We start from the raw sequence: 72,089 nt of genomic DNA, 5'->3' as shown, positions 1-72,089 counted from the left end.
TAAAGCTTCTGTTACCATCATAGTCTCTCCCAGTTTGAGGTTACAAGGTGGGGATTTTCCAAACAGACAATTCCAGGGCTGCTGTCACACAGGGGAGCTGTCACGCAGCTCTAGGAAGTGCCATCCACAAAGATGTTGTGCAGTGCACAACCTGCTCAACAGTCCACAGCACACTGGGCCCAGCAAAAACAAGGTCAAATCGTATCAAAAGAGTGCTTCAGACCCTGGTTTGAAGCATGTGTCCCAGCGGACTGAAACGGTCCCTGATTTACTGGCCACTGGCTCCTCTCCTCCCATCTCATTCCTATTGAATAGAGAGCAATGAAGTATGCGTCAATTTAAATATTATTCTGGGCTTCTTCTCAATCTGTTTAACATGATGCATTTAACCATTCCTCCAGGTGACCTCCTCTGTGACTTGTTTCTCAAATCTTTAAGTAAAGTCGTCAGAATCCAAAACTCATAACAAACGAAATTGCTTCTGGCACTATGATTATAAGAGAGTCTGTGAAGTTTATGAAGTTCATCTAAAAGGTAATGGGACTTACACTCTAATATAAAAATCCCTAAACCTACATATAAAAACGGGGTTTCTTTAAAATATATATAGGGCTCCCTCAATAATTACTTTTGGTGATTGCCTCACTGTTTTTAAATATTCTCAAGAGTGATTAAAAAAAAAAAAACACCTTTATTTTGAGGTTATATTTGATTTGGGGATAAGGTGATCACAGAAAAAAAACTGAGATAAAATAATGAGACTTTTTCTTGAGTAGCTCATCAACAGCCTCCCAAAAATTCCAGGAGATGTTTTGAAATCTATTTTGAGGGATGGCATCCTCTTGAAATAAGTATGATTGCTATAAAGAAAAACAGTCATTCGATATATAAAAGGGAGTTTAATGGAAACATTTTCCTTCTTTTTGGTCACATCTGTCAGGAGAGGATAACTCACAGCGTCTGGTGCTGGGCTCCCGATTGCATGCTAAAGTATATAAGGTAAAAATAAATTAAAATAGCCACCCCAAAATGCTAAATTGAGCTCTGTGGCTTGGCATAAAAGTCAGAGCTTATGTTTAAAAACTTATTTTTAAAAGAAAAGTCATCCAAGGGAGGGAGAAACCACTGAAAACACTGGTTGCTCTGCCAACTTCAGCTCCTGACCATCGAGACGCCTGGCAACCAAATGTTCCAAAAACTGCTAGTGCCAAGAAACGGCCCGGGCCGTCACTGCGCACGCCGGCTCAGGCAGAACTCACGACGGCTGGGGCCTGGCATACCTGCGAGGAGTCGGCTTCCCCTCAGGACCCTCGGAAGGAGCCCTGCAGTCACGGGGGAGCCGGGCGGGCAGGGGTGCTCCTCGCCCAGGGAGCTCCAGCCCCCAGCAGGTACCCGGTTTCCAGGGGAAAACAAAGGCAGAGCTGAGCACACCAGTCCTCCTTCCCAAATGTACCAGATAAGCCTCCGCTTTCCCCCAGGATGGGGTGGCAGGAGAGAAAGGCTGGAAGTGTCACACATGAAGCCCTCTCACCGCCGGTCCAGGTGGAAACCAGGGGACTGGGGCTGGGGCTGGGGGTTCTCCCTGACTCATCACCCATTGCAGGGGAAAAGCACACCACTGAGTTTGACCTGACGGTAGGCTCTCCCCTCTGCAGTTGACTTTCAACACCCGCACTTAGTATCAATAGGGGTTAGTTTGGGAAGCGGACTTGGCCCAGTGGTTAGGGCGTCCGTCTACCACATGGGAGGTCCGCGGTTCAAACCCTGGGCCTCCTTGACCCACGTGGAGCTGGCCCATGTGCTGTGCTGATGCGCGCAAGGAGTGCCCTGCCACACAGGGGTGTCCCCACGTACGGGAGCCCCACGTGCAAGGAGTGCGCCCCGTAAGGCGAGCCGCCCAGCGTGAAAGAAAGTGCAGCCTGCCCAGGAATGGCACCACACACACGGAGAGCTGACACAGCAAGATGACACAACAAAAAGAAACACAGATTCTCGTGCCGCTGACAACAACAGAAGCGGACAAAGAAGAGGCAGCAAATAGACACAGAGAACAGACAACCGGGGGGGGGGCGGAAGAGAAATAAATAAATAAATCTTTTTAAAAAAAATAGTAAGTGTTAGTTATTGCAGGATTATCTTGAGATCCCTGTTTCTGCATCTGCAAAATGAGCTTCGGGGACTTGATCTTCTCCAAGGTTCCTCCCAGTTAGGGATTTGGAAACAAGTCACTGTTTGACTACAGTCATTTGTGCAATAGCCTGGAGTTTGAATAAACTTTCCCCCGAAGCCAGGTGGCTTGTGTGAATGTGGCTCAGCGATGCCCCAGGCAGAGGGGAGCCCTGTCCCCGACACCTACAAAAAAGAAGCGTTTCCCCTTGGGAGCTTGCTCTGTGGGTGCAGGGGACAGGTTGATTTTCGGTAAGTTTAGAGAGAGACTCAAAAGGAAACCAGTGAACACAAGAGGAGACGGGAGAAAAGAAAAGAAGAAAGCGGAACCAAGAAGCAAGCGAGGAGAACAACACAGAATCAGGAGACAACCGTACAGAAGGGCAAACGCGGCGGCGATTTCCACTGACGAAAGCTGATCATTAATAAAGCGCTCCAATCGCCTTGCTCAGGGTGGGCAGAGTCCATTCTCCCAGCATCAAGTTATTACCATTTCTTGCATTAGAATCCTTGAACAGGAAACATGCCTGCGTGTCGTAAGCAAATGCGCATGACCTCACAGCGTGGAATCAACTAGACCAGTGACACGAGGGGCCCTCCCTGAAGAAGCTGGTCTAGAGCAGGGCTTCTCAGCAGGGTGATTGGGCCCCAGGGGACACCTGGCAGTGCCTGGAGACCTTTTCTTGGTTGTAACAACTCGGGGGTGTGGGGTGCTGCTGTCATCTGGTGGGTCAAGGCCTGGGATGCTGGTAAGCGTTGTGCACTTCATGGGAGGGACCCCCACTCAATGAACTGCCTAGCCCCAAAAGTCAGTAGTGCGAGGCCAAGAAACCCCGGGGTAGACTGAGGCACTCCAAGGGGAAGATCCTCTGGGGTTTCCGGCTTTTTGCTGCCGGCACTGGCAGGATTTGAAACGCTGCCAGAGACATTTGACCCCTGAAAAATCCGGGCGAGCCTGCCTCCCACCTGCCCAGGTTCAAATGTCCACAGGCTCCCCCAAGAAGCAATGCAGCACCTCCCAGGTAAATGCATCCCACACATTTACAAGTCCAAACTATTCAGTCCCCAAGATGCAGACACGTGGAAAGCATTCTCTGACAACCTTTGAAACCCATCTCCCGGTAGAAGGAAGAGGCTGAAGAGGACGGAGATGCAGAAGTTAGCAGGTACCTTGCAGTACCTGCTGAGCCCCAGGAGCTGTCCAGAAAGCCTGGGGTGACAGCCTGCTGCCTTACTGGGGAGCTGGAAAGGGCCCCACCAGTGTCCTACCTTGCGGCACCAAAAGGTTAGGTGCAGCTGGTGATCTGAGAAGGCAAGGCGGAGATAGAAAAGATTAGTTAGCCCTGGGAGAATGGAAAGTTCTAGATAAACCTGATACTATTTTAAGACCTAAAAGCATTGCCCACAGGAGCTTGAAGCACTCAGATCTCGGATAAGTTCCCCAGAAAGACGTTTTCGGCACCACCCGGGGTTCTTCCTCAGATTAGCCAGTATCACCGGGTTTCGGGGAGTTTCCTTTGCCCGCGCGCCTTCCCCCGCCTCCCATGGCAGGGCACGTGCCCACCCCCCGCCGTGCATCAGTCCAGATCCCCTGGGAGCCCCCAAGGCTCGCCTGCCACCCAGCCTTGGCTGAGAAGCCTCGCTCAGGAGCGCCACCTACTGGACGAAGGGAAGAGGGCAGAAAGCAGTCACTAGGTTCTCGAAAAACTGACGGGTGAGCAGAGGGTCGTGATTCTGTTTACAGCGCCCCATTCTGGCCAGAGCCCTGTTTTAAGATGGTTAGCTTGGGATCCGATTTTAATGAATTGTTTCTGCTTGGTTTTGTTTTTAATTATCCTAGGTCAGCGGCTAAAAGCAGGGGTCCAGGACCTGACCAGCCCCCCGGGAGACTGGCTGGGGCTGCCTGGAGGCCAGGGGGTGGCGGGTGAGGGTGAGGGCTGCCCAGCAGAATTGAGGAATCCGGCTGGCCCAAATGGCTGGACTGGGGTGGACAGGGTGCTCTCTATGCCTCAGCGGTCAGCGTGCCTGATCCTGGGAAGGGAAACCCAGCTAGACTCGCATGTATTTTTGTATCACAGAAATTCTGTCTATAGGCTTGGTGACCCTGGATCACCCTGAACCCATTCAGAAATCTGGAAATTGGGGGGTTGTTCCCTTTTGCTAAGAGTCCACCCTGTCCAGTGGCGACCCTTAATTTAAAAAATCTTGCATTTAGCAAATTTTAAAATATATGGTGGAATTTGAAGTCTCGCCCTTTGCAGTCCCAATTTATACCTGAAGGAGTTCACGTTTTGTCTGAGGAAAAAAAAAAGGCTCAGGCTTTCCGCCAATTCTATTAACTTGGCCACCCGGCAATCTCCGCTTAGTGAGTTCCCTCGGGGCCCAGACCCCCAGCCAGGGAAATCGGTTTTCTGGTTTAGCCCTCAGAACAACCTCTGAGGTAGGGATTGCACCCAAGCTGTAGATGAGGAACCTGAGGAAGTCGATGGAGGCTGAGTGCCTTGTCGGGGCAGCTGCTTAGTAAATGGTGGAGCTCTTTATCACAGCATGGCCTTAGCTCCTGGGCAGGCAGCGGGGCTGTGGGGAATGGCTAAGGCTCTTCGGCAGGATCTGCTTAGTCAAATGGAGTCCTTAGAGGGTGGTCAGTGGTGCCCTTTTGTGCGGGACCAGGTTGAAACACTGCGACAGAAACTCCTTTTTTCCCAGAATTCCTCAGCCAGGGCAGCCTGATGGACATCCTGCACCCCCAATATGGCAGATCATGGAGATGTGGGGGATCGCTGGACTTTGGGCCGCTGCAGGAAAGAGAGACAGAGGGTAAGAATTAAATAGACCACAACCCAGTTTCTTTTATCTCATTTTACGAGAAAACATGGGTGTGGTATAAATAAAGAGTCCAGACATTTGGCCTCTCAAGAATAAATATTAAAAGAGCAAGTGCCCACTCATTAGGTTTTTAAATTAAACCTCAAGCTTCTAACAAATTAAGCTAAAACAATCAAGTCTAATGGAGAGAATGGAGATGGAGGGGAAATGTGTTCCAAAACCTCATTTTTTGTTTTCTTTCCCCAAAAGAACACCCGGCCAGAATGAACAGCAAAAATGAAGAAAGACCACAAGTAATACACTTTCTGTTCTTACCTCCATGCCTTATTGAAAACTCTAGTCACTGTTCCTCCAGTAAGTTGCTTTCTTCAACAATCAGGCTACTGTCCCTGAAACTTGGCAAGGGTCTTTGACATAACCAACAGTAAGTGAAATGTTTTAACAGCTCCGTTAATACAGCAACAGAGGTGGATTGTTATCAAGCAGACCCTTGCTACAGAGCTGCTGCCACATCCCCAGGCCCGCCTGCTCACTTGGAGTCCCTTCCGACTGTACAGGTCGAGGTGGCAGATGGCCCCAGGATTAGCTCTCCCATCCAAGGACGGGGACCACAGAGCACAGAGATTTAGAGTCTGGGATTTGGAGTCGGCAAGAACTGGCGTTGAGTACACATTTTCTCCCAGAATCTGTGATCTGTAAGAAACTGCTTAATATTTTTAAAGCCTCATGCACTTAGCACCTTACCTGGCACATAGTAAGTACTCAATAAATGTCAGTCCTTTAAAAAAAATTTTTTTTTAAATTTGAGTTATACTACACACACAGTAAAGTGCATGGATCTTAAATGTACAGTTGGATGAATTTTTACGTATGTGAACATTATCCAGCTCGATATAAAACATTTCCAGTACCTGAAAGGTGCCTTCGTGCCCCTTCCTTATCATACCTTCCTGCTCTAAGATGACAACTTTCCAGACATCTGTCCTCGTAGATACAATCCAACTGTTCTGGACCATTAAGGGAATTTAATCATATGCCATGTACTTTTTTGCGTCTGATTTCTTTTCACTCGTTCATCTCAGGCCATAGTACTTTGTTCTATGTGGACCAGTATTCTCTTGTGTAGACACACCACAGTTTATTTATCCTTTTTATTTCCAGTTGGGGGTTACTAGGAACCAAGCTGCTCTGAGCCTTCCTGAACATGTCTTCTTATTTTTTTATTGGGACAGGCAGTGAAGTCTGTTTCCCTCATTACTGGTGGACCAACTATTCCAAAGCATTTTTCTCTTCTGCTTTTCTCATCTACCACTTCTGTGAATATATTCAACATTGACTGCAGTGATTTCTCATTTATTCCACTATTTCTGTATCTTTTCCTATATTGCATTATTTAAGTTCCAAAGACAAGAAGTGGCATATGAAGCTGGAGGACCCGATTTGGCACCTGCAAAGAGGTTGAAAAAAAAATACAGATATAAAACCATTTACTTGACTTGAAAAAATGCACAGCAATTGTCTGTCCTTTCTTTCAACAAGTATTTCTGTAGGCTAAACTGTGAGACAAGAAATGTGCTCTGTGAGAAAAAAAGAGATTATTCTGATAAGAATCTTGCTCTCAAAGCTTATGATCTATTACAGAATAGAATGTGACAACTCTAACGAGAGAGAGGTTCACATAAAATCCCATGACGTTCAGGATCACCTTTCCCAAACTAATCATCTTTCCAAAGCACAAAATCCTCTAACAGGTACAACATTTCTAGTAAATGTAGTAAGGTGGAATTTATATCTGTTAATGAAGGGCCTACAGAGACACTATACAAGACAATGCACTGCACATTTTAAAGAAAACTTATTTCAAAATGTTCCAAAAGACAGGGTTTATTTGATGGAGATTCCCTTCCAATTTATTTCCACAGAAATAAATCTTTTCTATTTTGTGCTGTCCTTGATGTCAAGTAACAACCTCATTTACCTGACATTCCTTTAAGGCTACAGAGGAGGGACATTTAGCTTTCTGTAAGTCACACACACACACACACAAATGGGGTGCATTTAGTCTAAAGGATAATGCTGGTTAAAGAACAAATAAAGAAACTCTCTTGGAAGTTAAGAAAAGTTTAGCCAAAATTTGCTCCTCTCATCTCTGACTAATGGCTCCCTTGAAAGCATAGATGGTGTTCCAGCACATGGTAGAGAGGCAGAGATGGGGTGGGAAAGATGGAAATGGAATGAAAAGGTAGTCTTTGTTATGTGATATTTTTCTTCAAGGTGTATTTTTCTATATGTACATGCATGTGTAAATGTCAGATACTTCACACTCAAACAATAGGTGACTTTCAGGCACAGCACAAAAGATCAACTTAGATTTAATATCCAGACTCTGTAAAGAGCTCCTACAACTCAATGACAAAAAGGCAACCCATTTAGCAAATGCAAAAGGCCTTGCATAGATATTCTCCAAAGAATACATGCAAACGACCAATAAGCACTTGAAAAGATGTTCAACATTATTAGCCAATAGGGAAATATAAATCAAAACCATAAAGATATACCACTTGACACCCAGGATAACAAATTATTAAATAACTGAAATATAAGTGTTGGCAAGGATGCAGAGAAATGGGAGCATAGGCACATTGTTGGTGGGATTATAAAATGATGTAGCCACTATTGAAAACAATTTAGCACTTCCTCAGAAAGTTAAACATAGAATTACCACATGACCCAGCAATACCACTTCTAGAAACATACCCAAGAGAAGAAAACAGGGACTCAAATGGATACTTGCATGCCAACGTTCACAGTGGCATTATTCACAACAGCCAAAAGGTAGAAGCAACCCAAGTATCCCTCAGCCACAAAGAGAAAACTAAAATGTGATATATACATACAGAGTGGAATATATACATACAGAGTGATATATACATACAGAGTGGAATATACATACAGTATTCCACTCAGAAAGGACTGAAGTTCTGATACATGTGACAGCATGGATGAAACTCGAAGACACCATGTTAAGTGAAATAAACCAGACACAAAGGACAAATATTGTATGATCTCACTGATATGAGAATCTGAGAATGAGAAAATTCATGGAGTCAGAAACTAGAATACAGGCTGCCAGGGGCTAGGGGAAGGAGGGAGAAGGATGGAGAGTTATTACTTAATAGGTGCAGTGTTTGTATTTGGGGTGATGGAAAAGTTTTGAAGTAGATGATGCTGATGGTAGCATACAATAAGGTGAATGGAATCAATACCACTGAACTGTACTCATGAAAATGATTAAATGGGAAGTTCTGTGTGGTATATTATATTACCATAATAAAAATTAAAAGGGAATGTAAGGGAAGCGGCTGTGGCTCAATCAGTTGGGCTCCCGTCTACCATATGGGAGGCCCTGGGTTCACGTCCCAGGGCCTCCTTGTGAAGGCGGGCTCGCCTGCACACTGCAGAGTCGTTGGCCTGCAAAGCACCACGGAGTGCTGCCTGGCCCGCAACATGCCGTGGAGGGCCACCGGCCAGCAAAGCGCCACAGAGAGCCAATCAGCAAGGTGATGCAACAGAAAGGGAGACAAGCAAAAAAACACAGAAGAGCACGCAGCGAATGGACACAGAGAGCAGACAACAAGCAAGCTGCAGGGGGGCGGGTGGGAAAAAAAAGGAAATTTAAAAATTAAAAAATTCTTAGATAACAATCCTCACATACACACAGTCATTGAAAAATCAATATTACAAGTCCCCACGAGATGCCAGGGGGGAGTTGACCTTAGTTATCTATTTGTCTGGCGTTCCAGAGGTCTAGAAACTTAAATGAATGCCTTTTTAAATATCAATACTTATGTCTCAAGTGTTGATATTTCAACAAAGAAAATTCCCTATATGTATGCAAAATAGTAAGGACGATCTAGCCATTCTTACTGGTTAAACTGGAGAGCATCACTCTGAAGCCTCCGGCAATAAAACCCCTCTCTCGTGGCAGAGTCTTTGCTCCCACCCACGTTTTGGAGCCTCTTGCCCAGTTCGCGGCATGAGTGCCTGCCCTGCATCTGTCCACAGGCTTCCATGGATGTAGGTGGGAACCCAGAGTTCCAAAATATGCAGGCCCCAGCAGGTCAGCTAAGGCCTGTCACAGAAGGGACTCTGCTTTAAAATTCCAGCCTGCGACAGCTCCCGTGAGAAAAAGTCACAGTAACCCCAACATCCACTCCCCAGTGAGCAGGTTTTAATTAGTGAAGTCATTTCATAGCAGCATCTGTGAGTTTCTAGAGCTGTAGTGGTGTTTCCATCAACAGAAGAAACCTTTTTACCTTGAACTTAAAAAAAAAAAAAAAGAATGAAGATTTGCCTGCAGCGCAGTGTCACTGCAAAGCCTTGCAAGGCTCTGGGAAGGCAGGTGAAGGGCTTCCGGTGTGGGCACCTTGTGTTAGGGTCCCCAGCACGGCCCTGGCAGCGAGCTGGCACACGGCGCCCACCACAGCAATGCCAGAAGCCCCTGCGGGTCGGGCACGTGCCGCAAAGGCTGACAGTGCTTCCCTTAGGCAGGGCCCAGCGTCCCCCGCAGCCACCCCAAGGGGAGGCAACAAGCGCCGCCCGCCGCTTTGTCCCCACAACCACTTCCATCGAGTTCTGTGGCCCGCACTGAAAACTAAAGAGCAACTTCCCAGCATCAGCTGCCCTGAGATCAATAGTGAAATAAGAGAGTCTCTGTCAACCCGCCAGCCAGCTGCGCCAAGCGCCCTGCAGAGGCCTTCCTGCCATACCACCTAGACTGGGGAACGCGCCCCGGGAAGGAGCTGCTGGTGTCACACCCCGGGGAAGGGCCGAACCTGCCTTGCGGTGGCAGGTTCCCTCCCTTTTCCTCGTTAGAAAAAACTCCCATTTGGGGGGAGGTGGGAAGCAGATTAGGGGGTGGAAGAGTTTAGACCCAGTTCGGCCTCTTCTTGGCTGTTACATCGGGCACTGGACTAAGAGATCTTCTCCCTCAATTGTACACAGCTGGCATGTGTGTAGTCCTACAGAGTGAACAAAGATCATTACCCCATTACCTCTTCAAAACATGAGTTTTGAGTACCCCAATTCTACCATGAAGACAACTGAAAGGTCCCACACCTGGCCACCGTCCCAGCAACAAACCACCACCGAGACCAGAGCCCCAGTCTTGCCAGCTTCCACTTTTTACTACTGAACCCTTCAGACGTAAGACCAGGAGAGAGGATGAGCCCACCCTCTCGAGCCCATGACCCCGCTTTAATCGTTGTCAGTATCCTGCCCCTTTGTTCCACCTGCTTCTGTTCTGCTGAAGGAACTTTACAGCCATCCTGTCCCTTTGCCCCCGTATGGGTCCTGTGCACCTCTAAACGCTGAGGGAGCCCAAGCTTCTGACCCCAGCCGTGCCCGCTGTCCAGGCCGCTGGTCCGTAGGGCTCCTTTCCTGGGCTGCTCCGGGGTGGAGGGGGCCAGGCTGGACTGCAGGGTCCCTGAGGCCTCGTGTGCTAGCACTTCTGGACATTGGCTTTTGGAACCAAAGCAACAGTCCCTGCTCGTGCCTCTGTACGCCCTTCTCGCCTCACCTTTTTTTCTTTCTTCCATTTTTTTTTAGAAGATACATAGATCACACAAAATGTTACCTTAAAAAATATAGGAGTTTCCCATACGCCCCACTCCTCACAGCCCCCACCCTTCCCACATTGACAACTTCTTTTGTTAGTGTGGTACACCCATTGCATTTGATGAGTACATTTTGGAGCATTGCTACACAGCGTGGATTATAGTTTATGTTGTAGTCTACACTCTCTCCCAGTCCATGCAGGGGGTTTTGGCAGGATATAGAATGTCCCTGCAATATCATTGAGGACAACTCCCACTCCCGAAAATGCCCCCATATCACACCTATTTTTCCCTCTCCCTGCCAAGGTAGAGTGGGCATCGCCATCCCAGGGTCCTCAGGATGGAGGAACAAAATATGGATCAGAGTGGACCTACTGGGATTCTATTATAGAATTACTGTGACTCTAGCAATGGAAGAAATCATGTCATTGGTGTGGAGACAGTGGCCACGGGAGCCACCTTGCCTTGTGACGCCATCCACTCTCCCATTCTGGACGCGAGCACTTTAGAGCTCCAGGGCAGGTGAGCTCGAGCTCGCAGGCCCGGGCGAGCGCCCCAAGCAGCCCTTCAGGAACCTGCAAAGCACAGACATGTTAAATGTACAGCACGGCATCCGAAAAAAGGAGAGTTTGACTGGTCTTCTTTACATATTTTGTACGATTTAGGAATTTTTGGGGGGAGCGCTTTTCTGGAACTTAGGGCCTCTAAAGGAGCACCCCAGCTCCCATCAGTTTAGGGAACTGAGAATAAACGAAGTTGCTGATGAGGAAAGTGGATTCCGGCAGGTCAGAAGAAAGGGCCTGGGTATCTAGAAACTGGGTGCTTGGGCTTGGGGGAGTGGGGGGCTCGATCGCCCCCTCCAGCCGGGCTCGGCATCGGCTTCCTGGAGCTTGGCGAGGCTGAACCTTTTGTGTCTGCTCTGGGGGCTCCGCTCGGCCAGCAAAGGGACTCCTTGCCATGCGCCCACTGGATCTGCACCGCCACCCTGCGGGACAGTCCAAAAAGCCCCATTTTGTGGACAAGGGCACTGAGCCTGAGCAGTCCCATGGGATGAACTTCCAGGGTATTCCTGGGCATTTCTCAGGATTAGGGACACTTGGGTGAGAGAAGCAGGTGTCGTTGCAGCGAAGGAGAAGGTGGTTTTATCCTCGCGGCTCCTGGCGAAGCCCCTGGCCTGGAATGCCACCTGGGAGGGCTCTAACCCCTTGGCGGCAGCATCTCGGGCACCCCACCCCCACGTCGTATCTGGGCGCACTCGGGGTGCTGGTTGCCCCGGGGGGCTTTGCGCAGGATTCTGGGCTTCTGGCCCAGGGCCCACTGGACCGAGCCCTAAGTCTTGGCCCGCTTGCACCAGCGTCCTTCATGCCATGCAGAGAATCTATACCAGAGCTGCCTTGAAAACGGCAGGCTCAAGAAGCATGTTATTGATCTGGCAGATGATTAAACGACAATAGAGATGAGTTCAAGCCATGCTTTGGTTTTTCCGTCCTGAAAGCGAATCTGCAATGTCCTCAGGGGATCCTCCGTCCCGCTGCTGCTGCGGAAGAGGCAGAAGGTTCCAAGGCTCCTGGCTCCATCCAGCCCTCAGCGAGGCGCCCTGAGGACTGCCCCGGGCATACCAGCCCCTTGTGCCACTTCACACGGATCCCAGCAGGGGCCTGAGGAGTCCATCGCGGGATCTGCCCACTCCCCCTCTTTGTGGATGGGGAATGGTGGCTGGAAAGGCTGCAACGTTTGAAGGAGCTTCCAAGGGGAAAGCGGGGAGATCTGGCTCGCACGCGTTCCAAAGACAGCTGCCCGTGTGCCGCAGCAGGGAGAGGGCATAGAATTGGGGCTGGTGTGTGTGAAGTCCCCCAGAGAGGGGACAGGATGGGGCTGGTGTGTGCGAAGACTCCCAGAGCTGTCATTTGAAACAGACACAGCGACCACCAGATTCTGGATGTCCTAAGCCCTGCCCAGCAGCTCCTCACCGAGAAGAAACCCAAGGGCTTTGGGGGGATTAGAGGAGGTTCAACACTCAGGCGACAGATTATTTACAACCTGTTCCCGATCAAGGGTTTTACGGCAGTGGTTTGGGGGACAAAAGCACACATTAAAAGGCTCATGTTGGCAGGGAAATATCACCAGATTGGATTTCAGCAGGACACCTATGGCAACGGAGCATGCTTCAATCTGATTAAAGAGCAAATAGCTCTCTTCTGGAACAAATTACACACCGCCCAGGCCAGCTCTCGGAGTGCTCTCAGAGCAGATGAACACTGACGAGTCACTTCTTCAAAGCCAACGTCCCCTTCTTCCTCTTCCTGACACCATCGGAGGGATTCGAGGGGTGTGCTCTTTTTTACAAGTCTCAGCACCCCGGCTCCTGAGCTACCAAGGAGAGCTGATTCTGCCTTGGAAACCAGTGAAGATCTAAATTCCCCTCCCTCCCTCAAAATTCTCTTAAAAAAGAAGCCGACGGTTAAAAAGTAATAATACTAAATTTTAAAAAAAATCTTTATCCCAGAAAAGCTACCATGCACAGTCACCTTGCATTGCCTAGAAGGGAAGGCTTTGACATTTTAACGGGGACTACGAGAGCCCAGGTAAAGTGAGGCCCCTTGTAGCCTCCCACCCCCAACCCCTGCAGCCTTTGCAGCCCGCTGTTTTTCGTCAGAGAGTTGTAGCTGTAGCACGTTGACCACCCATCACCCAGACAGACTCTGACACGAGTGCTGATAGGATCGGGCGCCAGGGAGCAGCCGGCAGAGGCAGAAGGGGCAGGGTGGGCCCATCCTCCCCAGCTGGCCGGGTCTGCCAGGCTCCCAGCCGAGCGCCTGCCGTTTCTCAGCTCGTGGTCTTGAACCGAAAGCTCCCGTCCCCGCTCAGCTTCAGGTCAGCAGGGGAGGCTTCCAACAACGGGGAGCTTTAAAAATTGAGAAGTGCCAGCACGGCCAGGCCATCTGACACGCCGGCACCACTAGCAATGGCCAGATGCAGGTAACGCGCTGGAGCTAGGTGTTCAGGTGTCGTGTTCACTTGTGCCCTGAATGTGCAGGTGCCATCTCAGGATGCCAGCTGGGACCATCTGTGATTTAAATCGGGCATGCCCCCCCCCCGCACACGCCTGTACACCCACTCAGGCAGGACAGGCAGTGTTGGCATGCTGGCCGTAATTTCTGAGCCTGACATGGGCCGTCTGGTGTGGTAAGTAAGAATAATATTGTTTTATCTGGGCAAAGTATATATGTTAAGGGAAAAAAAAAAGTGAATAATAAAGTGACATCCAAAGTGTCCCCAATCAGATATTTCAACCAACAAACATTTACTTCCCTCCTAAAGAGACTAATATTAAACCACCTTGCCTTAAGACCCCAGAGCAGTTTTTAAAAAGAAGACCTTTGATTTGTTCACAGAGACCTTAAATAGCAGAGTGGGAAATCCACTCCCTTTTAGAGCTGACAGTTTGGAGGCCATAAAGGTGAGCTGCCCATCCCACGTCTCTGAAGAATTCCTGTTTTGTGACCCGCCACTCAATATGCCTTCCAGTTGCCCTCTCCTCCCCGTCCCAGTCAAAGTGACCCATTTCCTCCCTCAGACACTGGCCCTACGGGACACACCAGGCGTATGGCTGGCCCCACGTCCTTGACCAGTTCTCTCTCTCGGGGAGATGGCGGGGGCAAGGAGACTCAGGCCGGAGGGGGGTGGTTGGGCTGGAGAGCTGTGGGCAGGGGGCTGCCTTCTGGTCTGGGTCAGGGCCTGCCTCCTGAGCTGGCTGGCATCTCGCGGATCTTCTGAATCAGACTAGGAGGAGCTTGGGGGAGTCATGGGCCTCTTCACTTTTCAGAGATAACAAACTATTTCCGGGGTAAATGTAGCTCAGCCTCTTACCCCACCCTCTGCGCCAGCCAATTCAACCACCCCCTTGGGAACCTGTGTCTGAGGATGGCCAGCGGGCTGACAGTATGCTTCACCCATGGACCGTCTACTCGGCCTTGTTGAAGTATCATTAAAATTTTGTTTTAAAGAAAGCCACAGTATTCTAAGGGATCAAAGCACACAGACGCTTGTGTGTAAGCAGGAGCATTTGCAGATGATCTTAGGCAAAATATTAAGACAGCTTAAGCTGCTTACGGAGAGGGCAGCGGCTCGCAGCTAGACAAGCATGCCACGTGAGGCACCGGGAGGTATCAGTTCAAGCAAAATCATTCGAAGACCACTACCCTTACCCACTCTCCCCTCAGCCCACTAGTGAATTCCAGAGAAGATCAAGTAGGAGTGGAGTTTAAATCAAAGTTTTCAAACCAAGAGACCCAGACAAACACTGGCGCTCTTGCCAAGAGTTTCTGACAAGTAACCTTTGTTAGTGTTTATGTGAGCTGTTCTGCCTAAAGCCACCTCTTGGGCAAGTTGAGTAGATACCCTTAGAGATAGCCTTACCTTAGAAAGAGAAGGAGAGGGAAGATGGGAGAGAGAGAGAGATGGAGGGTGGAAGGGAGAGAAAGAGAATGAGAGAGAGAGAAAGAGAGAGAAAGAAAGAAGAAAAGAAAGAAGGAAGGGAGGAAAAGAGGGAGGGAGGGAAGGAAGGAAGAAAGGAGGGAAGCAGGAAAGGAAGGAAGGAAGGAAGGAAGGAAGGAAGGAAGGAAGGAAGGAAGGAAGGAAGGAAGGAAGGAAGGAAGGAAGGAAGGAAGGAAGGTCCAACAGTGGGGTCCAGATATGCCACAAAACTCTCTTCATAAATAAAAGGTTTTATTTAAAAGATAAGGTAAACTCCGGGGATCTGTAATAGTCCCTTTCTGTGAGATAAATGCTAAGGCATTTGTAGAACTAGAACTCATAGAGAAGCCAAGACTTCTCTTGTCAAAACAAGGAGATTATTTTCTAGCAACCAAGTTCAGTCTCTTTGACCTTGCCGTTAGGGTAAATGACATAATAAAAGAGGGAGGGAAAGAGTGAAGGAGATGGTTAGATGTGAGAATGACAAAGATCTTTAAATATTTGTGGAGAACACACTGTATCCAGATGCTTTTAGTAAACAGCTTCACTCTCCATTGCTTCCAACTGTATTGCAACAGCAGAACAAGGTAATTTGCAATTGCACGTTCTGCGTGTTTACGGCCTGGAGGCGGCCGCTCCTCCATCACGGGCAGCTCCGAACTCCTTGAGCTCATTCTCTGGTTTCTGAAGCTACAGACCTGGCACATGCTCGGGGGGAAAGGGTAGTGTTAGGAACACTTTGTCGTCCCGTCTCAGCTGTGCTGGCAGGAGAGGCCCTGGCTCGGCTTGTAAAAGTAGCTCCGGAGCAAATCATTAGCACATCTAACCTCAATATTTTGACATCCAGAAACAACATTGAGTCATGCTGGTTGTACTGTAAAGTTTTATTGCTTTTTTTTTTTTTTAAAGCAGAGTCAAAAACAAGCCGGGATCATGTGAATTATCTCTTTACATGTGTCAAGCCCAAGAAGTTGGCACCTAGATCCAAATGATGCAATGAGCAGGGAAGCCACCAGCAGCCCGTCACGAGGGGAACGCGCCCAGCCCGGCGACGGCGGCCCTCCGGCGGCCGGGTGACCGGTGCCTGACCCGCACACCTGGCACGGCGTCCCATCGCTAAATACCTTTTGCCCTGCCCTAAAATTAGAAACTCATGGAAGGCAGCAAGGAGGGCACAGGGGAAAACTACTGAGCACTGCTGACACAAATCTGCGGCTTCTAGCCTGTGTGTTGTCACAGCCATCCCTTCTCTCCGTGAGCCTGAGAAGACGGGGAGTCTGGACTACATTTTTATGAGGAAAAGTAATTAATTGGTTAGGCCTCTTCTAGGGACAGCTCGGTATTTGTTTCTGACTGAAGCTGCCCATCAGCGTCACCCAGATGCTCTCTTGAGGCTCCAGGTCAAACGCGTCTGAACACGGTCCACAGATTTTACTCCCAGTGTCAGTTCTGCAAAAACGCTCCGTCAGGCTGGTGGCCGGCTGCGGCCGCCCGGGCGATGAGTGTCACCACTCGCGTCCAAGTTCATCAGGCAAGATCCGCCTCCACTGATCATAACTCAAGCTAACACCTTTTAAAAGGTGGAACACTAAACAGATGAGAAAATCCAAGAAAGCATTTCACAAGAAAAACAAGTAGCCTAGCACTGTCAGCACTAAAATAGATGCTAAAGCTACAGTAATTAAAAGCATATGGCATTAGGACTGGGAAGGAAAGGGAGCTCAATCGGCCAGAATAAAATATCCCCAACCAATCCCCCAAAGCAATTTGTATGAGAAAGGTAGTGTGCTCATTTCATGGGGAATAGATAGCTTATTACTCAAATGTGCAAGAATAATTGATTAACTCTTCAGAAAACAGTTTGAGACTTAACCATGTGCCTTACACCAAAGAGAATTCCAGATAGATGAAAAAGGTAAATATTTAACATGAAATCATAGAAGAAGAAAATGTAGCTACTGTTTCTATATATATTTATGAGAAGAGAAAGCCTTTCTAAGCCTGATCCAAGAGGTATAAACCAGAAGGGAAAAAAGGCTGATGAACACAAGAGAAAACCTTTTGTACCTGTGTATATTTTGTGCGTGTCCATTCACAGACACATGGAAAAAATGTGTCAAGGAGATGAATCGCAGTTGACAAAAGAAAACATATACCTGGCTGATAAGCCCATGAAAAAGTTCTACCTTACTAATTATCAAAAATTGGAATTAAAGCAATGAGCTGCCATTTTGGACTTATCAAACCGGCAAATATTTAAAATAATGTGAATACCCAGATTGGGCAATGCAGGAAAGGAGACCCTCCCACACACTGCTGGCAGGAATCTAATTTTTTTTTCCATTTTTTGTTCTGCTGTAATTGTCCTACTGTATTATTTTCTGAAAGACTGTTTTAAATGTTCACCCTTTTTTATTACACCATTCTACGAACAGAAGTTTGATTTTCTCTAGTGCAAGCTCGTGATGCTGCTGTTAAGGATCAGAAAGAAGAAATACAGACATCCGAATTAAAAGCGACATTGAACCATTTTCCTGGCGGCAGCTGGGTCACAATCATCCTGCGTCATTTACGTCTCGTGGTGGGAATGGCAGACACTCTTGGCTGGCTGCCCCAACAACTGTTCGTGAACCTCTTTCCCCTAGTTCATTTTCATGAGAAGAGCTGAAAAACCTCTACCCTCGCTTTCCCCACCTGCAGACATGGGGTACATGTGTGTGAACCTGCACAAAGTGCTGTAAGAGCTCTAGAGCTCCTGCTAGAGCTCCTGGGACCAACTTTGTTTTTCTGATACAGAGAACTATGTCACTGGGGGCCTCTCTTCCTTGGTTCTTCCCATCTTGAATGAGGGTGTGAAGCTTGGAGCTGGAACAGTCATTTTGGGACCATGAGTGAAGGTCAAGAGGATCACAGAGACTTTAGCTCTGATGGAGAAAGTCCCTCAGCAACTTCCAGTCTCCTTGCTGTGGAAGAAAAGCTGACTCCCATTTCTCTAAGCCAACATCAAACTAGTTTTCTATAATTTGATAGCAAATGCATTCCTGAACCAAAGAATAACAACTGTTAGAAAGCCTTGCATAAAACGTAATATATATCTAATCCCTTAACCCATAAAAATGAAAGGGGAAAAAAAAAGAGTATGCATCCAGATGACGCTGGGGCAAAATAACATTTTTTTAAATTTTCTTAAATAAATAAAGATAAATCTATAAAATTAAATAATATATAGCTATTATTGAGCATATTTTAGAAGATATTGATAGAAGAAGATTGTTACTGTATAATATAGAGGAAAATAAAACAGCTTACAAGCCAGAAGTGATCAGCATCTGGTCATTCTGTTACTGAAGTTGGAGAGCACTTCAATCTTGTTCATCCTTCTGGAACCTGTCACATATTACTGATTATCTGTAAAAAGATTAATAGTTGAAACTGCTGTCAGTGGGACTTTTCCTTTGCTTTTTGCATTGAGCATTTGCTTATTGCTTTTCTTGTTTATGTTTTGGCATTAAACATATACCTTTTACGATGCGGACTGTTAAAAGACACATGTGATAAGCCTGTCTTCTCCAAAGCCGCTCTTGACCTTTGCTTCAGTAAAGAGCACGCTCGCCGTCCTGTGGGCACCTGCTGGTGCCACTCCACGCTGCCCATCCCAGCGTCCGCCTGCTGCTGAGCTCCCTTCACCGCAACGCTTCTGTTTACTGTCCTCCTCTCTCCTCACCCTCCGCCCATAACCCAGATGCACCTGTTCTGCAGCCACCATCTATGCTCCCTCATCATCTATTTTAGGCTTGACAAAGCAACAAGCTACTATGAGCAGGTATTTTTTTCCCTCCCTTTCAGTGTAATATTCTCTGCAGAAAATGTCCCTAGTGTATCCCAAATCAATTTAAAATGGCCAGAATTTGAGGGTGAGGCTGCCCATTCTAATCCACTGGCTTGGTCTCCAGTATGAAGGGTGGGGCAGGCCATGGAGATGGGGTGGGAGGAGGGAGAGTGAGGCCAGTCGCCCCTTGACCCTGCTTCCCCAGTCACTTCTTTGCAGGTAACTTTTTTGGATGTGCAGGGAGGAGAAATCCCACTGTCCTCACTGCGGGAGCCCTGAGACACTTTATCCAGAGAATATGCCCAGAAGTTGCTGGTAAAACCCACCACGACAGGACTGTCCTTCCTTTCTTCTCCAGACTCCTTCCCACTTTCTGTTCCCAGTTATCTCTTTAATGTTGATTGTTCTGTTGAGGGGACTTGTCTTATGAAAACCCGACTCTTGTCATCACCATCATTTTTAAAAATATACCCCACTCATCCCTCCTTCTCCTCTCTCACTGCCATGCTTATGTATGGTGAGACTACCCATTGTCATCGCCATGGTGCCATTTTGGAAATCTTGCGCCTCAGCACATGTGCCATTTCAGAAATGAAGGGAAGGGGCAAGGAGGACAGAAGAACAGCAGAAGGTCACTGGGGAAGGGGCATAGCGGCTCCACAGAAGCAAAATACCTTTCCCCTGACATATTAGTATCAACAAAAATAATAAAGCCCAACATTTACTACTAGTAACAATCAGATAAAACCCAACATTTGAAGAAGGCCTTAACAAAGTGCATGGAGTGCGTGATTTCATACAATGCTCCAAACAAAAATCGTTTAATTATTATCCCCATTTTACAAATGCCAAAATGGAGACCTAGAGAGGTTAAATAATGTAAAGTACCTATCACTGTACATATACTTCATAGTTAGCTAAAATGACTGTATTTATACCCATTAGAGCTTCATTTCAGTTGCAGGCAGTTTGAAAAAAAATAAAAGTAAACAGCTCTGGGAGGATTGTCAGGCTATTGTTCTCATATAACTCAAAGTAACTCCTTTCAGAGTCTGTTCTTTCTAATGACTGAGATTCAGCTAGACTGACCACATGTGAGTCTGGAGGAGATGTGGGGTTGTGACACTGCGCTAGATGATTCTGGAGCATCTAGGAGATGCCAGGGCATTTGTAGCAACCTGAAGATGAGTCTTGAGGGCACAGATAGTAAGAAGAGGAAAAGTAACACAGAAAGATAAAACATGACAAATTCACAAGCTTTGTCAGGGGAGTCCTTTCTTCTCTGTTTTCTTCCCTCCACCATGGTTCCAAAACCCCAAGGCCAATTTTGGGTCAAGAACATTCTACAGCAAGAGCTGAGCAGGATTTTCTGAGCAGTTTTGGCAGCTCAGTCACCATTTATAATATCTTTTAAAAACCTCTTTTAAAAGAAGTGTGCTTCCATTTCCAAACCTCCATCGGGGATGGATTCACCAAGCACCTGTTGAGGGCACAGTGGAGAGACACTCGTTCTTGGGGGTTCCTGGCATTTCAGGTTGGGGGTTTGTCTTCCCAAGGAAGTAGAGGTTCCATATCTTCTAAAAGACATTCACAGGCTTCGCCACCGGCTGAGAGGGAGTAGGAGCTCCCGCAAGGATTTCCTGTCAGATACGGATCTGACGCTGTCGGCCCACGTGCCTGCCCGAAGAAGGGAGAGAAAGGGGAGAGAGAGGAGAGCTGCTTGCTTCCCTGCTGCAGCTTTCTCAAACACTGGCCACAGACCTTACAGTGGGTGAGATGTCCGACAGACCCCAACTCACCCAGGCAAACCTGGGGATGGCTCTCCAGGCTCGTACCCCAACACCCTTCACCCCCTCACCGTTCTGCCATCTGCCGACATGAGGCTACAAAGATGTTCCATGGGGGCCAGCGGGCACTGCCAACAGCCAGCCAGTCTTTGCTGTGTCCCTCGCTACACCTAGGGAACAGTTCCTGGAGCTGGGCCCAAAAACAGACACAGGAAAGGGCTGAAGAAGCAGCAGCACACACCATGCCTCCTCAACTGTGAGCCACAGGGTGAGGCATGGTCCTCGGCCTCCAGAAGCTGCCAGGTCACATGCCCCCAGCCCACGGCACAACCCTCCCGTGACACCAATCCTCCTTGCAGAAGAAGATACCAAGGCTCACAGGGGACTGCTTGTGTTCACAGCCAGCTAAGACAGGTTCTTCCGGCTCCCCCCTCGTTGCATCTTCCATTAGATAATCCGAGTGGATGAAGTGGGAAATGCCAGAGAGACATACCACTCATGCTATTCATCTCCTCTTACATATTAAAAGAAAAACAACCTTTTCAGCCTTGCTGGAACCACCTGAAGAGGCACATTTTGCTGCACCTCTCTTGGCACACACTACTCTGCCGCCTTGTTCCTACAACCCCGTTCATCTCAGCAGCTGTGAGTATCAGGCTTGGGTTTGTTTGCTATTCTGGCTGGGTCTCAGCAAGCTGAGTTGAAGACCAAAAGTGTGAGATTTTGCTGATCTAAAAAGCAAAGGAAGTAAGGTTTAGAGCAGTGTTTTCCAAAGTAAAAACTTGCTGGGAGCTTAGGGGGCTCTGAAAGCTTGCAGGGTTAACTAGGCCAGCTCTTGCCCACGAGGTGCGGAGAATCACAGCCTCGTGCACCTGTGCGTGTGTGTGGGCTACCACTACAGGGGGAGCTAGCCAACAGATTCACCCAGCTCGCGTGAGAGTGCGAAGGACCAGACTCCAGAGACACCGACACATTAGAGTAAAATGTGTGTATGGAAATGTAAAGGCTTTCTTCACACGGGCGTCTGCCTGTACCTCAAATACTGACAAAGGTGGAGAGGGGTTGTCAGTTCGCAAGGAGCAATTCCCGTCTCCGGCGGGGCCCTTGAGCGGGAGCAGCCAGCACCAGCTGGCCAGGGTCGGGGGCCTCTTGGTCTCTTTGCATAACTTCAGAGAGAAAGGGAGCTGCGGGGCCAATCATATGTTGAAATATGATTTTAAATTTGGCAGCGTGGTTTTGCACCCTGTTGTGCAAAGTACCTGTATCTTTTTCTGGCCGCAGGCAGCAGTATTCAGAGGTACTGCACTGAATCTTCTTTCCATATCTTTGAAGCTATAAATATGAAAATTTTTTTTTTGAGGAGAGAAGAATTTTATTAATGATCTTGCCAGAACAGGCGCACGATCTGCATAAAATGGCTGGCACCTAAATATGAAATTTATATTCATTTGAAAATATTCCAGTTGAGAATGGGAGACCAGAGAGCAACACCGGCAGTGAACAAACAGAGCTGGGACAAGTGGATTTCCACGTGCAAAAGAACGACGTTGGTCCCCTGCCTCTCACCACAGAGAAACGTAACTCCAAATGGATCAAAGACCCAATGGCAGGCACTGCACTGTTAGAGGACCCGGAGGGGTGGGGCAAATGGCAACCACTTAAAGAAAGCAAGGAAAGCATTTGTGAGCACAAGTAGTATACTTGAATAAACCCCTTCCTGAGCTTTGACTCTTGGTCACTTTGTTTGCCAAGTGAAATGTTTTCTTTTGTTCCCTTATTGATCCAGCAAGTTACATGGTGTAGTTTTTATTGAAAAAACATGTCCAAAGTGTCTCCAATACAAGGCTGATGTTTGCTCCGTCCTCTTTACAACAAGCAGCGATCGGGAGCTGGAGCTAGTTAATTGACAAAGTGGCGGCGGCAGCATTGCTGAGAAACCATCTCTTTTCAAAGCAGCAAACGATACTCATAAATCGTTGAACAGCATTTAGTCTGACGTTGGCACTTTTCGGTGTGTCGCTATGTGTGTGCGTTGTTGTTGTTCACTGGTCGCGGAGTCCATCTTCCCTTTTGTATTCATTGCGTTTATATTTCCAAAATGCAAATCCTGACTGTCTGCCGGGGCCCTCTCACACACACCCAGGTGACAGGAAGCACAGGTTTCCACCAAAGGTGTTTCCAACTCCTATTAGACACAATGATTTTCATTTAACAGTTTCCCAGAAAATAAAATATTTCTGATTTGCAAAGTGAAATAGGAGACTTTGAGATCCACCTGAAGGAATGGGAGAAGCAGGGCTTGGGGTCTCTTTACTTATTTATACAGTTTTAAAAATACATACTTATGTATTTTAATATATATGTATATATAAGCAGTTGGCTGATTTCCAATTAAGATGCAGGAAGTTTTTAAAACTCAGGGAGTTGAGTTTTAAAAAATATCACCAATGGCCCTATCACTACCCTCTTTCTATAGGTGAAATAATTTTATAACTAAAACTGCTCCCACATCGTTCTAGCTTGGGGCCCATAAATCACTGTAGGTAGGTATGAGGTTAAATCATACAGGACACATTTTAAAATACAGAGACTTCCTTTGAGAGGGACAATCCCAGAGAACCATCATCAAATCTAAGCACCGAGAGCAGAGAACAGGCTTTGGAGGGAAAGACAGAGGACAGCCCTCTGTTGACACCATGAAGGCAAAGACAAAGGTTCAAGGAGCGTGGTCCTGCTGAGGCCTGGGGTCCCAGACCACATGCTGGAGCAATGGCAGCCTCGGCAGCACAGGTATATTTAGGATTCTGGATACTTCCAAGTGGGTGGGATGGAGTAAGGATGCCCCTCGAGGAAGGGGTGGGTGGTGAGACAGCAAGAAATTTGCCTTCTAGACAAGGAACAGGTCAGTGTTGTCCAGGTAAGGACTTGGCCTTTCAGATTCCTGTGAATCATGATTGTTAGTCTCCAGAAGGAGGAGTATGATTCTACCACCCATGACATTTCAGCATTTACCATAATAAGGGAGGCTGGTCTTCTTGGCCTCCTCTCTGTCTAGCCGGAAAGAACCACAGAAATGAAGGTAATGCACCATCTATCAATGATGAGTTCACATTGGATTTCAAAATAAAGAGCTCCTCTGGAAATGTGTACTTCTATAGTACACATTTGGAAGAAAACATCTGAGATAAAAAGACATCATGCTCCTAGCAAAACAATACCACTTCTGGCAATGAGTCTAGATTTATTTTATTTATTTATTTTTAAAATTTATCTCCCCTCCCCCCACCCCCCAGTTGTTAGCTCTGTGTTCATTCGCTGTGTATTCTTCTGTGTCACTTGCATTCTCGGCAGCACCAGGAATCTGTGTCTCTTTTTGTTGCATCGTCTTGCTGTGTCAGCTCTCCGTGTGTGTGGCGCCACTTCTCGGCTGGCTGCACTTTTTTCACACTGGGCAGCTCTCCTTATGGGGTGCACTCCTTGCACATGGGGCTCCCCTACACGGGTGACACCCCTGCGTGGCATGGCACTCCTTGCGTGCGTCAGCACTGAGCATGGGCCAGCTCACCACACGGTCCCAGCAATGAGTCTAAATCTGCCCACTTAAAAGAAAATATTGATAGAAGAACACCAAATATTAAAAAACAAAGTATGCCTTCTGAAGGACAATACTGAAATGACACAGAACTGAGTCTTTTATGCATTTTTTCAGAAGGAAGTTGTAATGTTAGGATTTGTAGTAAATCAGCCTGCGTTTCTCTTCAAAATGTCGAGAACCCGTGGTGAAGATGTGTTAAGTCCAACACATTTATCTTTCCATTGGTGAAACAGTTCCTTGAGAAATGAGATGACAAAGCCTATACATTTCATAAAGTTGACTTCTCACTTTCCTCAATTGATATTTAATTGGCAATGAAACGTTTTCCACAGATTGAAATAGACACCATAGGATCTCACTGGCATAGGAGAGTATACGGCTGCTAAACGATTTCCATTTCCTTGGAATACAGAAATGAGCCTGGATTGGCCAAGTAAAAAAGTGGTTTGACAACCATCTAACAAGGGGATTCGCAGCAGGGGTCTACAACAAATTTCAGACATGAGCACCCTGAGAGTATTTTTAGGATTATGTGTGAATGTACACTGTTCGAGGGCTATGGTTTTCATCAGCTTTTCAAAGACCACTCCAAAACAGTTAAGAACAACTGATGCTGAGTAAAACATAGCAAAAAAGAGTCAGTTAACAAACAGAAGTGTATTTTGGAAAGAACAAATATTGTGGATTTGAGTAATTACAGTAGAGGAAGGGTTTGTTTACCCCAGGGTTTTCATGGGAACCTGGCAGAGAGCCTCATTCCCATGGGGGATGGCTGAGTAGTCTTCTTGCTTTATGTCTTAACAACCCTGAAGGCAAGCATTTCTTCTGGGATTTTACAAATATATGGCCCAATAAAAGGCCTAGACTCACCATCTCCAAAAACTGAGATGAAATAATTCAAGAAAAGGAGGAAAAAAAGTGAGGAGCCAGAGTAGCATCAGGGACAATGGCTTTCCACGAAACACAGACCAACATTGCTTCACATGAAGTAGCAAATTATGCTCACACAAGAGCCTGTATCGCAAACAAAACCAGCTCTTTGTAATTGTGTTGAATTTAATGTCTATGAGAGGATTTCAGCTGGCCTACAGATTCTGAAGTTAAAATCTCTTTATATTAGTTTGGTCAAAACACAAAACTGAAGATGATAAAGATTACAAACCTCATCGCAAGCTGTCTTAGTTGCTTGGCGCTGCTATGACAAATACTACATGATGGGTTGGCTTAAACAATTGTTTTGGTTTTGAGACTGGAAGAAGTTCAAACTCCAGATGTCAGAAAGGCTTGCTTTCTTCCTGAAGACTGCAGCATTCTGATACTCTAATCCATGTGTTTCTTTGGCTTATATTTCTACCTACCCTCACATGGTGATGTCCTCTCCTTTTTCACTTCCATGACTTCTGGGTTCTCTTGATAAGAACTCCTGTAATCTGGATTAAGACCCACCCTGCTTCAGGTGGCCACACCTTGACTAAAAATAACATCTTCAAGAGGTCTTATTGACAGTGGGTTCACACCCACAGGAATGCAGATTAAGATTAAGAACACGTCTACACTGGGGCACATAATTCAATCTCTCACACACAAAGCCCATTCAGAAGAAGACATTGAGTCTTTATAATAGATAGACCAGTTCCTGCATATCAAATGCCCACTGTCCTCCTCAAAGTTACCAATTCAGTAGTCTTCATGGTGCCCCAAATTGTCCAAGCATGCCATGTGACTCAATGTTCACACCAACTCTGTAAAGGAGGTTTGATTATTTTCCCCAGCCTACAGATGAGGAAACTGAGGCACAGAGAGCCCAAGATTGCACAGTAGTAAGGCACGGAGCTGAGATTCACCCCCAGGCAGCCCTGGCTCCAGGGTCTGTGTTCCCAAATGCCTCTCACACAGACTAGTGCATTTGTTCCTGTCCTACAATGCATCTGCAGCCCAAAACACCACTTGCAACTTTTTTTTCAGAAATCCATTCAGAGCCTGAATTTATTATTTTTAAATTGGCTTCTTCTGAAGGCTTATGTGTTTTTTATTTTAAGCCTATATAATTCACTATCATAGCTGCCTATTAGGGTGGTTTGATACCCTCAGATAACACTAACTTAGTGAGGTGAGACTGTAACATAACGAGGCAGATCCTCAAGGTGTTCATCATAGACTGCCTCCAAAAGCAATGGCCAAAGAGGGTTTAGTCAATGATTTCAAGATGCATGTAATTTACATGAAAATATTCCTAAGCTAACCAAATTTGACAGTAAGAAAAATGTAACAGTAGTGATCCTGGAATCTCCAGCAAAGACTGTGTCATAACTTCATGGGTTTACCCTCTACTTGTATTCCAAACATATAACATCCACAGGTTAAAATAAACTAATTTCAAAAATCATAACCATGCTAAAACACAAGATGAATGGCTTCACGGGCCTTGAACAGAACGGACTGCACAGCAGATAGTGGGAGCAGAAACCTTCCCACCAGCCTTCAAGATTGAGACATTGAGGACACCGATATCCAAGGTGGGGCTCCCAATTTAAGGGGCCTTCTTGCTGGACTGTAAAGCCACGCGAAGCTGCTGTGGGACATGGCACGAGGGAGGAGAGGCTGCTGCACGATCAGGAAGTGAGCACACCCACACTGGCTCAGGAATGGGAGCTCTGCATCCCCCCAGGACACACAGTAGAAAACCCGGTTCTGAACCGGGGACCCTGGTAAGATGGAAGCACCTAGGAAATATCCAGATAGAGAACATCTATGTGGAAACATGCAGGGGAAAGGAAACATACAGACACATGTGCACACAGACCCTTCTCCAGGTGAGCTGGAAAACTGAAGCACGGAAAAGACGTTATGAAATAAAAAGAACCAGGAATGTATGGGTCCAGAATAGGAGAGATTACAGAAGACGAGTGCTACAACTCAAAGGAAGACATATTAACTGAAATTTGAAACTAAATAGAGGGATAATAAATTCTAGACTTGCCGTAGCCATAGAGTTAGAGTGCTGCATATGAGACCGAATCACTGACGCAGATAAAGCATGGTCAGATAAATGTAAGAAATGGAAGAGAAGCCAGGCAGCTTGGAGGGCAGACTGAGATGCCCTCAGAGGGTTTAGCTGAAGAATATGCTGTTTGTAAAAAACAGTTAAAAGATCTGAAAAGAATGTAAGAGAATTTTTAAAATTCATAAATTTTAAGCCTCCCTACTGCTTAGACAGTGGTTCTCCAACTGCTAATGAATCACCTGAAGTATTTGCTGAAAATGCAGATTCCTAGATCCCATCCCCAAAATGTTGATTCAGTAGGTCTAGTTTCCAAACCTAGTCATCAAAGGTGATCTGAATTTCAAACTAGAACATCAGGCTCTTTAGCCTTAAGCCTTGTGATCAAACACTTTCACCCATGGATAACATCTCATCTATCATACTAACCCTCTGGCACTTGGTAAGGTAAGCTGGAATGGAAGGCTATATCATTTGCTCATCTATGAATAGTTAAAGAAAGTGTAGGAAAAATAAATGAGAGTGGATAAAATAGCAGAGAGAGAGAGGAAACAGAGGACTGAAAGAGTAGAAGTCTGCCAAGTAAGATAGATGAGAGGAGACAAGAAGGAAGAAAGAAACAGAGTAGAAGAGAAAGAGTGAGGAGAGCAAAAAAGCATGACTTGCCCTATTAATTGCTTCTCAGGCCCCAAAGTCAGGGGGTTAGGCCAGGGTACACCTAAGCCATTGTTTCTGCAGCAGGAAAGATGAAAGTCAGACAAAATAATCCAGAAACGTGCTGAACTATGACGGTGAAGTCCTGAGGGGTTTATTAGGTTTTACTTTCCTCAGCTGGGGAGGAAAGTCTTCAGCTGAAGTCCATTTAGCAAATTAAAAAGCAGAAGGAAAATAAACATAGATTGATGTAGATAGTGGTTTTATGAGGGAAAGGAAGCAGTTAGTTCTGACAAGCTCCCAGGTCGTTACTTATACTCTTGGATCCTCAGCCCTTAAAACTTTTAAGATATGTTCTCTCCAAGAGACCCTGCTGACAGTAACAAAAGAAAGATAATTGTTTTTTCCCAACAAATACAAGAACTGGTACAAACTAAAGTAAAAATATAGTCTACCTTGTTTCTTAGTACAATTTTTTTTTTTTAAGATTTATTTATTTATTTAATTCCCCCCCCTCCCCTGGTTGTCTGTTCTTGGTGTCTATTTGCTGCGTCTTGTTTCTTTGTCCGTTTCTGTTGTCGTCAGCGGCACGGGAAGTGTGGGCGGCGCCATTCCTGGGCAGGCTGCTCTTTCTTTTCGCGCTGGGCGGCTCTCCTCACGGGTGCACTCCTTGCGCGTGGGGCTCCCCCACGCGGGGGACACCCCTGCGTGGCACGGCACTCCTTGCGCGCATCAGCGCTGCGCATGGCCAGCTCCACACGGGTCAAGGAGGCCCGGGGTTTGAACCGCGGACCTCCCATATGGTAGACGGACGCCCTAACCACTGGGCCAAAGTCCGTTTCCCTCTTAGTACAATTTCTGCAACTACAGTTTTTTGTCTCCAAGCAAGGAATTGAGCAATAAATAATAAATCCAATACTAATAAATACACTGTATGTGCTACATAGTACTTATAGCTTAAAACAAATCACATCACTACATATTCCCCCAAAAGAGAAACTTGCATATTAGAAAATTACTGCAAATTCATAACTTTTTGTTAAAAATTATTGCTAGCATCTGAAAACCAAAACATCTTATGATATTCCAAATCCCTAATAACACAAGTCAAAAAAAAAATTGGCTGCACATCCATGATGTACAAAGCACTTCTTTTGGTCCCTTGATGCATGCAAAGAAGTTGAACAAAAAATCTAGATTCAGATAATCTTTCTTGCACATAACTTTGTGAATTTATTTTAGACAGTGAAAAAAAAGCCTTTGGCTTCTGGTCAACCAAGACGATGACAGTGTAAGACAATCCATAGTGCCATTCTCCCACAAAATCAAGCAAAATTGCATAATCATCAGAATTCCAGTAAATAGTTAAAGAGTTGCAGTAACTGGGCAAGTGCAGAATCAAGAAAATTCTGCTTAAAAAAAATGGTAGGAGAAGCTCATGGCATCCTCTCTGGCCCCTTTTCCTTCCCTTGGTGTGCTATGGAGCCAGCCTGAACTTACATCAAGAATCCCTGGCCCCATTCCAGAGGGCACAGAGTAACCCCTATGTGCATATACTGGGGTGCCTCTGTATTGAGGCAAATCTATTGGGTGGTAACATGAAAGACAGAACCAGAACACTTGCCTGTGACTCACCCTCCCTGAACTTGCTCTGCAATCAGATGAAGGTTGTGGACAGCTAAAACAATGTAAAAAAAAATAATTAAATCAAAGTGGCCTGGGGCAAAGATTAGCTGCTTTTAGTGATACAATAGAGCACCCAGGATGGGGAAAAAGTCTATTTCCCAGGGAGTAGATAGGGCATTGGAATTCCTGCAAATGGGGATTCCTAAGGCCACTAACAAGCACAAGTCCAAGACAAGACTCAAGATCAGAGAAGACAGAGGCCCCTCTACCTCACTTTTGCCTTGGGCTGATCTCCCTGTAATGTGCAAGAAAAGATTACAAGGCAAACAAGAAACAGGAAATGATGGCCCATCCAAAGGAACAAGATAGAAATCCAGAAAATACCAATGAAGAAGACCAGAATGTGGACATAACAAACACAGATTTTCAAAAGTGATCCTAAAAATGCCAAAGGAGATGAAGAAAAACACAGAGGAGGAACTAAAGGATAGCAAGAAAACAATGAATGAGTAACATGAGAATCTCAGTAAAGGTAAAGAAATGTTTTAAAGGAACCAAATAGAAATACTGGAGTTGAAGTCCAAAATAACTGATATGAAAAATCCCCTAGAGGCTTTCAAGAGCAAAGTGAGGGTAGCTGACAGAAGAAAAAAATCAGTGAAGTCAAAGACAAGACAATTGAAATGACAATTGAAATGACTGAGGAGCAGCAGGTAAAAGAATGGATAATGGAGTTCCAGAAGGAGAAGAAAGAGACAAAAGAGCAGAAGGAATATTCATATGATTTAATGAAAGACATGAATATGTACATTCAAGAATCCCAATAACCCCAAACAGGATACATTGGAACATAACGATATCCAGACACATAGCAATTGAACAGTTGAATGCCAGGGACGAGGAGAGAGTTCTGAAAGCTGCAAGAGAGAATAATTGTGCTATGATCAAGGGAATCCCAATAAGATTAGTTGCCATTTTCCCATCAGAAATCAAGATGGCAAGAAGGCAGGAATGGATGTGGCTTAAGTGGTTGAGTACCTGCTTCCCACATGGAAGGTCCCTAGTTTGATCCTCGGAGCCTCCTAAAAACAAATTAACTAACTAACAAAACAACAAGTAAAAACCAACTCAGGGGAACTAATGTGACTCAGTGGTTGAGCACCAGCTTCTGACATACAAGATCTGGGGTTCAATCCCTGGCCCTGGTATCTCAAAAAAAAGAAAAAAAAAAAAAAGGCAATGGGATGAAAAACTTAAAATGCTGAGAAAAAATAATTTACAACCAAGAATTTTATATGTGTTTCATAAATGAGGGTGAAATTAAGACATCACAAATAAACAAAAGCCAAGGGAATTTGTTGCCAGCAGACCTGCCTTGCAAGCAATGCTACAGAGAGTTTTACAGAATGAAAGGGAAGTAGGCAGTGGTTTAATGCAACAGAAAGAAATAAAGACCTCTCATAAAGTTTACTATATGAATAACTATAAATGCCAGTACTATTGTATTGTATTTTTTGTATGCAACTCCATTTTTTAAAATTTCAAAATGCTTAAATAGTAATGAAAAATACATGGATTTTGAAATATAACATAAAAAATAATTTTTTAACAAGTACAACAGAAAGTTAAGAAGACGGGTGTATAGGAACATAGTAAGTGTATGCTATTGAAGTTAAGTTGATATCATATCAAATGTGATTGTTATAGAGTTAGGATATTAGATTTTAGTGCCATGCTAACCACAATGAACACAAATGAAAAGATCTATAGAAAGAAAAAAGAAGATATTCAAAATGTACAACACAAAAAGTCAAATAAATATGAAACTAGGCATTAATGGAAGAATTGAGGGGCAAGAAAGGTATAAAGTTTGCAAACATATTGTAGTAAAATGGCAGAATAAGCTCTGTTTTATCAGTGTTACTTTAAATGTAAATGGATTCAAATCTTCAGGTAAAAGGCAGAGATTGGTAGAATAGGTTAAAAATTTTAATCCAACTATATACTGCTTACAAGAAACCTTAAATTCAAAGACACAGGTAGGTCAAAAGTGAAAGAATAGAAAAAATATATACCATGCATATTGAAAAATATAGCAGGGGTAGCTATATTAATATCAGATAAAATAGACTTTAAGACAAAAACAGTTATGAGGGATAGCACAAGTCACCATATACTTTAAAGGGATCAATTCAACAAGAAGACATAGTAATTATAAATATATATGTACCTAATGGCAAAGCCCCGAAATATATTAAGCAAATAATGACAAAATTGAAAGGAGAAATAGATGGTTCTACATTAATAGTAGGGGACTTCAATATACCACTTTCAATAAGGGATAGAACACATAGACAGAAAATCAACAAGTAAATAGAAGACTACTATAAACCAACCAGACCTAACAAACATACATAGAGCACTTCACCCAAGAGCAGCAGAAAACACATTTTTCTCTAGTGCACATGGATCATTCTCCAGAATAGATGATATATTAGGTCAAAAAGCAAGTATGAATAAATTTAAAAATATCAGAATCACACAATGCATCTTTTCCAATTGTAATAGAGAAGTTAGTAATCAATATCAGAGAGAAAGTTGGAAAAATTAGAGATATGTGGAACTTAAAGCACTCTTAAAACCGTGAATGGATCAAGAAGTAATCACAAAAGAAATTAGGAAATATCCTGAGGTGAATGAAAATGAAAACATAATGTACCAAAATTTATGAGATGCAGCAAAGGCAATGCTGAGAGGAAAACTTATGGCTCCAAATGCTTACATTAAAAAAAAAGAAGAAAGACCTCAAATCAGAGACCTAACCTCACAACTTCAGGAGCTAGAAAAAGAAAAGAAAAGTTAACCCAAAATAATCAGAAGGAAAAAAATAACAAAGATTAGCGTAGAGATCAATGAAACACAGAATTTTTAAAAAATAGTATCAATGAAGCCAAAAGTTTTTTTCTGTAAATATCAATAAAATTGATAACTCTTTAGCTAGACTAACAAAGGAAAAAAGAGAGAGGATGCAAATAACTAAAAAAGAACAATAAGCGGATTTTATAAACAACTGAATGGCCAATTGATTTTTTACAAGGGTGCCAAATTCACCAAAGGAGAAAGAGTAGTGTCTTCAACAAATGGTGCTGAGAAAACTGCCTATCCCCATACAAAAGAATGAAGGTGAACCCCTACCTTGCACCATATACAAAAATGAATTAAAAAATGAATCAAAGACCTAAAAAGAAGAATCAAAACTATGAATTGCCTCAAAGAAAACATAGGGAAGCACCTTCAGAACATTGTATCAGGAAATGGTTCCTTAGACTTTACACCAAAAGCACAAGCAATAAAAGAAAAATTAGACAAATGAGACTTCATAAAACTAGAAAACTTTTGTGCATTAAAGGCCTTCATCATGAGAGCACAAAAACAACCTACAGAATGGGAGAAGTATTTGGAAATCACATGTCTGATAAAGGTTTAACACTCAGAATACATAAAGAACTCTTACAACTCAACAACAAAAAGGCAAACAGCCAAATTTTTAAGAATGCACAAAAGACTTGAATAGACATTTCTCCATAGAAGATACATAAATGGCCAACAAGCACATGAAAAGATGCTTAACATCATTAACCATCAGGGAAATGCAAATCAAAACCTTGAGATACCATTTCACACCCTTGAGAATGGCTGCTCTTTGAAAGGGGAAAATAAAACCAAAAATTACTAGTGTTGGAGAGGATGTGAAAAAATAGAACACTCATTCATTGCTGGTCAGAATATAAACCATTGTAACCACTGTAGAAGATAGTTTTGCAGTTCCTCAGAAAGGTAAATGTAAAATTACCACATGACCCAGCAATCCCACTGCTAGGTATTTTTATACTTAAAAGAATTGAAAGCAGGGACTAGAATAGATCTTTTCACACTGATATTCATAGAGGTATTATTCACAGTTGCCAAAAGATGGAAGCAACCCAAGTGTCCATCAACTGATGAATGGATAAACAAAATGTGATATATGCAGACATTGGGATATTTTTCTACCATAAAAAGGAAAGAGATTGTGCTACATGCAACAACCTGAATGAACCTAGAAGTATAGATATCATGTTGAGTGAAATAAGTCAGACACAAGAGGACAAATATTATATATTTTCATTAATATGAAATAATTAGAAGAAGCAAATTCATAGAGCCAGGATCTAGAACATAGTTTACCAGGGGTCAAGATGAGGGTAGGGAATGGGAAGTTAATGCTTAATTGGTACAGAGTTTCTGTTTGAGAAGATGGAAAAGTTTTTGTAATGGATGATGGTGATGGTAGCACAACATGTGAATGTAATTAACACCTCTGAATTATATATTAGAATGTGGTTAAAAAGGGAAATTTTATTTTATTTTATTTTAAGATTTATTTTAAATCCCCAAAAGGGGAAATTTTAGATCACATGTATGTGACTAGAATAAAAATTTTTTAAAAACATTAGGGCTGTATTACACAAATGGTGTACCCTAAGGTAAACTACAGGCTGTAGTAATATAATTATAATAATACAGTTTCATCAACTGTAACAAAGCCAACACACTCATTCAAATTGTTAATACTAGGGAAAACTGTGTGATGGAGAGGGGCATATAGGAACTCTGTATTTTTGCATGATTTTTCTGTACACCTACAACTTCTCAAATAAAATAAAGCCACGCCTTGGATTTTGTCTCCAAGGCAAGGAATAGTCCCTTAGGGCAATGAATTTCTGAGCTCCATGCATATTTTCCTAAGGGGCAGGGGTGAAGCCAGCATTAGAGTTTCCGTTTCACTTTCTCTGACAGCTTCAGAGGCCCTGAGCTCTTCTTTCCCTTACCCCAAGTTCACAGGGAACGCAGCCTGGAGCCAGCCTGGCTCCCTAGCAGATTCATGTGAGCCCCTGGTTCCTCTCCAGGACTCAGGGTTGCAGAAGGTGGGGGCAGGGAGGTGATGCCTAAATACAATATAGTCCTTGAATTTTCTAAGCCCTATGAATTCAGTGTTTCAAAATATTCTTAATTTTTTAAGTTTAGGCATCCCAAATACTGCAAAATTCTTGACTTCCAAATATCTCTAGTTTTCTTTCATACTGAACATGTGTGTGCATAATCACATTGTGTATATTCCAAACAAAGGAAGAAAAAGCAAAGGTGAGTCACTTAAATCCACTAAAACCTGAGAAATACTCTTTTTATTTATTTCTTTTTATTCCCCCCCTTGCGGTTTTTGCTTGCTGTTTGCTCTCTGTGTCCATTCGCTGTGCATTCTGCTGCGTGTCTGTATTTTTATTTTTTATTTTTTTTAATTTTTCCCTCCCCTCCTTGCGACTCGCTTGTTGTTTGCTCTCTGTGTCCATTCATCGCGCGCTGTTCTGTGTTTTCACTTGTCTCCCTTTTTGTCGTGCCACTTTGCTGAGTCAGCTCTCTGTGGCACTTGTGGGCTAGTGGCTCTCCGCAGCGTGCAGGCAAGCCTACCTTCACAAGAAGACCCCAGGATGTGAATCCAGGGCCTCCCATATGGTAGACAGGAGCCCAACTGATTGAGCCACAGCCACCTCCCAAGAAATACTGTTTTGATGGGAAGCGGACTTGGGCAGTGGATAGGGCGTCTGTCTACCACGTGGGACATCCGGGGTTCAAACCCCGGGCCTCCTTGACCCGTGTGGAGCTGGCCCACGCGCAGTGCTGATGCGCACAAAGAGTGCCATCCCCCACGTAGGGGAGCCCCATAGGCGCCCCGTAAGGAGAGCCACCCAGCGCAAAAGAAAGTGCAGCCTGCCCAGGAATGGTGCCGCACACATGGAGAGCTGACACAACAAGATGACGCAACAAAAAGAGACACAGATTCCTGGTGCCACTGATAAGGCTAGAAGCGGTCACAGAAGAACACGTAGCAAATGTATACAGAGAACAGACAACGGGGGCGGGGGGGGGGGAGGAGAAGGGGAGAGAGAAATAAATAAAAATTTTAAAAAAACTTTAAAATAAATACTGTTTTGAGAAAATGTGCTATTTTTTAAAAGGGAAAAATTAAGTTGCACTAGTTTTTAATAGATAAAAGCATATTTCCATCTTTTATATGCAATTATTTACAAAAGAGAGTGTCTTTAAAACATACAGGATCAGATTCTCCATCGACCCAAGGAAATGTATTCCATTACTCTCCAAAAAGTGTCCATAATAATCCCAGTGCTTGTTGGTCTCTCAACACTTGAAACCAAATTAATTCTGGTTATTCTCTTTAGCAGAGCAGAAAATACATAATCACTTTAAATCCACAGAAATCCCAAACCTCATCTTTGCCAATCATTTAAACATACTTTCTCTTGAAATCTTTTATGAGAACTACCTAGGGGAAAAAAGGCAGATTTGAACTTTTTCTTTGCCTGCCTCTTCTCACTGGTTAGTGGAGATGCTAATGACCAGAAAAACGTACGAATTTTACAAAAGCCAGAGATGGGAGGTTCAAAACTTCCCCAAACTGGTTTACCATTCAAAGGAAAAATATAAAGGCACAAGAGTTCCCTGAATCCCTAAATGGAATTAGGAGTAATAAACTCCTGGAAGTGCCTGTGATTGTTCATATTAATGGTGTAAAAGAAAAACCTGAGCAAAATTTGGTTAGATCTCAGAGAGTTTTATTGACCCTATTCATGAATTGGGGAGATTCCAATGGCCACGAGGTAGAGTAATTCCGCTGAACAAAGAGAACCACAAATTTTTATAGACAGAAAAAGAAAAGAGAAATCGTCCTGGTTAATGCAGACTACATTTCCTAATATGGCTAGTGCCAGTGGTTACCTAGCAATGAGGAAGTTAGCTGGCATAAGTAGGGAGTTGGCATAGCTGATTGGCTGCTTTAAATTCTGTTTTGTGGTGAGCTGGGCATGGATAGGGAGCAGCAACTCACTTTAGGCTTTGGTTTTGATGTGGGCTATGGGTAGAAGGCTCTTTGTCTCTTCAGAGATAACTAAGTTGTTTGACTTGTGGGTGTGGAACGGTGGGGGGCTGCAGTCCTGCCCTTGGGGACTAGCAGCAGCTCCAGTCCCAGGAAATGTTTAACAATGCGAGGGCTATAAACTTTAAGTATTTAAGGGAAATGCAAAAACCAAATATGCTAAAGGCTTATCTAGAATGTCTGGAGTCCATGCTAAAAGCTTACCTAAGATGTGGAAGATATATGCTAATTGAAGCCTATTGAGAACTGAAACAAAGGGACCATTTAGCCTTTCCTCTCTGTATAAAAGACGTTTGAAAATCTTGTTCGGGGCTCGAGATTCAAACTGAAAGCTCCCGAGTCCAGCCGGCCGTCAATAAACCATTTTTCCTTCTCAAAATCATTGTTGAGTCCTGGCCTCTCTATACTCAAATAATTAAACTTCTCTTAAATTCCACAACATTTTCGCTGTCATGGGGTTTAGCACAAGCACCTCCATGCTGTCAGCTGTAGCTGTGCTTGACCCAATATGAAATCATCTGGGTGAGCAAATGGAATTTCAGACTTTTCTTATGCAACTCCATTCGTGGCCCAAACTCCTGTGGACACCCAGATTTGTAACCAGGGTTGTATTTTGTCACATAGTTAAGATGTGTGAGGCCAAGTGTGATTTGCAGGCCGGGTACACATGAGATGTGGCTATGACAGAAGGCTCTGGCCATGTGGTAGGCCTTAGGAGATCAGTGGGATGGCCCTTCCACCCTCCAGCTCTAGGAGAGCTGAACCCTCAAGGGTTTGTGGGGGTCCAGAGACTTGGACTAAGTGGACAGAGAAACTTCTTTTCCATAGAGACTATGAAAGAAATAACTTCTAAGGGGGATATAATGGCTTTAATCAAGATTGACCACCATGAAAACAGCAGTACACCACCTGATTATTTGTCTAAAGAATACTGAGTAATGCAATAATCTGCTGTTCTTATTTAGAATGATGCTAGAAGATTGTTGTGTTCTCAAGGGAAAGTGGCGACTATAGTTTCACAGTGATATGGGCTGCTCTGAGCAGAGCTGCATCTATGAGTTAAATAGATAGTAGTTTATTACTATTCCTTTTTTAACTAGGTTCCCTTAGATATGTCTTATTAACTTGCATCAGTCATTCAATATTATATATAGGAGTCAGGCACGAGAAGGATCTTTCTTTGAGCAAGTATTTAATCACAAATATTCACTCAACTAGTATTTACCACACACTTACTAAGACCCCAACTTTGTGCTATGTGTTAAAATGCAACCCAGGAGGAAAGAGGCTGGAGGAAGAATGGTGGAGGAGGAAGCTCTAGAATTCAGTCTTTCCATTAGAGGAACTATTAAACAGGCAGGAACTTTCTGAAACAACTGTTTTGAAACTCCAGAGATCAATAGAACACTACACAACATTCAGAGAAGAGTGGGAGGAAGAGGCTGTTAAATTATGGTAAAGGACAGTAAATTGCTCTCTCGCTGTGGTGGTTACTGGTGCCCATCCCCCACTCTTGCAGCAGGCCACCATGGAGTCCAGCCCCTGGCCAGCTCACTGATGACAGAAAGGGGCATAAGAATCCTCTTCCCCAAGACCAAAGATGGATGGGCACAGCACATCAGGGCTTTGGATGAGCAACCTTGGATTGCTGGTGACCCAGCCCTGAGGGCAGCCATTGTTCCAAGCCATCCTGGACAAAGGAGAAGGCAGAGGAGACTTAAAGACGCTATGCTTTCTCAGGGCTGGGGGCCGGGCACGGTTACTTGAAGGGTTGCATTTGCTGGGCAGGTCAAGAGAGCTCAGCTTTGGGAAGCCGTGGAGGAAGCTCCTGGTGCCCTTTCTGGCCCATCCCCCACCCAGGACACTTTGGACCTGGTCTGTGCTCCCTTTGTAGATCTCTGGCCCTGATTTCTAGGAATAATGACTTGTGAAACTCCTCTCTGTCATGACAACCCCCACTTCCCTTGAATTTGCCCTCTAGGCAAAAGCAGCTTGAGACAGGAAAAGGAGTGTAAGAAACTGTGGGGACAGTCCCCGGCAAAGGTTGGCTGTGTTAAACACCTAGGAAAGGAAGGTCTGTTTCCTGGGGAATTTTAGGGGCCTTTCAAACTCTGATAAATGGGAGAACTCCAAATCATCTAACAAGCACAAGTCCAGGACAAGATAAAGACCCAGAAAAGACAGGGAGGAGCCTGCAACTGCACTCACCTTAGGCATGTCTCCCTGACAGGAAGTCTAAAGCTCAAGAAAATCTCCATCTTATCACCACCTGGTTACAAAATAAAAAAAAAAACCGACATCTCAGGGAATAAAACCCATAGCTAACATTGTAAAATACTAAAATGCAGTGTGCCAAAAAGAGTGCAAGTCAAACAAAGAAACAAGAAATGATGTCCCATCCAAAGGAAGAGGATAAAAACCCAGAAAACATTGATGAAGAAGACCAGAATGTGCACATACAAAAGAAAGACTTTTTTAAAAAAGATCTTAAAAACATTCAAGGAGATGAAGGAAAATACAGGGAAAGAACCAAAGAATATCAGGAAAACAATGAATGAGCAATATGAAAATCTTGATGAAGAGATAGAAATTTTAAAAAGGAATCAGAGGTACTGGAGTTGAAGACCACAATAACAGAAATGAAAAGCTCCCAGTAGAGTTTTAAGAACAGATTGGAGCCGGCAGAAGAAAGAATCAACAAGGTCAAAGACAAGACTATTGAAAAGAATCAGGCTGGGGAGAAGAAAGAAAAAAGAATTACAAAAAGTGAAAATAGCCTAAGACACCTCTGGGACACCATCAAGCATACACACTATGGGCAACCACAGAAGGAGAAGAAAGAGAGAACAGGGCAGAAGGAATATTCAAAGAAATAATGACAAAGAGCTTCCCAAACTTAGCAAAAGACGTGAATGTGAGTATACAAGAAGCCCAGACAACACCAACCAGAGTAAACATTAAGAAAAGTACACCTCATCATCTATTGACCACACTATTGAAGCAGGCAAGTAAGAAAGGGAATCAATAGATGGATCTGGAACCTGCAGCGAGTCCACATGGACATCAAAAACCCCAAGATTGCTGCTGGAAGATCCCACCTCACAAGATTCTGCCATTCAGAACAAAGACTTCTTCTGGAAGCCAGGAGAAGCCCCAGATATTCCCGAAGGACTTTATCATTGGGCCCTCATGGAGGATTGATGGGTGAGGTAATCAATCAAAACAGCAAACAGCTGGAACCCCTCCCCTGCCATTAGCAAAGGAGTGGGATAATTAACAGTTCAAAAAGGCAGGCAAGGAGCCTAAGCACACTCTCACTCTTGCTCTCTCCTGCCTCTGTGCCCCATCTCTGGCTGCCTTCTCCCCTGCTTGGATCACCACACAAGTAAACCTGGGAATTTATAACCTATAATGGGTAATTGTAGCCTATAAATCAGCCCTCTTTATCACTTTTCAACCCCCTTCCTCTCTTCCTGGGACCCCTGATCTCCCATTTCTCTTCCCTCCCTACCTAAGTAAATACTGGCCTAACTCACCTGACATGCTCTTCAAATTCATTTCTGCAGTATAGTCAAAGAACCTAGATAAAATCTGGTAACAATGTCAAATTCAAAGGACAAGGAGAGAGTTATGAAAGACACAAGAGAAAAGCAACATATTACATACAAAGAAGTAGCAATTAGATTAAGTGCCAACTTCTCATCAGAAATCATTCATTCAAGAAGATAATGGGTTGAAATACTTATGAAAGAAAGTAACTATCAAACAAAAATTTTATTTCTTTCAAAAATGAGGGAGAGATGAAGACATCCCCAGATAAACAAAAGCTGAAGGACCACATCACCACTAGACCTACCCTACAAGAAATGCCAAAAGGAATTCTTTAGACTTAAAGGAAAGGGCACCTTTCCTTAAAGGAAAGTGGTTCAAAGCAGCATTAAGAAATAAAGACTTTCAGTAAAGATAACCATTTAGGTCGTTATAAATGCCAGTATTATTATATTGTATTGTTTGGCATGTAACTCCACTTCTTACTTCCTACAGGTGCTAAAATGCAAATGTATAAAAAATAATAAAAATACATGAATTTAGACAATTTACAAAGACATAAGTGGTAATAATTACCAAAAAAGTTGGGGGTATGGAGGAGTATAGGAAAATTATATGTATGTACTATCGAAGTTAAGTTGATATCAAACCAAATATGATTAATATATATAAAGTTAGGATGTTAAATTTTAACCCCATAGTAACTATATCTAGAAAAAGAAGGTGCTTGATGTGGTACAACACAAAAAATCAAATAAACATAAAAGTGAGCATTAATGGAAGAAAGCATAAGAACTGCAAAAACTAAATAACAAATGGCAGCAGCAGATTACTGTATTATCTGTAATGACTTTAAATGTAAATAGATTAAACTCTCCAGTCAAAAGGCAGTGATTGGCAGAATAGATTTAAAAAGCATGACCCAACTATATGCTATCTGCAAGAGATTCACCTTAAATTGAAAGATAGAGGTGGGTTAACAATAAAAGGATGGAAAAACATATACCATGCAAGTAGTAACCCAAAGAGAACTGGGGTAGCAATCCTAATAGCAGATAAAATAAATTTTAAGTCAAAAACAGTTATGAGGGACAGAGGCAGTCATCATATACTGATAAATGAGTCACTTCAACAAGAACATGTAACAATTATAAATATTTATGCACCTAACAGCATAGCTCCAAAATATATAAAGCAAATACTAACAAATTTGAAGGGAGAAAATGGTGGTACTCTAATAATAGTAGGACACTTGAGTACAACAATTTGAATAATGGATAGAACAGCTAGTCAGAAGATCAATAAGGAAATATAGGACTTGAATAATATGCTAAACCACATAGGCCTAACAAGCATATATAGAACACTGCAGCCAATGAAAACAGAATATGCATTCTTCTTGAATGCACACTGATCATTCTCCAAAATAGACCATATGTTAGGTCACAAAACAAGTCTCAGTAAATTGAAAAACATCAAAATCCTACCATGGATCTTCTTGACTACAATAGAAGGAAGTTAGAAATCAATAACAGAGAGAGAAAGGGAAATTCACAAATACATGGAAATTAAACAGCATACTCTTAAACAAGCAATTGGTTAAAAAGGAAAACATAGGAAGCAGACTTGGCCCAGTGGTTAGGGCATCTGTCTACCACATGGGAGGTCCGCGGTTAAAACCCCAGGCCTCCTTGACCCATGTGGAGCTGGCCCATGTGCAGTGCTGATGAGCGCAAGAAGTGCCGTGCCATGCAGGGGTGTCCCTGTGTAGGGGAGCCCCACGCGCAAGGAGTGCACCCCGTAAGGAGATCTGCCCAGCGCAAAAGAAAGTGCAGCCTGCCCAGGAAAGGCGCCGCACACACAGAGAGCTGACAGCAAGATGACACAACCAAAAGAAACACAGATTCCCATGCTGCTGACAGTAACAGAAGCGGACAAAGAAGAAGATGCAGCAAATAGACATAGAGAACAGACAGCTGGGGTGGGAGGGGGGAAGGGGAGAGAAATAAATAAAATAAATAAATCTTTAAAAAAAAAAAAAGGAAATCAAAAGGGAAACTAGGAAATATCTTGAGGCAAATGAAAATGAAAATAAAACATATTGAAACATATGAGATGCAATGAAGGCAGTGCTGAGAGGCAAATTTATAGCTCTCAATGCTTACATTAAAAAAGAAGAAAGACTTCGTATCAGAAACCTAACCTGAAAACTGGAAGAACTAGAAAAAGAAGAGCAAACTAAACTCAAAGCGAGCAAAGGAAGGAAGTAGCAAATATTAGAGTGGAGACAAATGAAATAGAGAACACAAAAACAATAAAGAGAATCCACAAAACCAACAGTTGTTTCTTTGAAAAGATCAATAAAATTGGCAAACCCTTGGCTAGACTGGCAGAGAAAAAAAGAGGATACAAGTAATGAAAATGAGAAATGAAAAGGGGGACATTATTACCAACTCTACTGAAATAAAATAGACTGTAAAAGAGTACAATAAACAACTATATGGCAATAAGTTAGATAACCTAGATGAAATAGACAAATTCTTAGAAAGATACAAGCTATTTACACTGACTCAAAAAGAACTCGAAGATCTCAACAAACCAATTGCTATTAAAGAGATTGAATCAGTAATCAAAAATCTCTCGACAAAGAAATGCCCAGCACCAGATGCTTCACAGGGGAATTTTGCCAAACATTCCAAGATTTCTCTCCAATTCTGCTCAAAGTCTTCAAAAAAAAAAAAAAAAAGAGGTGGGAACACTTCCTAATTCATTCTATGAGGCCCTCATACCAAGACAGATAAAGAACCACAAAAAATTACAAATCTCTTATGAATAGAGATGCAAAAAAATCCTCAACAAAACACTTATCAAATGAATTCAATTATACATTAAAGAATTATACACCAAGATCAAGTGGGATTTATCCCAGTGTGGTTTAATATAAGAAAATCAATTAATATAATACATCACATTAAAAGAATGAAGAAAAAAGCCACATGACCATTTAAATTGATGCAGAAAAGTCATTTGACAAAATCCAGTATCCTTTCTTGATTAAAAAAAGAAAACTTAAGAAAAACAGGAATAGAAGAAAACATACTCAACATGACATGAAAAGCTCACAATTAACGTCCTCCTTAATGGTGAAAGACTGAAAACTTTCACTCTAAGATCAGGAACAAGACAAAGGTGCTCACTGTCACCACTGTTATTCAATATTGTACTAGAAGTTCTTGCCAGAGCAATTAGGCAAGAAAAAGAAAGAAAAGGCAACCAAATTGGACAGGAAAAAGTAAAACAATTCCTGTTTGCAGATGATATGGCCCTATATACAGAAAACCCTGCAAAATCCACATCAAAGTTTCTAAAGCTAATAAATGAATTCAATAAAGTGGTGGTGTATAAGATCAGCACCCTAAAATCAGTAGTAATTCTATATACAATCAATGAACAATCAGAAGAAGAAACCAAGAAAAAAAAAATTCCATGTATAGGAGCAACTAAAGTAATAAAATATCTAAGAGTAAAACTAACCAAGGATATAAAAGACTTGGACACATAAAAGTACAAAATATTGCTAAAAGAAGTCAAAGAAGACCTAAGTAAATGGAAGGATATTATATGCTCATGGATTGGAAGACTAAATATTGTTAGGATGTCAATACTACCCAATTGGATTTATAGATTCAATGCAATTCCAATCAAAATTCCAACAACCTTCTCTGCAGATATGGAAAAACCAGTTACCCCAGCACCCTTTGCTGATGCAACTATTTTATTCCAGTTGAATGGTCTTTGCCCTCTTGTCAAAATTAAGTTGGCTATAAATGTAAGGGTTAATTCCTGAGGTTTCAATTTGATTCCACTGGTATATATGTCTGTTCTTGTGGCAGTATCATGCTGTTTTGACTACTGTGGCTTTAGAATAAGTTTTAAGATCAGGAAGTGTAAGTCCTCCAACTTCATTCTTCTTTTTCAGATGGCTTTGGCTATTCAGGCCCCTTAATCTTCCGTATAAGAATGAAGGGTGCTGGGGTAACTGGATCACCATTTGCAAAAAAAAAAAAAAAAAAAAAAATGGAGAACCCCTACCTCACATCTTACACAAAAATTAACTGAAAATGCATCAAAGACCTAAATCTAAAAGCCAGAATTCTCAGTCTGCTAGAAGAAAATGTAAGAAAGCATCTTTGGTATCTTATAGCAGACAGTGGTTTCTTAGACTTTACACCCAAAATAGAACAACAAAAGATATAGTAGATAAGTGGGACCTCATCAAAATTAAAAACTTTTGTGCTTCAAAGAACTCTATTGTGAAAGTAAAATGACAGCTACACAATGGGAGAAAATATTTTCAAACCACATATCAGATAAAAGTTTTATCTGCAGTATATATAAAGAAATCCTTCAATTTAACAACAAAAAGACAACCCAATTTAAAAATGGGCTCAAGAGTTGAATAGACAGCTTCCAAATAACATACACAAATGGCCAGAAAGCCCATGAAAAGATGCTCAACATCATTAGCATCAGAGAAATGCAAATCAAAACCACAATGAGACACCATTTCACACCCATTAGCATGGCCGCTATTTTTAAAAAATGAAAGATTACAAGTGTTGGAGAAGATGTGGGGAAATATGAACACTCATTCATTGCTGGTTGGAATGTAAAATGGTGTGGCTGCTGTGGAAGATAGTTTGGTGGTTCCTCAGAAAGTCAAGTATAGAATTACCACATAACCCAACAATCCCACTAATAAGTATATACTCCAAAGAATTGTAAGCAGGGACTCAAACAGATGTTTGCACACTGGTGTTCATGGCAGCATTATTCACAATTGCCAAAAGTGGGAAGCAGCCCAAGTGTCCATCAACTGATGAGTGGATAAACAAAATGCATTATATACATGCAATGGAATATTATTCAGCCATGAAAAAGGAATGGTGAAAAGAAAAGGAATGATGTTTTGATACATGTGACAACATGGATGAATCTTGAAGACATGTTGAGTGAACTATGCTGGACACAAAAGGACAAATAAAGTATGATCACTGATATGATTAGAATAAACAAACTCAGAGTCAGAATCTAGAATATAGGTTACCAGGGAGTGGATAAAGATAGAGAATGGGAAGTTAAGGCTTAAAATGTACAGGGTTCCAGCTGGAATGACGGAACTGTTATGGTAATGGATGGTGGTGATAGAAGCACAACATTGTGAATGTAATTTACAGCACTGAAATACATATCTGAATGTGATTAAAAGAGGAAATGTTAGGTTGTATGTATGGTAACAGAATAAAATTTTTGAAGAAATTTGTGGAACAGCACTAGAGAAACAATGAACCTAAGGTAAGCCATGGACTATAGCTAATAGCACAGTTACAAAAATGCCCTTTCACCAATTGTAACAAACGTTCCACACCAGTGGAAGGTGTTCATATCAGGTGGTACATAGGAATACTGTACTTTGTGCATGATTTTTCTGTAAACCCACAACTTCTTTATTATATAGGGGGCGGGGGAAAAGTGACCCATTTACCCTCAGGGCCACAGCCTTCTAATCTGTAAAAGAAGGTCCTGTACAACATTTCTAGGCTTTCCTCCCATTTTTGTTGTTTTTCTTTTAATCTCACTTTGATTGGTTTTATTATTTGTTTGTAAATAGTTTGTCTTTAATTTATAAACTTCAGGAAACCAGAGTCATTGTCACGACTTTTCTGAATCTAAATTATACACTCTAAAGGTCGCCAGAGGATCCCATTCTCAACAGCAGATAAACGTTAACTGGAATTTTAAGCACATGCTTACAAATTACGGCAAACCTCAGATCTGGCAAATAAACGGTGGGAAGGGAATCAAAACCCATGGAATTACTCCGGTAAGGATTTTTCCCACTCCATAGTGGGAACATTCTCAGGATTGCAGCATAAAAGGGTTCGTCCACTCAGGTCAGAGGTGGTTGAGTCAGCCCCTAGACCCCTGCTGACTGGCTTGCCATTGACAGAAGCCAGCACTTGCAAAGCCTGCCTAAGTTTCTGATTTTACTTATTCTGGGAGTGCACAGTTGGATTAAATGATGGAAAAAGTCATGCCACAGAGACATTTTCCTTTCAAGAAGTTAAGGAGAGTTCAGCCACAGTGCAAGTTCTTTCTACATTTATCTTGGACTAAAAGAAAATTGGAAATGGCTATAATATGACCTGCTGGTATCTGAGCATAAAAATGTTGCAAAAGTGTTGGGGGAAGAAAAGAAATCTACCAATGTGGCATTTGGGGAAAGAGTAGCAAACACGAGGTGGGGAGGACTGAATATTAAAATACAGACACATACAGAGAGAGAGATTCTCCCAGGGCTGGAACAGAAGTAACTGAAGAAATTCTCAGTTAAAAATCCATGCTTCCCAGAGTAATGTATGTTATCCTATTGAAAATTGCCCGATGGATTTTGGATAATGGGGACTCCACAGAACTCCGGCTATGCATTCAACAAATATCGAAGAATGGGAATAAAACCAATAAAGAAGACATGGAGCGAGATGAGTATGGCACCAGAGATAACATTTGTATCAGTGTCGTATCCATCTACCTGCCTCCATGCACTGGCAGGAGAGCCGTCTAAACTCAGCTGAGCAGCCTCCAAGGCAGCAATTCTTACTATTTCAGGAGCCCCAGGTCCCTTTGAGAACTTGGTCACATTTAAAGAGTCTGTCCCCAGAAAAATGCACATGAGTACCCCAACTTTGCACCTATTTGCAGGACGTTTTCGGATTTCCCAAAGCCTTGGAATAAGAACCTCCTACTCTAACTAGAAAATATCCCCAGACCTTTCTGACACATGAAACTTTATGCTGAATGGCCTCACATTTCTTCATCAAAATAACTACCAAACTGACCGGTTGCCTTTGCCTGAAGCTTCGTTTTCTTCAACCTGATGATTATAATAGTCACCATCATGACCTCTGCTGCTGCTGGTCACTAACGTAGGCTGAGCTCTCGTCGTGTGCCGAGCTCTATTCTCAGTTCATGTGACTTATCCCATTTAGAGCCTCCCGACTAAAGAAGGTTCTGCTATCATCCCATTTTACAGACAAGACAACTGAGGCACAGAAAGTTAAAGGAATGGCTGGCAGTGGGCAGAATATCAGTTCAGGTCTCTCAGGATTCCCTAACCTCGTAACTCGCATTCTAAATCTTCCTGTTTCTCCTAGTCATGGAAATGGTTCTCTCCTAAAATAAATAAGCCAACACAATAAAGAGATAGAAACTATCAAAAAAAAATTAAAGAAAATTGTGACCTTTTACTTATTATTTCAGAGGAAGCAGCCTAGGTGGTAGCCTTGACTTCTTGTCATAGTGCCCATTCTTTGTAAGGACAGGATTCCCTCCATTCCCAGAGGCTAGCTGCTGCCAATCAGACTCACAGACTGGAATCCTACAGAACTTTAGAGAAAGGGTGTGGTGGTGAAAAGGTCTGACACGGAGATATGTGGGTGAAGCTCACAGACACGTGGAGAGATCGGACCTGGAAGATTGCTTTCAAAATACTAGAGGGCAGAGGCCAGTTCTTGCTGTGACGTAGCTGGGACCACTTCTGTGTATGCGTCTTTAAAATACGCTTAAATGGCAGTTGTAGCATGGTGCCAGCCTAAAATAGTGGAGGAGGTCGTGGGTCAAGCTTGGGTTATGGCATAGAGATGATGTTTGGTTTCCTTCAAATGCAGTTATGACTCCTGATCCCTTTCCCACCAAATATGGTTGCAGTCCCTCTCTGGGTGCCTGATCTTCGCTGACTTCCCGTCTTACTTTCCTTTCCCCTATGCTGCTCAATTTCCCTTCTCTGGTTTCCTCGACTCATGGCAATGCTGAGACATTACTTTGCCATGGTAGTTCTGATGGTACCATATTCATCACACCAGGGACCTTAGCCAGCTCCCTCCTGCCCAGACCCAGGAGCTCTGAGAGCCCTAGAGATGCATCACCCATGGGCACCCCTTTACTTGGGACATGAGCAGCATCCCTGCAGTTCCTTCCAGCATCTAGATCCAGGCGTATGAGCCCGCCCCCCGCCCCCGCCCCATGCAGTAGACTGATCACTGTAAGATTATTTTACTATTAGGCAGGGTCTTTCTGTTTTTAAACAGGCTTAAAATGAAACCTAAGGAGGCCCAGCTTCCTTTCTCTCTTAAAAAGTAGAGCTAGTCCAATTGCTGTAGGGATGTGCACAGGCCTGGGGGTCTTGGGCCTCCCCCGGGTGACTTCTGAAGCCCCTCCAGTTTGTAACCTGTGAATGTGACATCGCAGGTTGAGGATATTTCAACTAACACTGTAATTCCCTTGGAAGAGGTTACACATTGAGTCACCACCAGGGACTAAACCCCATCAGTGGGTCCATTTGTCAAGTTGTGCAGCTGAAGCCAAAGGAAACGGGCCATCCGTAGGGCCTGTGTGGAGGGAAGAGAAGGGGAAGGTTCCCCACCCAATGTTACCCACACTTCCGGGGCCATTATGATCACCTGGAAAGCAGAGTCCTTGCTCTCCAACTCCTCCATTCTAATTCAAGAGAAAGAGAGGGGCTTTCAGAGCACTCCATTTTAACAACCTCTTCAGGTATTTCCCAGGCTAGAGAAGAGGATCACACTTTGGAAAAAGTGGCAAAAAAATTTCACTCATTTAAGACCACTGCGGCCATCATCTCCATCACTGAGATGACCAATTCCATGTTTGATTTGCTTCATGCTTCTGCTTTGGTCTCAGCACCATGGCTGCTTGCTCCATAGAGGAAAACATATTCGTTTAGGAGCTCAAATCTTTATCCTTGCAACTACATAGCTCAGAATAGCTCTTGTGTCCCTATCTTACTTTACATGAATCCCAGACAGGGATATACAAGCGGGCTGAGATTATCCCTTCATTCCTTGCAGCTAATTGCAATATGCAGCAGTTCAGAAGGTATGGGATGTCACCAGTGTGGTCCATTTTATAAAACAATCAAATAGTCAATGTGTTTAATTTTTTTAAAATGAGGCCATTAAATAATTGAAATTCTTTATTATGGGACAAAGGATTAAATCTGAAAATCTTCTGTGCCCCACGGATGTCTGCCGGTGTGAGGTAGGGGTCCTTTTTCTTTCTTTTGGCTATGGAAATCCAGTTCTCCCAGCATCATTTGTTGAATAGACTGTTCTGACCCATCTCAGTGGGTTTGACAACCTTGTCAAAAATCACTTGGTAATAGATGTGAAGGTCTGTTTCTGAACCAACCATCAATTCAATTCCATTAGTCTATATGTCTATTTTTAGGCCAGTACCATGCTGTTTTTACCACTGTAGCTAGGTAATATGATTTAAAGTCTGGAAGTGAAAGTCCTCCAACTTTGTTCTTCCTTTTTAAGATATTTCTGGCTATTCGGGGCCTCTTCCTCTTTCAAAGAAATCTGGTAATTGGCTTTTGCATTCCTGCATAAAAGGCTGTTGGATTTTTACCAGGATTGCATTGAATCTATATATCAATTTGTGTAGAATTGACATCTTAACAATATTTAATCTTCCCATCCTATGAACATGGAATGTTCTTCCATTTATTTAGGTCTTTGGTTTCTTTTAGCAATGCATTGTAGTTTTCTGAATACAAGTGTATACATCCATCATTAAGGTTATTCCTAAATATTCTTTCTTTTGCTATTGTAAATGGAATTTTTCCCCTGATTTCCTATTCAGATTGCTTGTTACTAGTGTATAGAAACACTACTGATTTTTGCATATAAATTTGTATCCTGCCACTCTACTGAATTCATTTATTAGCCTAGTAGTTTTGTTGTAGTCTTTTGGAATTTCCTAGGTATAGGATGATATCATCTGTGGATAGTGTAAGTTTTACTTCTTCCTTCCTAATTTGGACATCTTTTATTTTTCTTTCTAGCCTGAATGCTCTACTATAACCTCTAGCACTATTTTGAACAACAGTGGTGGCAGTGGGCATCCGTGTCTTGTTCCCAATCACAACTGGAAAGCTTTCAGACTTTCACCATTCAGTACAATGTTAACTGTGTTTTTTTCATCTATGCCCTTTATCATGTTGAGAAAATTTCCTTCAATTACTATCTTTTGGAGTGTTTTAACAAGAAAGGATATTTGATTGATCACATGTATCAATTGAGATGATCGTGTGATTTTTCTTCTTTGATTAATGTGGTGTATTATGCTGACTGATTTTCTTATGTTGAACGATGTTTGCATGCCTGGGATAAAAACCAATTGATCAGGAAGTGGAATGTGGCTCAAGCGACTGGGCTCCCATCTACTATATGGGAGGTCCAGGGTCCCCAATTCCTGGGGCGTCTGGGTGAATCTGAGCTGGCCTGCCTGGAGAGCTGGCCTATGCAGAGAGCTGGCTCACACAGAGCGCTGGCTCACACAGAGCGCTGGCCTGGGCAGCAAGCTGGACAAAGTGGAATCTGGTCCACGCAAAAGTTCTGACCTGCACAGCAAGCTGGCCTAAGTAGAGAGCTGGTGCAGCAAGATGACACAACAAAAAGAGTCACAGAGGAGAGACAATAAGAGACACAGCAGACCAGGGAGCTGAGGTGGTGCAAGAGATTGAGCACCTCTCTCCCACTCTGGAAGGTACCAGGATCAGTTCCCAGTGCCGCCTAAAGAGAAGACAAGAAGACACAGAAGAATGCGAATGGACAGAGAGAGCAGACAATGAGGAGCATGTGAGCATGTAGAAATAAATTAAAAAATCTAAAAAAAATTTCATTAAAAAAAAATTGATCATGGTGAATAATATGTTGTTGGATTCAATTAGTATTTTCTTGAGGATATTTGCATCCATATTCATCAGGGAAATGGGTCTGTAATTTTCTTTTTTCATAATATCTTATCTGACTTTGATATTAAGGTGATACTGGCTTCATGAAATGAGGTTGATAACTTTCCTTTCTGGAAAGTTTTTTGGAAGAGTTTGAGTGAGATTGGTATTAAATCTTGTTTGAATGCTTAGTAGCATTCACCTGTGATGCCATCTGTTCCTGGGATTTTCATTTTGAGGAGTTGTTTGATGACTGTGTCAACCTATTTTTTTGTGACTAGTTTGTTGGGGTCTTTTATTTCTTCTAGGGTCAGCGTACGAATGTTTACAAACTTAAAACTTTATTAAAAAAGTAAATATTTACATAGTAAATAGAGGAACGTTTGCATAGTTGCTTGTGTAGGTATAACATATCTCTCAAAAGATATTTTAGAATCACGGTTGCTTGTGGGAAATGCAACTGGTTCCTCATTACCAGCAATGGGAGGAAAATTTCTTACTACCCTTTTCATACTTTTAGAATTTTGATATTTGATATTTAATTCAAATCTTATATCTGCATACTTATAAAATCTTGGAAATAATTTTCCAGCCTGTTTCAAAACATTGAAAAATAGAATATTGGTTGGATTTGAGGCCATTCATGAAAAATACAAAGCTGCACTAACTTCCAACTAAGTTGTAAGAACAAAGATTGACATGGGGAGAAATAAAATTCAACAAAACTTTTACACAATTGGCACATGGAATTTACAAAAAGAATACAGTGATTGGTTTTACCCAACCAACAATGAACTTATTCTGTTTAGATCTACATAGTTCAATGAGAAATAATCTTGAGATGAGCCATTAAATTTGAGCATGGAAAAAAATCAGAACTTGAAACTAGCCTTTTGATAACTGATTCACAAAGTATTAAACCAAAGTTTAAAAAGTAACGAATCTTGCTCAATCATGTAGATCTCACTAAAAGTATTTTATTAATGATGAGCTAATTATAGCTAAGAAATTTTGTGTGCTAATAAAATTTTAAATGTTATTTCATCTCTATCTCAAACTTCTCAAATTTTGTTTTTGTATATGTTTATCATTTGCATAAGATATTAGTACAGAGGTACACGCGTATGGTGTTCAATTTAATATACTCCTACTGGGGAGATACGCTCAACCTGTTTAATTGATGAGATTTGTGATAAAGTGTGGAGACCACTGCTTTAGAGAAGAGCCTCTCGTTTGATTGATTTGGGCAGTGAGGGGGACTGTGGAGGGGAAAGAAGGAAAGAGAGAGGTCAGAAGGCTTGAAGGTAGTTATCACGTACCTCAGAACCCAGGAGCGCAGGACATTACAGCCTCCAGTTCCCAGGAAGCAGAATTCTAGAGTCTCTAGGCAGCTGGAAACAAAAGAGTTTGGAATTCTTCTTTCTCTAAGGCTCTAAAGAAAGGTTGTTGGGTGAGGAAGGGATCACTTGTGCCTGGTAAGAATCAGAAATGGCTTCATCGAGGGATGTAGGATGCTCAGCTGAGCTGCCAATCACTGACTGAGTAAGGAGAATAGGGTTTCTTCCTCAGAATCACCCGAAAAATCAGCTCCCGGAGGCAGGCAACAGGAATCTGGCTTGTTATAAGACCTAAGTCCCTCTGACGGGGTCTGCTTGTCCCAGAGAACCAGAGATTGCTCCTGCCAGCATGAAGGGCTGTGCAGTCCTGTTGGTCTTTATTGTTTTGTTTTGTTGCTTGAGGCCAGCAGGATTTTAAGGCAGGGGGTGGAAACCAGCGTAAGTTGTGAGTTCTGCATCTTAACCCTCGTTTGTCTTCCTCTCAGGGCCTAGCTCTATGATACATGTTGGGGATGGGGGGTCAGCACCCCTTTCCTGGAAAGGGCCAGATAAAACATAATTTAAGCTTTGGGGGCCATATGAGTTCTGTCACAGCTACTCAACTCTCCATTGTGGTGTGGAAACAGCCATCAGTAAGGCAAGCAAATGGGCGCGGCCTTGTTCCCATAAGCCTTTATTTACAAAGCAGGCCCAGTTTGTGACCCCTGCTGTCCACAGGTATGTACCCCTCACACCCCATAGCAGGGCAGTTCTCTTGTGGCTTCGTTACTTAAAGCCCCCGTGGCCTCTCAACTGGGGAAGAAACTAACAACCTTAGCTGCTTCTAGGCAGGTGCAGAAAATGACTCAGGATGAAAATATGTACGGCCTCTGGTCCAGTACCATGAGCAGTTATCAGAAATTTCACCCACTCCCTCACTCCAGCCAGGCTCTTCTATTTAGGAAGGACAGATTGTTTCAAGAAAGGAAGGCCTTCAGGAAAAGCAGCAGCCAACAGAGAGCGAGCTCTTGACCTTATTCCTATTTTAAATTATGCAGGGGAGGGCACTTTATTATTGTCCCTCTACCCACCCCCACCCCCAGTACTTTCTCCCCTGTCACCCTGTCACCAGCCCCCTCTAGCTCACCAGTGGTGGGCCGGACTTCCAGAAGGCCCCATGGAGCAGTGGTGTGGACTCCCCCAAAAGACATTGCATTTGTAATATAAGATAAAAGATACAAGACAATAGACTGGCATGTGTGAAGCAATGCTCCCACCTTTGGAAAACTTTCAAGAAAATAAAATGGAAGGAATATAAGAAGATTAATCTTCCCCTTTCAAAAAACCCCAAAACAATAAGTCTCAAAAGTTGTCCTTACATGTCCACATGTCTTTCATTTTTGCTGAAATCGGGTGTATATTTCTGCCTATGCAGGTAATACTTGACCTTTGTTATCCTATTTTTTTTTTTTCTTTTCATAGGAAGAGTTTAACTGGGACTCCTAGAAACAACATCACGTTTTCTGTGGTTTCCCTCTGGACATTCACAAACAAAGGTTAATTTCTTTGCCTGCCTGACCCTAGGAGCAGAGCAGTTACTTAAAGGAACCACCTGGAAAACTCTTCAGAAGGAACTTGCCATTGTATTCCCTCCCCGTGGAGCATCTTTTATGCACCTGCTTCACTTTTTTTCCCTGATGGTGGTTCTAGACAATGAAAAATTATAGGCAGCATCCAGGCAGGGCCGTCCTCCACCTTGGCTCCCGGGTTCTGGCGTCCGTGGGGCTGAGGGACTTAACCTCAGGACACAGCCAGCGGGGCTGACCGGGTCTCCCGCTCTTTGACAGACTCGGCCTCGGGCAGACCTCGGGGATGAAGGCTGTCGGCATCCTGGCGCTGATTGGCTGCTTCACGGTCCTTGAGTCCAAAGTCTACACTCGCTGTAAACTGGCAAAAATATTTTCGAGGGCCAACCTGGACAATTACTGGGGTTACAGCCTTGGAAACTGTAAGATATCTTCCTTCCCGCTCCCTACCTCCCCTCATCTCTGCCCTGAGACCCCAAATGCCCCGTCGGCCTCCCCTTCTCCTTGTCGTCCCCGCCCTGGAAGGCTGCAGGGGCGCTCCTCGCCTTCTGCTCGCCCTCAAGGCCGGCTCCTGGGATCCGGTGCTGGCCACCCCGATGAGGGCAGGGGAGCACGGGCCTCCCCAGCTGGCGCTCAGGTGTGCCTGCCTGCCCCCGGTCCCTCAGCCTCCTCCAGGGCCACGGTGTGTTGGGCGGTGACAGCTAACAGGATTAAGGGAAGCAGTGTTTTCTTCTCCCCTGCAGGGATCTGCATGGCCTACTACGAGAGCCACTACAACACTTCAGCCCAGAAGGTGCTGGAAGACGGAAGCATCGACTACGGCATCTTTCAGATAAACAGCTTCACCTGGTGCCGAAGTAAGAAGCTGCAGGAGAAGAACCACTGCCATGTAGCCTGCTCAGGTACAGTCTGGTCTTCCAAAACTGCCATCCTTAGAAAGAAAGGCAGGAAAGCTGATGGAATATCCACCCATTTTCTGCCTTAACTAAAATTTGGAGTTCAGACTGGCAGAGAGATAGATCTGTACGGGCCAGGAAACTTCACCACTTCCCCAAGGGCTCGGGTACTGGGGGCTACCTGTCCAGAGATGACTCATTCCTTATGGGATAGTGTTTATTAAAGCAGGGAGATAGACAAAAGAACACAACCCTTTCATTTGATATCTTCAGTAAGAAGGAGAAAACTCTTTGCCAACAGCTTCCCATAAACCAGTTCCTCGAAGGATGCCCTGGGCTTCAGAAGGAAGAGATATAATTAAAATTATGGAAAGTTTTTAGACAATGCAGTGGTATTTGACCTGGATCTTGAGGAGTGAAAAAAAAATTTGGATATTCAAAGATAGAGAAGTCATTCCAGGAAAAATGAATAGCAAAAGGAAAGAGATGAATGTGGGCAGTTGTGGGACATGTACAGGGAATGGTGAGAAGTTTGTTTTATCTGGAAAAGGGGGTGTGAAGAGGAATAACAGGAAATGTGGTTGAAAAGGTCAATTACTACCTTTTCGTCAAGGACCTTGAAAGCCAGGCTAAGGAGCGTATACTTAGTTCTGCCTGCCATAGGAAACCAGTGGAGGGGAGGGGAGTAAGCAATGCTTCGGAAAGATTAATCTGCAAGCAGGCTGTGACAAAGCTTAAAGAAAAGACTATTTAAGTGCCCCTGCAACTGTTGTGGCAAGAGACCAAAAGGGGTCATGGATGGGGCCAGGGAGAAGAGGGGAATGGCAAAGATATACTGGAAAAGGCTAAGTGGACAGAGCTCAATAAGTGATTGTCTTGTTTGCTGCCCTCTAAAACATAAGCTCTGTAAGGGTATTTGTCTGCTTTGTTCTCTGATGAATCTTCAATGCCTAGAATGATGCTGGCACATAGTAGGTGCTCAATTACTATTAGGTGAATAAATGAATGCAGAAAGCAAGGAGCCAGGGTGAAGTCAGAGAATCATAACGTTCAATGGCAAATATTTTGAGAGCAAGAAATAAACATATTTTAATTTTTCTTTGACATATAAAAGACAGGCAATAAATTTGTTTGAATACACGAAAGACTGAATAATACGTTAATTTATATACTAACTCTTCCCTGACCCTATGTTAAAACAGGATGCTCACTATACCTTCTGAAGCAGACCAGCCAATTGTTGATAAGCCCTTAATTTAGAACATTCTTTTGTTTCGTCAAAATTCGCCTCTTTACAGCTTTCTCCCATTAATCCTAGTTATTTGCCCTATTTCATGCAAAGAAATGTGTTAAATGTTTGAAAATGATTAATAGATATTTCTCCCCTTGAGTTTCTTCTCTATGAACTAAAACATTCCGAGTCTTCACCTTTCTTACAGGTTATGGCTTGTGAGCCCCTCCCCCTCCGGGTCAACCTCATTAGTATCCTCTAACAGCTTCCAAATACAGTCTTCCTGTCAAACAAGGCAGATTAGATGTGTGCATTTACCTCCCACGCCTGGCAGAATTTAATTCGCACCCCACCCACCTACTCACAGATGACCACATCCTAATCCCTGGGTCCTGTGAACATGACCTTACATGATAAAAGAGACTGCAGTTGTGATTAAGGGTACAGAATTTGAGATGGGGAAATTATCCTGGATTATCCAGGTGGACCCAATTAATCATTGAGTTCTTAAAAGTGGAAAATCTTGGGAAGCAGATGTGGCGCAACTGATGGAGCTTCCACCTCCCATACAGGAGGACCTGGGTTCAGTCCCTGGGGCCTCCTGGTGAGAGGGAAGAGGAGGAAGCATGCCCACTTGGCAAGCCAGTGCCCATGTGAGTGCCTGCACCATGAGCCAGTGCCTGCATGAGTGCCTGCGCAAATGCCTGTGTGGTGAGCCAGTGCTCTAAGAGGGTGAGTTGTGCAGCAAGATGATGATTCATCAGGAAAGAGACAGAGGGAGAGTTGAGGTGGACCACAGCAGAAACCAGGAACTAAGGTGGCACAATTGACAGGGAACTGCTCTCCCCATCAGAGGTCTCCAAGATTGAATCCAGGTGAATCCTGGAGAGGAGAGGATGGGGAGAGAAGACAACACAGACAGCTAAAACAGCACAGTGGGAGGAGGGGAAGGGGGGAAGATAAATAAATAAAACTTGAAAAAAAAGTGGAAAATCTTTCTGGGCTATGGTCAGAGAAAGATTTGTCAACAGAAAGAAAAAGGAGGAAAGATTTTACATGTGAAAGGGACTCGGCCCACCATGGCTAGCTTTGAAGACAGAAGAAGGGGCACAAATGCAAGGAATGCAGTTGACCTAGTGAAGCTGGGAAATGCCATCAGCTGACAACAAGCAAGCAAATGGCATTTTGGTCCTATACCTGCAGTGATCTGACTTCTGCTAAAACCCAAAGAAGCAAGGAAACAGATCCTCCTCTACAACCTCCAGAAAGGAACACAGCCCTGCCAACAGCTGGATTTAAACCTGGTGGGACCCACATCAGACTTCTGACTACAGATCTGTAAGAATAAATTTGTGTCATTTAAACCACTGTTGAATTTGTTACAGCAGCAACAGAAAACTAGTTCATCTCACCTCCATCTTGATATACTACTAAAATAACAATAAAAATATTTAAGAATAAATAAGATAAGATAAAAAGGCGTAAAGCTACAGAGACAAGGTAAATGGGAGAGGACACAATACCAAAAAATTTAGAGGCTAGAAAGCATAAGGACAAGTGGTGACTAATTTAGCAGATTAGAGAAATCTGAATATTGACTAAATTAGCAGATTAAAGAATTCTGAATTCCAGCAGCAGGAAAAGGCAACCACAGGATGTCAAAAAGACTCAGAAATCAGCAGCATCAGGTACTTCTGGAAAGTTGAGTGAAGGCAAGCTGAAAAGAGTGAAATCAATTGAAATTCTGACTAAGAAGCAATTAGACCACCAGATTCTCTCCTAACTCCAAACGTTTATCGACTGCACCTCTCTAACTCTGATGAAATGCTGAAACTTTCTTCTCTGGACAGAGTAAAATAGAAAACCTCTTGACTGAGAGACCTCAATAAGCTTGGAGGGTGAGCAACCAGACTAAGGACATGGGAGACTGAGCTAAATTTCCCAGCCACCTTCTCCCACAGTGATGGGATCCTACAATGATAGCAGCCAGGCTCTACTCCCTAGATGAGAAGTTTCTGTTCTGGGGAATCATGCCAGTCTAAAAGAAAAGAACTTGAAATTCTGAGTGGGAACTCCCAATGAATAAGATCGGCCAGAGCTCCCTATAGTGAGATGCACAGTTGAAAATACCCAGTTTTGTTCACAGATCAGCTTTTTAGTGCCCCTTGCTTAAATAGACATGGACAACCAAGGATCACCAGATTTCAAAGGAGCATCAGTGACAGAAAATAATGAGGCCAGGAAAACAGATAAAAGTAACTTTTTGGAAACCAAGACTATGCAGAGAAAGGAAATTTTCAAAATAAAAACAACTATCATTAATATTTTCCAGTAAGAGAGGTTGTTACATTAATGAAATAAGAACTGATGCTATTTTTGAAAAAGAAACATTCAGAGAACAAAATAAAGAGCTCCTGGAAATTAAAAATATGATAGCAGAAATGAAAAAAAAATTGATTAGTTGGAAGATAAAACTGAAAAAATCTCAAAACACATAATAAAAATGATAGATTGGAAAAATAGGAGAAATAAAGATAAGAAAATGAATGGATCTGCATAATACAAGTTCATAAGGTGATAATAGAAACAATAGAGAGGATGAAATCCTCAGAAAGAAAAAAAACATTTCCATAATAGAAGGGTATATGTGTCCAATTTGTAAGGTCCATTCCATGACAAGTTGCAATGGATTAACAGACTCACACTACTAATTCACATACTCATGAAATTTCCAGGACCTTAAGAGAAACAGAATACACTACTGGCCTCCAAAAGTGAAAAATCATGTTCTGTATAAACAATTAAGCATCAAAGTGGCATCAGACTTCTCAATAACAGTACTGGAAGCTGAAAGAAAATGGAGCAATATTTTCAAAAGTCCTAGGAAAAATTATTTCCAAAGTAAAATTCTGTACCAAGCAAACTGCCAATAAATTGTGAGTGTAGCATGAATACATTTTTAGACAAGGCAGTTGTTTTTAAAAGTGTTGACCTCTTGTATTAATATCAGAAACAATCCTGGCTAGAAAACAGCAAACTATGTTTTATTTGAGGAGGGAAACCACAAGAAAAGTGACATAACATGTTATAACAGCAGGTCGTTACCACCTCCTGGCTCAAAGAGAAATGGAGAGAGAGCTCTGACTAGCACCAGAGACAGAGATTATGCATGGAGAGGGCCACCTTTAGGAACTGTAACTCCCTTTAAGAGACAGTTTGTCCTGAATGATCTTATGGGAAAAGGGCTTGAGGGATAAATATCCCAAACTCACTCATCTCCCACCCCCTAGCTCTGCTTGTGCTCACCCATTTTTCATCCCTACCAGAAGTCAGAAGACAAGGGAACCTATGGCTACCATCCATATGGGTCATCCCCTTAGGACAAATAGCAGGGTGATGAAGGGTAGAATAGATATGTAGGGGAGCAAAGAGAAGGCATCCAGCACATGTTACATGCATCCTTTCCCAGGAAACTACTGGAGAAGATGCTCTACCAAATGGAGGAAGTAAATCAAGAAATAGAAAGACATGGGATCCAGGAAATGAGAGAGTCAATAAAGGAGAGAGAAAGAGGGAATGCTGGAGAGGATGGTGAAGGAAGATCCCAGGATCATTTTTTAATTATTTCAAGTTTAATTTCATTGTTGTTGGAGAATAAACCTTTACAGTTTTTGAGCCTTGTTTCATGGCTCAGTATAGGTTCTAATATGTGGATGTGAATTTGAAAAAAAAAAAAAAACTTGTATTCTGCTGGGTTTTGGGTAGGTGTTCTATACATGACTATTCTATCCTTACTTACTTTCTTCTATCAAATACTGAGAAAGAAGTATTGACATCTCTAACTACAATTATAGACTTGCCTAGTTCTCCTTTAAGTTTTGTCAGTTTTTAAAGGTGCATACACATTTAGGATTCTTATATCATCTTGATAAACTGACCCTTTTGTCATTATGACTTGTCCCTACCTAACTCTGGTAATATTTCTTAATCCAAAATCTACTTTGATAGTACTATAGCCACTCCAGCTATCTTCTGATAAGTATTTACCCGGCATATATATTTTTCCATTCTTTTTTTTTTTAGCCTATCTGTGCCTTTATATTTAAAATGAATTTCTTACAGACAGCAGATACTTAAGTCTTGCTTGTATAATCAGTCTGGCAATCTCTTCTTTTCAAAATATAAGGTGTTGACAAACATTTTCTTAAAAGGCCAGATATTAAATATTTTAGACTTTGCAGGCTATTTCAATTATTCAACTCTGTCATTGAGGTGTGAAAGCAGTCACAGAAAATAAATAAAAGAGCTCTTTAGCATATTTATAATCATTGTTTTAAGTTTGTTTTCCACTAACTTCACCAATTCTGTCAGTTCTGGGTCTTTCCATTGACCAATCTTTCTGGTTATGGGTCACATTTTAATACCTAATTTAACATCTAAAATATTTTTATTGGATGCTGTTCAGTAGGTTGCATTGAGTGTCTAGCTTATATTGTGATCCTTCAAGAGTGTTGAAATTCATTTTGGAATGAATGTTGAAGTTAATTCTCGGCTTACACCTTTTGAGACTTGCGTTTTTTGTTGTTATTGCTGCTTTGTTTTTGTTTTTTTTTAATTAAATTGTCTTTTTTATAAGGCACATAGATCACAAAAAATGTGACATTAAAAAAATAAGAGGTTCCCACATACCCCACATCCCACACCCCCACTCCTCCCACATCAGCAACCTCTTTCATCATTGCACTTGGTGAATACATTTTGGAGCACTGCTGCACCACATGGATTATAGTTTACATTGTAGTTCACACTCTCCACTGGTACATTCAATGGGTTATGGCAGGATATATAATGTCCAGCATCTGTCCCTGCAATATCATTTAGGACAACTCCAAGTCCCAAAGATGCCCCCACATCACATTTTTTCTTCCTTCTCCTTTCCCTCAGCAGCTACTGTGCCACTTTCTCCACATCAACGCTACTTGCTTTGAAGGTTTGTTAGGAAGTTCTAGAGTCGTCTTTATGGGAGGGCAAGTTTAGTCCTACTATCAAGGCATGACTTTTCCAGGGCCTCTTCTGAAGATCCCACAGGTTCAGCAAGTTCGCTTCCCCCCGGCTTGGTCGTAAATCACAGGTGTCCCACCACTGTCTGAGCTCTGTGAATTGCTCAGCAAACTGTAGATGTCCTCTGGCTAGCCTAAGGAGTTTTATCCCCTCCTGCCCATTTTAAGATTCAGCCACAGGTGCCGTGAATCCCTTCCACAAAGTCCTTGTGCTCTTGCTCTGGGTAGCTCCTACCTGGCAGGTACTCTGCCCCCCAAATCCCAGCTGCCTTGGCCTCTCACCTCTGCCTCTCAATTTGGATTGTCATCCTCCAGACAGCGGCCAGGACAGTGCCCCTGGGCAGAGCGTCAGGGCAATCACAGGCTCACCACTGGCTTCCTAGCTCTGGAGGATCATAATCCTCCATGCAGTTCGTAAACTGCATGCATTAGTATGCAGAGTCCTAATTTAATATGGTTCAATCATATTCCAATTTTAAAAGTATGGGCAAATGTACATTTACAAGATAATCTTTGATCCTAGAAAATTGAGATGTTGGATAGCTCGTGGTTAGAGATGAAGGACCATTCACCTCTGCTTTCTTATTACAAATAAATCGGGAATTTAGGGACAGCTTTAAAATTGGAAACAGGAGGTTGGTTTCCTATCCTGGTCACTCCTCAGTGACTGGTCTCCCTTCACCTCAGGACAGAGAGACTTTCATTGCGGAGCAATGTTATTCTGCCCCATGTATTACAGAAGTAGGGGTACTTGTCATGGGAACCTGGGAACAAGGTGGCCTTAGGGGATTCTTACAAGGTCTATGACACTATGTATATGTGCAGTGTATATCTTCGTGAGCTATACAGTCTTCTCACTCCAAACCAAGTTGTATTCTTAAACTCTTGCTTCCCTCACCCAAGTCTTTGGATAGTACGTACATGCTCATACACCAGGCATGTGTGTATATTGCATATATATAAATGTGTATGCAAAATTTGTGATACAATGGCAGTATTCATTTTTTCAAATAGCACATCATTAAAATAAGAGATGCTTAAGGAAAGGAGATTACTATCTCTCCAGGCTAGTCTAGGCAGCTGATGTTGATCTCTATTTCTCCGCAGCCTGGTAGTCCCGAGTTGGCTTTTGTCGTTTCAGAGAAGGGAAAGAGATGTAAAACAGTGGGCATGCTAGCTCTATTTTAGCTGGCTGCTGGGGCAGAGAAAGAGATTTTGAAGGAGAACTAAGCTAACTGAAAATAAGTCGTTCTTTTTGTGTAGCTTGTTGCTGAGTTGTCGTTGGATGTGGGAGAGTGAACCGGCCCATTGAATAATGCTTTGCTGTTCAACATACCCTTTCCTTATTCACATTTGACAGAACAGAATTGTCTGTTTGGAGTCAATGGGGCAGAAACACTCCTTGGCAAGAACCCTTGGCTGCTCTTATCTTAGATCATTTTCTGCCCCTCTGCTGCCCCTCTGTGGCTGTTTCATTTCATTGTAACATTTCAGAACTGTGTCGGGCTCCATTTCCCAGCCCCCACCGTCCTTAACATATTTTTGCTAAGCAATTTCAAAAATCACCTCCAATTAGCACTTTCAGCAAGTCTCAGCTGGGCAGCAAAATGCTCTAGCAAAGTGGAGGCTGAAGACTTCTTAGGGGGGCTCCCCTTCCAGGGCTTGCATCCCTGCTTCTCCCACACACTGTGAGATACCTTAGGCCTGTTGTCCACACCTCCTCCAGCCAGGCAAACCGCCTCACCCCAAATACGAGCCTTGCTTTTTTGTGTGTACAAGCCTGGGTGTGCCCTGTCCTCAGCAGCTTTTGCCTCCTCATGGCTGGCGTGTGCTGTGTGTCCCTCCCACCCCTTGAGGCCCCGCTGGACCCACTGCCCTGGGAAACATGCCCTGACCCCATTTCAGCACAAACCCCCAGGAGCACAATGCATAGAAAGCATTTATGTACACAAAAGAAAGTGTTGCTAAGTCATTTTACCACATATCAGATACCAAACGCCCATGTCTGGATAACCTCATATATAAGTAATTAGTTGAAAAATTAAAGTCTTTACATTTTTATTATCAACTTCATCAGCACACAGTATTCAATAAACCGGAATCTTGGCGTAAGTGGCCTCTGTCGGAAGGAAGCTGTAGAATACAATATAAATTCAGCCCTAGGCTAGAAGGCGGCTCAGCCATTTCCTGGGTGTCTGACCTCAGTTTTCAGAGCCAGTGATGACACCTCCAAAATGGATGTTCTGAGGACTGAGACAGTGCGGGAAGAAGCTCAATGGGTCTGGCAAGAGTTAACTTGTCCATATATGTTAACTAATAATAATATCCAGTGTTACTCTGAATACTTACATCGCTAGAAACAAGGCAAAAGACTTTTATAAATCAACACAACTGTGTTTTGCACAGCAAAACTGTTACTAAATCTCATGAATTTGCATATGGTGATTCAATTTGCTTACCACAGATATATCTTAATTTTCTCCTGATGATCAGAACTTTGTTTCAAATAAATAAACCACATTTAAAATGAATTTGCTTAAAAAAAAAATCCATGATTCCCACTATCTTCTAATTAAGGCTAACTGAAAGAGCAATATAATTAGCAGTTAAATCAGCATACTCAAGGAAAAGTTCCATTTTCGACTGAATTTACAAAATAACGGGTGTTACAATGCTCTATTAAAACGCAACATTTTAGGCTAACATTATCTTTGATTGTTTTGATAATGAAAGTAATGCATTTCTATTGTAGACACTTTAGCAAATATACAGAAAAGAATTTAAATCATTGGTAATCCCACAATTGGGAGCTAATCCTGCTTAAAATTTGGAGAATTTATGCTATCTTTTTTTTCTAAACCAATGCTGCCCAATAGAACTTCCTGGAATGAAGGAAAGTTCTAAATCAGTGCTATCCAATACAGGAACCACTGACTTCAAGTGGCTCTAGAGCATTTGAAATATAGCTAGAGCAACTGAGGCACTGAGGGTTTAATTGTACGTAATTTTAATTAATTTAAATTTACTATTCATGTGTGGCTAATGGCTACCAAGTTGAACAGTCAGTATAGCTCTAGATAGATATTTTTACAAAATCTTTAGGCACATGTTCCTATATTATTAAGCATCCTGTGAATCCATAATCTAAATGGCTCCTTATATCATTATATAGATATATCACTAATTTGAACATGTCCTAATTATTAGGCAGTTAGACTTTTCCCATATTAACTCTTATAAATAAAGCTACAGTAAACCACTTTGCAAATATATCTTTGTCCAGAGTTATGATTATCTTCTTAGGCTTGATTGAGAAAGAGAAATTTCTAGGTGCAAGGATAGGAACAACTTTAAGGTTGATTATATATGCTGCTATGTTGCTCTCCTGAAAAGCTGAACACTTTATGCTCCCACCAGCAAGTATTCAGGAATGCCTGTCTCATTGTACCTTGTCGACACTGAGCATTACCCAATTTTAGAAAAGTCTTTGCTTAGTTGATAATCAAAAACAATATCGACGGAAGCAGATGTGGCTCAGGCAGTTGGGCATCTGCCTACCAGATGGGAGGTCCCGGATTTGGTTCGTGATGCCTCCTAAAAATGAGCAAGACAGCAAGCTGACACAACAGGTTGGTGCAGCAGGTTGGTACAACAGGCTGGCATGACAAGCTGCCACAACAAAATGATGCAAAAAGATGATGCAACAAGAGGACACAATGAGGAAACCCAAGAGATTCAACAAACAGGAAGCAGATGTGGTTTAAGCAATTGGGCACCTCCCTCCTTCATAGGAGGTCCCAGGTTTGGTTCCTGGTGCCTCCTAAAGATGAGCAAGATAGCAAGCTGACACAACAGGCTGGCGCAGCAGGCTGGTTCGATGGGCTGGCATGGTGAGCTGCCACAACAAGATGATGCAACAAGGGGACACAACGAGGAAACACAATGAGAGAGACAACAAACAGGGAGTGGATGTGGCTCAAGCAATTGGGCTCCTCCCTCCCTCATGAGATGTCCCAGGTTCGGTGCCCAGGGCCTCCTAAAAAAGAAGCAGACACAGAGAGCACACAACAAATAGACACAGCAGACAGTGAGTGCAAACAACAAGGAGGGGAGAAAAATAAATAAATAAATAAATAAATAAATAAATAAATAAATAAAGTCTTTTTTAAAACTGATATCAAGGTGTTTGGACTTCTATGTCTTTGATTGGTGAATGCGATCATCATGGAGACAGACACCCAGATTCCCCTTTAAGGGAAGCAGGTTGAATGGTTATCTACTTGGCTGCTGCTTGAGAGTTCGTGTTGGCTGCAGACAGGGGTACCTTTTTCTATTTATTTGTCTGTTTTTCTGTCATGTATCTGTTGACAAGGATTTTGAGGCCCCTTCCAGGAAAGCAGGAAAGAAAGCTGACATTAGTAAAGTTTCCACCCAATGATTTGTTAAGTGTGAGGCAACAGAAAAAGTGGTAAAGACAAAGATCAATTGTATTCGATGTGAAAGATAAAATGATGTGTACTTGAAGAATACCTTGTATGATGTTTTCCAGAGGCACAAACTGGAAACACATTTTCAAAATTACAATAGAAAAAAAATTAATATTTACCTGTAAAGAGATCTTACATGTCAAATTACCACAAGTAGAGAAAACATGGTACAATCCTGTTACTTGTGTATTTCTATAGGACACAATGCCAACTATGAAAACATTCACACATTGTGTCTTCTCTAAACATATTTCCAAACCCCTCAGGACTGGGGTTTGCCTCTTAAACTTCACTGAGTCCAAAATATGGATGGTTTTGAAACATAAAGCTTCATTTATTTGTGAAGACGCAACAAAAATGAGAATATGGCTCTGTAGGAAAAGTCCGTTCTTCTAACCTTTCTGAACCAAAAACAGGAAAGTGCAGAACACCTGATTCAGAGCTCTTCCAACAACCAAGTCTCAGCTACCCCATATCTGCTCTTTTTTACAGCCTTGATCACTGATGACCTCACAGATGCGATTATCTGCGCCAAGAAAATCGTTAAAGAAACGGACGGGATGAACTACTGGTAAGAGTCTTTCCTTGGGAGACTTTGGCTGACATGGGCAAAACTCACAGTGTGTCTATCCATTGTGGCTACAAGGGACATTGATAAACTCGCCTCCATAGAGTGGTCCACCAATTGTAATGTGACCTTCTCTTCTCTAACAGTACATGGGTGCACAGTGAGCACAGTAGGAAGGACTAATGTGGGGTGAAGGGATGGGATTGAGTCATCGTAATTTGCTTTTCTCATTAAAGTATTCCAAGTAAGGAAGAAAGAGGTATTTTCCAATGTGAATTGGAAAGAATCAATGAAATCAACACAACAGTAAAAAGCTTGAGTCTGCTCTAAACTTGGATAAGACTTTGGAGGTCTACTTCAACATTTTGTGGGAAAACAAGAGAGCAAGCAGCAGTGAGAGAACATAACCATTTGTTAGATAACTTGGCGGATATTTTCCTAGGGTTGTACAAGGGATATTATGTAGTTCCTAATGAATATTGCTAGTCAGGTCATCGTCTTGGGTAATCCCAGTTTTCAGAGATGTGGTTAACTAACTGACCCATCCTTAGAGAAGCTGTTGACTTGTCACTAAAGCTAATAATGCTTAGGAGAAAACTGGGAAGAGAAAAAAGTCTCACAAGACAAAATGTAGGGACTTTGGATCTCAGAAGCAAATGAAACACAATCCTGGGCACTGATGGTTGTTTGGCGGTAATGATGTATGGTGTTTGAACCTGAGGCTATCTGGATTGTCACATTTGCTTCTTTCTATTGACTCTGCTTCCCTCTTCTCCTTAGGCAAGGCTGGAAGGAACACTGTGAGGGCAGAGAACTGTCTGAGTGGAAAAAGGGATGTGAGGTTTCATGAACAGGAGGTGGACCAAGGCCGCTTTGCAATGACTTCCCAGGATTTGTAACGAATGTCAAAATTCTTGTGTTATCTTGCCCCCTCCTCCCCTAATAATCCTTCTCAAGATGGAGAGGGAAAACTAAGCTATATTTTTAAGGAAATAAATATTCCCATTTAAATGTCTTCACCTTACCCTGGCTCCGTTTCAATGATGTCCTGGGAGCGTGATGGCTTGAGAAGTCACCTTCAGAATGGTATAGCAAAAACCTTCCCCTCCTCACAGGTTCGGCTCCTGTGGCCCTGAAATGGCTGGCCATTTAAAAACAAGACTCTGAGGCTAGGAGAACACCAGCTGAACGACATTGCCAGGTCGTGGGCCATTTTATGCCAACCCTTGTGCTAGAGCAGTAGGTCATCCTTCCCCCTGCCTGGGGGACACACCGTATTCCCCAGCCCAACACCGCTGGAGGGAACGTTCCTGCTTCCCCAGCAGATCAGCGCTCCAATGGGACCAAGTGGATGGAGTCCCAGCTTCACCCCCAGCGTCCAGAGATTCCCCCACATCATCCCAACTTCCATTTAAATTAACCCTATCAACTTCCAGAACCACACTTACATCTTCATGTAAACTGTGATTTTATTAGTTTCGTCAGAAATTTGGTGGCCTTCTAAAGGGAGTTTCATTTCATGTGACAGTGGGGTAAGAATCTCAGACCCCAAACAGACATACCCAAACATCCGCTGCAACAGGCAGGTGCGGTGCCCTCTGCTGGTCCACCCAGCAGGGCAGCTCTCTGCTTGCAGAGTTTTTTCTGTTCTCTGTAGACTTGTCTCTGTCCTGCTGGGGTACAAGGGGTTGGGGCTTCGTTCTAGTTTTAGGGGAAAGTAGCAGGCCCAGGTTGAATGCAACCTGACCTGGAGAATGCACTAAATAGAGGTTCGGTGGAGAAATAGTCATCCCTACAGTAAGTTTCTCACTTACAAGAAATTATCTCACTGAGCCAACTGATGGGTACTGTGATAGCATCTAAATAACTATTAAATATTCTCTTTCTGCCAACTCCCCACGTTTTACTTTTGGCTCATTCCATGCCCAGTGGCTTCACTTCCTTGCACAGGCTAAAATATTCTCAACTGTCACTTTCCAAAAAATAAAATTTTTTTGGTGTATTTCTAAATAAACACATAATCTTACAATAACTTACCAGACATCATGAACCACAGGAAAAAGCTGTTGATATTCATGTAAGAATTGAAAAGTAATTCTGTAAAATGGATGAAAATTTTTTGAAAAATTTAGGATCCATTAAACTAAACCAAATCAATAACTGTGCTTATAAAAGTCCATAAATATGCATTTTTCATTATTATTATCCTGCCACACATCTGCCTTGCAGTCCTGTCTTAGGCCAAACCTGCTGCTTCATTAAAATCAATGGCACCACGCTAACGATCTAGGTTAGCACAGACCTGGCGCCAGTCATTCAGAGCTGAGAAGGAAAGCCAAAAAAAAAACCCCAATCCCTAAAATGAGTGTTTTGAAATTCAGGGTGAAGGGAAATTAGAAGGCCCTATATCTTGATTGATCTCTCTTTTTGCAAAACTTATAAAAACTTCTAAGTGTGCAATCCTACTATTTCTCTCCCCTGATGTTTTGTTTACTTAGTATTTCTATAAATAAAAACTTAGGATGAAAAACTGTATTTTCATGGATAATTTCCCCAAATTAATGCCCTCAGAAATTCAAGAGGAAAAGATGACTTCTATTCTTGGATTACCTTTATTTAATAAAATATATTAAAAAGAAAACATTTATATTTCCTTTTACATTTTCCAAGGCATTGAGAAATAATTTTTTTTTTTCATTTTTTTCTCCCCCAACAACCTTCTGAGTAGGGATGTACCAAGTAGATGGCTGGGTAATAGGGTGTAGAGGGAAGCGGATGTGGCTTAACTGATAGAGCATCTCCCTACCACATGGGAGGTCCAGGATTCAAACCCAGGGCCTCCTGACCCATGTGGAGCTGGCCCACGTGCAGTGCTGATGCACGCAAGGAGTGCCCTGCCACGCAGGGGTGTCCCCCGCGTAGGGGAGCCCTATGCACAAGGAATGCACCTCCCACAAAAAAAAAAAATGCAGCCTGCCCAGGAGTGGTGCCACACACACAGAGAGCTGATGCAGCAAGATGATGCAACAAAAAGAGAGACACAGATTCCCAGTGCTGCCTGACAAGAACACAGACAGACACAGAAGAACACACAGCAAATGGACACAGAGAGCAGACAACCGGGGGGGGGGGCAATAAATAAAATAAATCTTAAAAAAATAATAATAGGGTACAGAGATGGGCAGATGTGGAGATGTGGCTGTAGTCTTTCTTTGATAACACCTCGGCCTGATTCTTGGACCTCTCCAGCCTCTGTCCCTTTGCATGCCCATTGCATCCTGTTGTTCCTCAACACATCATGGCTGGGTCTGCCAATTGTCCTGGAGCCTTTGGAACCCAGTATATCTTTTCTCCCTGGGGGTCTTTGTTCACGGTGTTACCAAGCCTGGAAGGTCATGCTCTTAGCCTGCAGCCCACTCAAGTCCTGCCCAAGTGAGCAGGGCAAGCTGAAGCCCCACCCTGTCCGTGAAGCCCCCTCTGCCTCTAACTCCTGAAAGCTCACTGTGAAGCACCCAATCTGAACTGAGGCCTGGACAGGTCTTTGACTTCTCTATTCTCCCCCAAACTCTTTTGCAATGCTAAGCACATACTAACTGATACTCAAAAATACTCGATGCTGATTTTAGTACCACTGAACATGTGAAAATAGTAGAAGGAATAAGAGCTTGCATTTACAACATTTTCATTTTCAAATCAGGTTTGCATCCATTATTTCCTCACAATGACCTTGGGACATAGGGTGACATAATCCTCCCTTGATGCAGATGGACACTGAGATGCCAAAAGGGTGACTATTTGTCCAAGGCCCGTAGTGCAGGTGTGGGAAATCCGGCAGAAGGCCACTGCCCTGCTGGAATCTTCAGGGCTCAGTGCAAGGAAGAAGGCCTGGTTCCTTCGGGGACAGGACTGACGGGGCCCACTGTCCGCGTTCCTTGTGTCTGCTTCCTCGAGTACCCCAAAAACAGCACACACACAAGCTGGTCCCTGAATGATCTGAAGGGAAAACAGTTGGAAAGCTTTTCACTCCACACTTCTCTGTTCAAGCTAAACTAAAAGAAAATAAAGGCCTCATTACGAAGCCTAGAAAGATTTCCTTCTGCTCCCGCAAAATGGGAGGACAATGCTCTAGATTTCCAAAGTTTGAAACTCACAATAAACTTGTGTTACTTTTTCCATCTAAGAAAACATACACTATTTAATTGAAAAAATTTAAAACATGAAAATTATTTCTTCCAACATAGTGAAGCAGGTTAGTAAGTAGGGGCTCAATAGACGGATCTGGAACCTGGCAGAGAGCCCCCGTGGACATCAGTAACCCCCAAGATGTCAGCTGGAAGACCCCCACCCCCAAGATTCTGCCGTCCAGAACCAAGACTTTTTCTGGAAGCCAGGAGAAGCCCCAGATATTCCCCAAGGACTTTATCATTGGGCCCTCATGGGGGATTGATGGGTGGGGTAATCAATCAAAACAGCAGACAGCTGGAACCCCTCCCCTGCCATTAGCAAAGGGGTGGAATAATTAAGGGTTTAAAAGCCAGGCTCAGGCCTGAGCGTGCACGCATGCTCCGTTCCCTCACCTCTGGACCCGTTCCTGCCCTCTGCATGCCACTTTCGCCATTTTTCTTCTGCATGTGGCCACGCAAGTAAAACCTGGGCATTTATAACCTATTAATGGGAATTGTAGTCTGTAAATCAGCCCTCTTTATCCCTTTTCACCCCCTTCCTCTCTACCCGGGACCCCTGCTCTGTTATTTTCTCCCAGGTCTCTTCCCTCCCTACCTGAATAAATGACTGGCCTAACTCACCCAGCGTGCTCTTGAAATTCATTTCTGCAGCACAGCCGAGAACCTAAATGAAATCCAGTAACAGTAGGACAAATGATGCCCTGCCGGCGCACTGCCCTGCTTCCTGTGGCCAGTTTTTTCAGACCCTGCCTTTCCTCTGCAATGCCTCTAGGTTGAAGAGCTCCTAATCGGGCATCACGGTCATCAGGGCAATCCTTCCACCGAGCGTGGAACCACTGGCCTGTCTTTACACGCAGTGACATCATAGGATGGAAATTCCCACGACCCGCTTGCCAAGGAGCCATAGCCCAGGGCAGCTCAGAGTTCCTGCAACACCCCCGACTATAACGGAAGCGCTTGGCCTGCAAAGGGGCCCCTGGAGGGGCAGGGAAGCAGCTACACACCACTCTAACAATTTTCCTTCCCTCTCATCCAGTTTCACAAGGGCATGGCGTGGGGGGTGCGGAGAGACCCTTGGAGCTGATCTAACTCACGGGTGTGGAGCGCACATCTGTTTAGGCCGACCCTCCGGTAAGAGCAGAAAGAGAAGCCGGAGAAGCAAAGTCAGGCGCCAGGAAAGAATCTCGGGGGAGGGGAAAGGAGGAGAAAGACAAAGAAGATGTATTCCTCTGCAAGGTTGTAATTTGAACATTTTTTATCATCAGGCCTCTTTGCTAATATATAATAAAATATTGTATAGTAAAAAAAATACTGTATGGAGAGCTGTGGCATTTTTTTAAAAAAACTTTTATTGATTGGGCTCTAATTTTAGCCATCATACCTATTCATGGAGGAACATATAGAAAATACCTTTTAAAGCTATAAAAAGAAAATATTCTCTTTTTAGGGCTATATAAAGAAAATATTACCACCACTTAGCGATAACTGCTATGAATATTTTGATCTTGTTTCGTCTGGTCTTTTTTTTTTCAATAAAGTATTTAATTTTATAACTTGCTTTTCTCACTTAATATAGTGTGAGGTTCCCCCCACAGTCTTACTTTTCCAAAACATGATACAAAATGATAGCACACTAGTTCCCGCTGGCTATCCGTAATTCATGTCCTCTTCCCTCTCCTCAGGCCTGGGACTCTGGGTCATGTTTGCAAAGGGCGTTTCTTCTTACCAAACGTTCTTCCTCCAAGCGTCACCAAAAGTCCTCACTCCATGTGTTCTACGCGTCCATCTTTCCCGGGACTCCTGGTCCGCCATGGGGAAGGCTTGAATCAA

The 72,089-nt window shown here is 43.1% G+C and overlaps 1 protein-coding gene across 1 annotated transcript; it reads left to right on the top strand.

Annotated features, from left to right (window-relative positions):
* The first annotated feature begins 52,386 nt into the window (after window positions 1–52,386).
* On the top strand, window positions 52,387–67,099 carry LOC101416168 (lysozyme-like protein 1). Its single transcript, XM_004480518.2, has 5 exons — window positions 52,387–52,473; window positions 54,095–54,255; window positions 54,577–54,735; window positions 66,000–66,078; window positions 66,856–67,099. The coding sequence occupies exons 2-5, from the start codon at window positions 54,120–54,122 to the stop codon at window positions 66,923–66,925; spliced, it is 444 nt and encodes a 147-aa protein (XP_004480575.1). The 5' UTR covers window positions 52,387–52,473; window positions 54,095–54,119; the 3' UTR covers window positions 66,926–67,099.
* The last annotated feature ends 4,990 nt before the right edge of the window (window positions 67,100–72,089 follow it).

Source organism: Dasypus novemcinctus, chromosome 5, assembly GCF_030445035.2.
Source record: "Dasypus novemcinctus isolate mDasNov1 chromosome 5, mDasNov1.1.hap2, whole genome shotgun sequence".
NCBI lineage: Eukaryota > Metazoa > Chordata > Mammalia > Cingulata > Dasypodidae > Dasypus > Dasypus novemcinctus.
This window is presented reverse-complemented; position numbering and strand designations above follow the sequence as displayed.

Coding starts and splice junctions, on each gene's coding strand:
- LOC101416168 (XM_004480518.2), top strand. CDS start 54,120: ATGAAGGCTGTCGGCATCCTGGCGCTGATTGGCTGCTTCACGGTCCTT. Junction 54,736..65,999: donor CTGCCATGTAGCCTGCTCAG/GTACAGTCTGGT, acceptor TCTTTTTTACAG/CCTTGATCACTGATGACCTC. Junction 66,079..66,855: donor ACGGACGGGATGAACTACTG/GTAAGAGTCTTT, acceptor TCTTCTCCTTAG/GCAAGGCTGGAAGGAACACT.